We start from the raw sequence: 72,089 nt of genomic DNA, 5'->3' as shown, positions 1-72,089 counted from the left end.
ACTCTTTTTTTAAATCTTGGTGCATGATAGCTGGGACACCCTGTATATATATATATATATATATATATATATATATATATATATATATATATATATATATATATATATATATATATATATATATATATATATTTATATATATATATATAAATCTAGAGAAAGATAAACTGACAAAGCGCGCAGAAATAGTATAAGTAAAGAGTCGGATACACAGCAAGAACAATTACAATGTTTACTTACGTAGCGGCAACGGGACTTGGCTTCATCAGAGTAAAGTTACATGATTTTGCTGTCGCAAACATTTCGAACACATTTCTTATATAGGTTAGCAGAAAACTGTGAGAAGGAGCGGAAAATGTTTCGGAAATGGAGAGTGTGCATACAGTCAGGCCACGCCTATGTTACAACAACCAAAAAAGAAAAAAAAAGGGGGGGGGGCGAAAGAGAGAAAAAGGGGTCGTGTTAACAATGCAGCGTTCAAGGTTGCACCATGACGGGTCAACGTATGCCGCGCGGGCTGCAAGTTCAGACAATGGGGAAACTGGACAACCGCGGTTTGAAAAGAGAGGGGGAAGAGTATACAGTAAGGTATTCAGTGGCTCGGGAGACTGGTTCGGGCAGAAGCGAAGATGGGTGTGCCCCCCGCGGATGAAGAGAATAGATAGGGGGCACAAAAGAGCATTTCACAGAAGCTAGCAACTGAACAGGAAATAGGTAGGGTCACAAAAGGTTAAACATGAATAGATCACAAAGAGTTAAACATTCTTAAGTGGTGGTGGGAACGCCTCCTTCCCCAGGACAAATGGCATTGTTGAGCCGCATTAGGCTAATAAAGCTGCTGTATTAGAAGAGTTTCTGCTAATTCTGATGCCAAACTATAGGGTAGGAATAATGAACATAGTTATAAATATTATGAAGCCGCTAATTTTAATCGAGGGATAAGCACGTTAGTTTTCCATAACTTTCATTAATTCCAAGTGTGGCTGACCCAAACTTATAAATGAGACAAGATTTCCGAACCTCTAGGTCGTGGTGCGTTTTGAAGGCGGATTCTAAAATCGTTCCTTTAAGATCTTCAAATGCATGCCCGGGACTGTTCACATGCCTTGACAGGGGCAAATAAGGGCAGCTTTTAGCATGAGAGCGGTGATTATTGAACCGTATTCGGAAGGGCGTTTCACTTTGGCCGATATATTGTTGCCTACAAACAGTGCACTCTAGAAGATATACGGCATTAGCAGAGTCACAGTTAAAGTTACCTTTTATATTTACGTAGTAGTCTGAAGCCGTGCTGGTGGCGCGCTGTGTAGTGGTCATGTGTGGGCATACTTTACATCGGGGTTAATGCAGGGCATGCAGCCAGTAGTTCCCGGTCGGTTGATACGAGAGTTAGTAAGAAAGTCACCTAAATTCTTGTTACGCCGGTAGACAACGCGTGGTAGTTCGGGGAATATGCTTTTTAAGCGGTCACTTTGCATTAAGATATTGTGATGTTTTTTTAGCACGGTTGACCCTCTTGGAGCGGAGGATGAGTGGGTTAAAACTAAGTTAGTTTGCGGGTTCCCGTTCGGGGCTTTTTTCTTACAGATTTTGTTACGGTATAATTGGTTGGCTCGCACAATAGCGTCGTCGATAATTTTTTCCGGGTATTTTTTATTCAGGAGGGCGGTCGTGAGTTCTGGACAGTTTGAGTCAAATTCGGCTTGGTTTGAGCAAATTCTCCTAAATCGGTGGGCTTCGCTGTAAGGTATTGCTGTCTTGCAGTGTCTGACATGGCTACTTCGGAAGTGCAAATACTGCCGCGTGTCTGTCGGTTTTCTATACAGTTTAGTTTGAAGCCGACCTTGGAAGGTAGTAACGGTGACGTCCAGAAAGTTTACACTGCGTTCCGAAAAGGAATAAGCAAGAGAAATACTAGGATGGGCTAGGTTAAATGCCTCAATGAAGGTGAGGAGCTCCGCCTCAATGTGTAGCCAGATCATGAATATGTCATCAATATACCCTTTATAGTACATTGGCTTTAAATTTTGGGTGTCAAGAAAGTTTGATTCGAGGTGAGCCATAAAGATATTAGCGTAGTTAGGTCCGATTCGAGTTCCCATTGACGTTTCGCTGACTTGCACGTAATGAACTCCGTCGAACTCAAAATTGTTAAGTTCAAGAATAAGCCTAAGGAATGTTTGGAGAGCAGAAGAATCGATAGGTTTGTCGCACGAAGACTGCTCATACGCAAGGGATACAGCGGCGATGCCATCTTCATGGGGGATGTTAGTATACAGTGACGCAACATCAAGGGTGACTAGAAGGCAGTTATCAGGAATTTCAATTTTTGAAATGTCTGAAAGTCATTGGTATCCTTAATGAAGGAGGGCAAGCTGGGCGGAATGTCACAAATGAGATTATCCACATAGCGCGAGAGGTTTTCGGTAACAGTGCCAATGCCAGAAACAATGGGGCGCCCTGGGTTGTTCACCTTGTGAATCTTTGGGAGAAGATAGAATTTACCGGCTACTGGGCTTAAGGGGATCAGGGAACGAGCCGTGGTTTCATTTATTGTTTTTTTTAACAAGCTCAGCAAGTTTATCTTTGAAAATTTGCTTATAATCTTGTGTGGGATCATTGGGTAGTGCTTGATAGAACGTCGATACTGATAGTTGCTTATTGGCCTCGTTAACATAGTCGGTTTTGTCAAGGATTACGATTGCGCCTCCCTTGTCGGCAGGTTTAAAAATTATGTCGGGACAGCTTGCGAGTTCCTCTAGGGCTTTCTTTTCGTTGGTAGTCATGTTGTGGTGGAAAGAAATTTGTGTTTGGTATGCTTTTCGCACATCGCGTTGGACAGCTTTGATGTACATGTCGAGGCAACTATCACGCTGCGTGGGAGGGGTCAAGTGCTTATAGCTAGGTAGGGTTCTGCGGGCTTCTTCCTTGGCAAGGTGATCGTAGAAGTATTCTCGTAGCCTCATGTTTCTGGCGAAGTTATCTAAGTCCTGAAAAAGTTGAAATTCATCAAAACCACCAGTAGCCGAGCAAAAGTTTAGGCCCTTTGACAAGACGTTCATCTGCGCTGGGGAGAGGGTTATACTTGAAAGGTTCATTACATTCCCGGTAAGGTTTTCTTTTGTGACGGTAGGCGAGGGAAAAATAGTAGTACAGGGTTTTAACTGAACTGTTTGGGGTGCAGTAGTCGAAGCATTTATTACAGTCGTAGTGACATTATCGGCCGTATTGTCAGAGGGCAGTTACTAGTGCCGGAGCTTGTTAGGTTCTTACGCATGTGGCCAGTGTTAGAAATCTTATCTCGGTTAAACTTTCGGCCTTTTGTTCGGAATATGGCGGAGGCCGTCTTAGATTCGTAGTTGCTTAAAAGGTTCAACTCTCTTTTGCTTAGTTCCTGACTAAGTAGTTCCTCTTTCTTTCGGAGAGAATGGGCCGTAGTTTCGTAGTGATTGAGGATTATTTCGGTTAATTGTAAAGATGCTTTATCGAGTACCTGTTTCCACTTATTCATGTTGGATGGGGAGAGCTCGGTAGTAGCAGGTTTTATTCTAATCCTAAGACCCCTGGGAGCGACCACGGCAGTCAAATACTGTGCAAGAGCGGAAACGTGCAATTCGGAACGTATGCGCTTTTCGGTGATTTTTCTTAGCTTTAAAAACTGTCTTGAAACGGGGAAGGAGGCCGCGTTACCTGTTTTTTTTTGTGTTGTAGTCAGTTGGTGCTATGCCGATTCTTTCGAAGGTAGTAAGGGCATGGCACGGAGGGCTGGATTTTGGACCCCGGAAGGTCCGGCGGACGCGCTGCTGTTGGTTTTCGTGGGCTCGGCGGTCGCTGAAGATGCGGAGGTTGGGCGTGGCATGCTGTTGGTGCGGCGCCGGTCCGGGAGCTTCTTAGTGTCGCCGCGAGCGTTCCCTCGGGGCGTTGTGGCCGCTGCAGGTTTGCCAGTAGGGGTTGGCATGTCGCGTGCGCGACGCTCGTCCGTGGTTTTCGGGGTTGGAGCGCTGGCGCTCGCCCGGGGCGCCGTGGTTGCGGTGGATCTGGGGGGCTGTGGCGGTGGGCTGCTGGCACGACACTGCTCCGGGGTCCTTACACTTGATAGAATTGGAGGCAGTGGTGGAAAGTCGCTGTCATTTGGCAATATAACCGGGGCTGCAACTGGGTCGGCGGTGCATGCGAAGTCGCGCCATCCCAGTGGATTACAGCGCAGTTGCATGAAGCAGAGTGCACGAATCTGGCCGGTCAGCAAGGCCACACCCTCGAAGCTCGGGTGTAAGCCGTCCGCAGCGAGTACTGGGCAGGCTGGAAGGTTCTCAAAGCCATGATCGACGAAGCGGACAAAGCGTGAGTGGCGGCAAAATTCACGGAGAAGTAAGTTGAAACGGCGTGCCTTTTCGTTGCAGCAGCGAGCGAAGCGAGAGATGCGGTAGTCGCGGCGGAGGTTAGCTGAGCGGGGAAGAATGAGGCTTGCGTTAATAGTGGAAATGTTCTGTCGAGATTCCAGAATGAGGTCAGTCAGTGAGCGGTAGTCAGAGAAAGCATGTTCAGCGGAAGTAGAGCTGAGATCGTTAGTACCAACATGCAGAAAACCTGTAGTGGCAGAGGCAGGGATAAAGTCGATCAGTGAGCGTGCGTCAGCAATGCATTCGTCAGGCTGAGAAACAAAAGCGGGGGTTCCAGGGCAGAGGGGATCGAAGGGATGATCGAAGTGCCAGCAGCCCACCGCCACCACCCCCAGATCCACCGCAACCACGGCGCCCCGGGCGAGCGCCAGCGCCCCAACCCTGAAGTCCACGGACGAGCGTCGCGCAAGCGACATGCCAACCCCTACTGGCAAACCTGCAGCGGCCACAACGCCCCGAGGGAACGCTCGCGGCGACACTAAGAAGCTCCCTGACTGGCGCCGCACCAACAGCATGCCACGCCCAACCTCCGCATCTTCAGCGACCGCCGAGCCCACGAAAACTAACAGCAGCGCGTCCGCCGGGCCTTCCGGGGTCCAAAATCTAGCCCTCCGTGCCACATGCCCTTACAACCTTCGAAAGAATCGCCATAGCAGCAACTGACTACAACACAAAAAAAAAACAGGTAACGCGGCCTCCTTTCAAGAAAGTTTTTAAAGCTAAGAAAAATCACCGAAAAGCGCATACGTTCCGAATTGCAAGTTTCCGCTCTTGTACAGTACTTGATTGCCGCGGTCGCTGCCAGGGGTCTTAGGATTAGAATAAAACCTGCTACTACCGAACTCTCCCCGTCCAACATGAATAAGTGGAAACAGGTACTCGATAAAGCATCTTTATAATTAACTGAAATAATCCTGAATCACTACAAAACTACGGCCCATTCTCTCCGAAAGAAAGAGGAACTACTTAGTCAGGAACTAAACAAAAGAGAGTTGAACCTTTTAAGCAACTACGAATCTTAGACGGCCTCCGCCATATCCCGAACAAAAGACCGAAAGTTTAACCGAGATAAGATTTCTAACACTGGCCACATGCGTAAGAACCTAACAAGCTCCGGCACTAGTAACTGCCCTCTGACAATACGGCCGATAATGTCACTACGACTGTAATAAATGTTTCGACTACTGCACCCCAAAAAGTTCAGATAAACCCCTGTACTAATATTTTTCCCTCGCTTACCGTCACAAAAGAAAACATTACCGGGAATGTAATGAACCTTTCAAGTATAACCCTCTCCCCAGCTCAGATGAACGTCTTGTCAAAGGGCCTAAACTTTTGCCCGGCTACTGGTGGTTTTGATGAATTTCAACTTTTTAAGGACTTAGATAACTTCGCCAGAAACATGAGGCTACGAGAATACTTCTACGATCACCTTGCCAAGGAAGAAGCCCGCAGAACCATACCTAGCTATAGGCACTGGACGCCTCCCACACAGCGTGATAGTTGCCTCGACATGTACATCAAAGCTGTCCACCGCGATGTGCGAAAAACATACCAAACACAAATTTCTTTCCACCACAACATGACTACCAACGAAAAGAAAGCCCTAGAGGAACTCGCAAGCTGTCCCGACATAATTTTTAAACCTGCCGACAAGGGAGGCGCAATCGTAATCCTTGACAAAACCGACTATGTAACGAGGCCAATAAGGAACTATCAGTATCGACGTTCTATAAAGCACTACCCAATGAACCCACACAAGATTACAAGGAAATTTTCAAAGATAAACTTGCTGAGCTTGTTAAAAATAAAACAATAAATGAAACCATGGCTCGCTCCCTGATCCCCTTAAGCCCAGTAGCCGGTAAATTCTATCTTCTCCCAAAGATTCACAAGGTGAACAACCCAGGGCGGCCCATTGTTTCTGGCATTGGCACTGTTACCGAAAACCTCTCGCGCTATGTGGATAATCTCATTTTGCGACATTCCGCCCTGCTTGCCCTCCTTCATTAAAGATACCAATGACTTCCTCTCAGACATTTCAAAAATTGAAATTCCTGATAACTGCCTTCTAGTCACCCTTGATGTTGCGTCACTGTATACTAACATCCCCCATGAAGATGGCATCGCCGCTGTATCCCTTGCGTATGAGCAGTCTTCGTGCGACAAACCTATCGATTCTTCTGCTCTCCAAACATTCCTTAGGCTTATTCTTGAACTTAACAATTTTGAGTTCGACGGAGTTCATTACGTGCAAGTCAGCGGAACGTCAATGGGAACTCGAATCGTACCTAACTACGCTAATATCTTTATGGCTCACCTCGAATCAAACTTTCTTGACACCCAAAATTTAAAGCCAATGTACTATAAAGGGTATATTGATGACATATTCATGATCTGGCTACACGGTGAGGCGGAGCTCCTCACCTTCATTGAGGCATTTAACCTAGCCCATCCTAGTATTTCCCTTGCTCATTCCTTTTCGGAACGCAGTGTAAACTTTCTGGACGTCACCGTTACTACCTTCCAAGGTCGGCTTCAAACTAAACTGTATAGAAAACCGACAGACACGTGGCAGTATTTGCACTTCCCAAGTAGCCATGTCAGACACTGCAAGACAGCAATACCTTACAGCCAAGCCCACCGATTTAGGAGAATTTGCTCAAACCAAGCCGACTTTGACTCAAACTGACGAGAACTCACGACCGCCCTCCAGAATAAAAAATACCCGGAAAAAATTATCGACGATGCTATTGTGCGAGCCAACCAATTAGACCGCAACAAAATCTGTAAGAAGAAAGCCCCGAACGGGAACCCGCAAACTAACTTAGTTTTAACCCACTCATCCTCCGCTCCAAGAGTGTCAACCGTGCTAAAAAAACATCACAACATCCTAATACAAAGTGACCGCTTAAAAAGCATATTCCCCGAACCACCACGCGTTGTCTACCGGCGTAATACGAATTTAGGTGACTTTCTTACTAACGCTCGTATTAACCGACCGGCAACTACTGGCTGCATGCCCTGCAATAAACACCGATGTAAAGTATGCCCACACATGACCACTACACAGCGCGCCACCAGCATGGCTTCAGACTACTACGTAAATATAACAGGTAACTTTAACTGTGACTCCGCTAATGTCGTATATCATCTAGAGTGCACTGTTTGTAGGCAACAATATATCGGCCAAACTGAAACGCCCTTCCGAATACGGTTCAATTATCACCGCTCTCATGCAAAAAGCTGCCCTTGTTTACCCCTGTCAAGACTTATGAACACTACCGGGCATGCATTTGAACATCTTAAAGCAACGATTTTAGAATCCGCCTTCAAAACGCACCACGACCGCGAGGTTCGGGAATCTTATCTCATTAATACGTTTGGGTCAGCCACACTTGGAATTAGTGAAAGTTACGGAAAACTAACCTGCTTATCCCTCGATTAAAATTAGCGGCTTCATAATTTTTATAACTATGTTCGTTATTCCTACCCTCGAGTTTGCCATCAGAATTCGCAGAAACTCTCCTAATACAGCAGGTTTATTGCGCCTAATGCGGCTCAACAATGCCATTTGTGCTGGGGAAGGAGGCCTCGTTCCTACCACCACTTAAGAATGTTTAACTCTTCGTGATCTATTCATGTTTAACCTTTTGTGACCCTACCTATTTCCTGTTCAGTTGCTAGCTTCTGTGAAATGCTCTTTTGGGCTCCCTATCTATTCTCTTCATCCGCGGGGGGCACACCCATCTTCGCTTCTGCCCGAACCAGTCTCCCCAGCCACTGAATACCTTACTGTATACTCTTCCCCCTCTCTTTTCAAACCGCGGTTGTCCAGTTTCCCCATTGTCTGAACTTGCAGCCCGCGCGGCATACGTTGACCCGTCATGGTGCAACCTTGAACGCTGCATTGTTAACACGACCCCTTTTTCTCTCCTTCGTCCTCCCCCCCCCCTTTTTTTTGTTTGTTGGTTGTTGTAACATAGGCGTGGCCTGACTGTATGCACACTCTCCATTTCCGAACCATTTTCCGCTCCTTCTCACAGTTTTATGCAAACCTATATAAGAACTGTGTTCGAAATGTTTGCGACAGCAAAATCATGTAACTTTACTCTGAATATGTATGTAGCAGACCGGCATGATAAGGGAGGAGGGATTTGCTAAGGACACATATGAAGGTTGCACTCGTTAATGCCAGTGCTGTTCGGCCAGTTTCGATATATTGAATAGTGCCGAATGACGTCTGTTTGTCATGTTTCTTTGATACAGTGCTTAATAAGCGAAAATAGATCTCGAGAAAAAATCCGCCGTTTTTATCCGGAAGCGGGAGTCAAACCCACATCTCCGCATCCGCATATATATATATGCATCCCGTGTTGAATGGAAAGCAGCGCAAGGCATGCTTAGGATTTGTAGGGGCATAAATATTATAATACGAGCAATAGCGACGTTACCCCAACGTTCGCAGAAATCGAACTGGGACATCAGTACAGTGGGCACCGCGTCATAGCAAGCCAGTTACTGTATGTTTTATAAACATTTCTCTCTACCTCAGTAGTTTGGCCAAAACACGCCAGTGGCTATAAACATGTCGTCTGAGTTCGTGCCATACCAAGGCTTGCCTGAAGACCTCAACAATTTACGCACGCTGGTAACGCAGAACCTGGGCTACCACCTAAACGTTCCCGTAAGTCTTTGCGCACACGTTATGTTAGAAAGCCGCTAAGCGAAAGATTTCGCGTCGCTAGAAACATTATGTTTCTACTCCACTATTGCGTACAGGTCATTTAGTTTAACCAACTTTGCATTCTTCCCTCAGGTGCTGTATATTAAGGGCACGAGACGAAATGCCGTAAACGATACCAGGAACTTGTAGTCTATTTCAGAAGCTGTGCGCTGCAAGGCAGAAGGTAGCAGTGATGGTGTGGTTGCAACTGCCGAATTTAAGAGCGCAAATTTTTCCTTTAAACCCAAACGTGCCGTTTTTGCTTTTTTTCAGCTCGTTTCCATAAGGTGCTGAGGTGCGTTATACGTGGAGAATTGGGGTGTAGGGTGATAACTGAGTTGCGTGCATAGGGCTGCACGCCACTTGTGAACTGAACAACACGTGCTTACATAAGCTTACCACAACGCGGAGCGTTGTCAGGGTGGCTGTGCATAGCAAACTTTAACGCGGTAATTCTTGTTGCTGCTTAGTCTGTAACGTTCAGCGAAAACGGACTTTCTTTAGCTAGTGTAATGCAAAAGCTTTAGTTGATTTTCCCATCGGATCGTCTATCCAACCAGTCAGCCATAGATAAAACAATTCCTGTCCAAGACATTTTCAAAGGGAACTTTTTCAATCGAATCAATAGACAAAGTCGGTCTATTTTGAAACACTCCCTTGCAAAGTAATAGTAAGCAATTAAAGTAAAATATTTATTTTCTAACTAATTAGTAATTAAAGCAATACTTTTAAACAAAGTCCTAGGGGATGTGAATTCATGACTGGTGTTTGTACTGCTCTTGCAAATAATGGTAGATGCGTGATCGATTCTACCGAGGGCAAATCAAAGAAAACTTGTTAAAACAATTTTTAACCACAAAAACGAACGACGACCGTGCAGAATTTTCGCCTAAGCACCTGCAAGTCCAACCAGGGTGGCCATAATTAGGTTTACCTATGTCAAGATATTTATGTACGAGTATGTTACATTCCCCAAAATAATCTCTCGTAATTCGCTGTTAAAGCAAGTGCATATGTCTAGGTGTCTGTGCATTCTTTAGGCCGGCGGAGAAAAAGTCACAAAGTTTTGAAGCCTGAAGCATTCGATAGGTGGAGACTTTTCAATGCGAACTGCGGACATGTGTGTTATTAGCATGAGATGTGCTGTTAACACGAGTGCTCCTATGGTTTTAGTCCGTCCTTTTTATTCTGTATTTAGTGGCCCCAATGTTGCTCCTTCACTGCGAGCACTTTCACAGGCCCTTCCCTTGATTTATGTTCTGCTGATCAAACTCTGCCCTTTCGGCCTACATTTGCCTCCACTTCTTTTAATGTAAAATGAAGTGTTGCGCCCCAGTGCTTTTGTAGATTTTTAACCTACCTTACCTTCGATGCGGTCCCTTAACAACCTGTCCTGTATAGGTGAGAAATTGTGGTTTTGCGCTTAGGCGCAAACCGCCTAATTTTCTCAATAAAGGCGTGCAGATTTACTACTTCCTGCTGGTTTCGTAGGAAAAATCTGAAGCTTTTCGAAATTTCCTTCGGCCGGGGGTTGTCGCTTGACACCTTTATGACAGTATAGAAGCCGACTGCGTTTGCCTTATGTGCGCCTGTGCTGCATATAACAGCTGTAGGTGCAGATGTAGTCGTGCGGCAGGGCCTACATTTATTAACAAAGGCGATTCGGTGGCAGCAGGAGTCTGCGATCAGCGGAGCGCCCGTAGAATGCGGCCGAGAAGCGTACAAGCCTAGGTGTTCTTATCGCTGGCGCGTGCTCCGCCTGCGTGCCCAGGCCCCGCGCTGCTGATTCTGGCACAGCGGCTCATGGTGATGATAGTTGGCGCTTGCGGACGATGAAGAAGTGGCCCCTAAATGGCTCCCCCTAGCGGGTAGCGCGTCGAAACGAAACACGAACATCAGCAACAAACTAGCGAGAAACTATGTACACAGGGTAGCACGAGTATTACGAAGGCCACATACGTATATGTAGAAGGATTGTGCACGGTCAAGGTCCTTCAACAGTCCACGTCAAACGTAATCTGAGATATAAGAGTTGTCCTGGTCAATTCAGTAACAGCGTCGGTGACCGTCCGGGCTGTCGTCATGAGGGCTTCCGGAGCCCATTTTCACCTCCTGTGGCCTGGGCTTGATGGGAATTGGCGGACGTACTTTAGTATGATTCATCTATTTACATATCAGTCTGCCGCGGTTACCTAAATCAAGGCATACGAGGGGACGAGTTCGGAAAGGCGGGCACTATAAGTGCTTCCTTCCACAGCGTGAGTGGCCAGCACGCCTGAGCCGGTAAAGTTGATGTGGAGAGGGTGTAGTCCGGCATTCTATCAAAGCGTATGCTTGACTTGGAAAAACGAGGTGCTGTCGATGATGACCGTGGCATTTTTGTGGTGCAGAAGTCACCGCAAGCAGGCGACAATTGTGGTGGAGCCGACGACGGGTACAGCGCAAGCACCATGGGCGTCGGCGTAGTCGGGGCAAACGGTTAGCTTGGTATTTTTCCCTCGCAGAAAATGGACTTCGTGGTTGGTGCTTGCGATTTCTGCGGTGACGTTTAAGATTTATGAAGGACACGGATGTGCGAGGGTGGCTTCAAGTCAGGAGAGGGTTTCTTTTCGGCGCATTCACCTTGTAGCTGATTTTGAGGACGTGCGGGGCATGTGTCTTAACAACTCTGTTTCCGCATAGGAATGCTTCTGCCGTTAGAGCTGTACCTTAGAGTCGTGTGGCCGGGGTGAGTTGCGTGGGCCAGAGGGCTGTCAGTGACACCGTCTATACCCTCGGTGTCCTGGTACCCGTAGTTCATAGCTGGTACGTGGCGGCTCATTGGAGGGCGGACTTTCGGCGTGATTTGGAATTAGCGACAAAGTGTGCGTCCCGTTGGTGTAACGCGGCAACTGCAGTAGAGCCGGAGTGGGCGCGTCAGCAACATCACAGATGGTGGTCGAACGGCGTGCCGACTCATAACCTTGGACTGACTTCTCTAAATATGGGAATGAACATGGCGTGGCGGTTGTCCAAGTCGCGCTCGGGTCCACATTTTAAAGAATTTGGAAAGAAAGAAAGAAAGAAAGAAAGAAAGAAAAGAACTTTCTTTCTTTCTTCCTAATTCTTTATCTGTTTCAATGACCTACCACATCCTCCCCTTTGCTTTCCGAGGTTTTCTTGACTGTCAATTTTTACTTCTGTCTTATTTTCAAAGAGCCCCTCATTTCCCAATTTCATTTGCTACATGCTTAGCCAGGTCCTCTGTTCTGGCAGTCTTGGTGCCATAGGAAGCTTAAGAGGGTTCAACGCTGGTCGACCACTCTTGACATGTCGTAGACACTCGAGTCACGACCCGGGGGTTAAAGAAGAAGGTCCCCTTCACCCCGTGTAGTGCGAGTGGCGCTAGTTACCGACTGCAAGCATAGGAAACAAAAATACCTAAACATAAATACCCCAGGAAGTCAAGGGGAAAATCGCCCCTGCCGTAGCTTAGTGGTTATCGCACCAGACCGGTATTCTGGAGGTCGTCGGTTCGGATCCCAATTGGCGGGCATTTTGTCTCCACTTTCTTTCTTTCCAAATTTTTTATCTGTTTCAAAGACCTACCACATCCTCCCCTTTGCTTTCCGAGGTTTTCTTTACTGTCAATTTTTATTTGTGTCTTATTTTCAACGAGCCCCTCATTTCCCATTTTGATTTGCTACATGCTTAGCCAGGTCCTCGGTTCTGGCAGTCTTGGTGCCATAGGAAGCTTAAGAGGGTTCAACGCTGGTCGACCACACTTGACATGTTGTAGACACTCGAGTCATGACCCGGGGGTTAAAAAAGAAGGTCCCCTTCACCTCGTGTAGTACGAGTGGCGCTGGGTACCACCCCCAAGCACAGGAAATAAAATACCTAAACATAAATACCCCAGAAAGTGAAGGGGAAAATCGCCCCTGCGGTAGCTTAGTGGTTATCGCACCAGACCGGTACTCTGGAGGTCGTTGGTTCGGATCCCAATTGGCGGGCATTTTGTCCCCACTTTCTTTCTTTCTCTCCAAATTTTTTATCTATTTCAATGACCTACCACATCCTCCCCTTTGCTTTCCGAGGTTTTCATGACTGCCAACTCTTATTTCTCTCTTATTATATATATTTATATATGTGTGTGTGTATATAAAATATATATATATATATATGTATAGAAAATAAGGGTTGGCAGTCAAGAAAACCTCGGAAAGCAAAGGGAAGGTTGTTGTGGGTCATAGAAAGAGATGAAGAATTTTTTGAGTCGAAAATAAAGTGGTGAAAAAATGCCCGCCGGGTGGGATCCGAACCCACGACCTCCAGAGTACCGGCCTGGTGCGATAACCACTACGCTACCGGCGCGGCTCTTTCCCCAGCACTTTCTCGGGTATTTATGTTAAGGTATTTTTTTGTTTCGTGTATTTCGGGGTGGTAGCCAGCGCCACTCGGACTGCTCGGGGTGAAGGGGACCTTCTTTTTAACCAGGGAGTGGTCGACCAGCGTTGAACCCTCTTGAGCTCCCTTTGGCACCAAGACTGCCAGAACCTAGGCCCTCGCTAAGCATGTAACGAATCATAAAATGGAAAATGAGGGGCTATTTGAAATAAGACAGAAAATAGGGGTTGGCAGTGAAGAAAACCTCGGAAAGCAAAGAAGAGGTTGTGGTGGGTCATAGAAAGAGATGACGAATTTTTTGAGTCGAAAAGAAAGTGGTGAAAAAACGCCCGCCGGGTGGGATCCGAACCCACGACCTCCAGAACACCGGTCTGGTGCGATAACCACTACGCTACAAGCGGGGCTCTTTCCCCAGCACTTTCTCGGGTATTTATGTGAAGGTATTTTTTGTTTCCTGCACTTGGGGGTGGTAGCCAGCGCCACTCGGGCTACTCGGGGTGAAGGCGACCTTCTTTTTAACCACCGGGCCGTGACTCAAGTGTCTACGACATGTCGAGAGTGGTCGACCAGCGTTGAACCCTCTTAAGCTCCCTTTGGCACAAAGACTGCCAGAACAGTGGCGCTCGCTAAGCATGTAGCGAATCAGAAAATGGGAAATGAGGGGCTCTTTGAAATAAGGCAGAAAATAAGGGTTGGCAGTCAAGAAAACCTCGGAAAGCAAAGGGGAGGTTGTGGTGGGTCATAGAAAGAGATGAAGAATTTTTTGAGTCGAAAAGAAAGTGGTTGGTTTGTCTGCGTTGCAGCAGGATTGGACAAGTGCGGAGACAGTGCCGAACACCCCGGTGCAGCGAGTGTAGGCGATATGGTCACACCGCTGAGAGATGCGTCATTACATACGCTGACAAGCTCCGCCAAGGTCAGGAACCATCGACCGATGAGGACCCCTCCGCCCATGTAATGGACGTCACGGAGGTCGTTGATGCGATAGGGGAGGTTAGCCAGTCGATGCTGTCGGAAAACATGACGGCTGTGCCCACGGCTCCTTCAGCAGGGGAAAACAAGGATAGGTGTCCACCTCCAGTGTCCCCAGATTGTGAGCAGGATGGGGGCTCCCATCACAGCAAGTCTAAGGCAACGTCATGCGACCAGCAGCAGGAGGAGCAAATGGACACGCATCTACTGCCTCCAAATGACGCGGTGGTTGACGACCACACTGTAATGCCCCTTCCGGCAAGCGATAGCGATCGCTGCGACATGACTTCTGGGGATGTTGAAGCTGACGATGGTTCATACCCATCGTGGGCGGATGCTTCGGTACTGCCTGTGGTCGTTGCGGGTGCCAGCAGTGGACCGACGAAGAGACCAGCTCCAGCTGACAGCGAAAACAAACCATGCTGTGCCGGCAAAAAGCAGGCGTCCACTGTTTTGGACCATGGTGACACGGCCACCGGGGTTAGTGGAGGCGTGCCGCTGGCCGGCTCCAAGAAGCAAGTTAAGCCTCAGTCGTCCAAGGCTGGCCGCAACGGTGGTACAGCTGGAGAAGGAATTACGTAAGCTGCTCCAACGGGATGGCAAGTGTCACGGCATTGCACGCTGCCACACTTAATGTGAGAGGACTCAGGAACAGGAGAAGACAGTATCAGCTCTTACGTCTCCTTAAACGGATGGACGTAAGCATCGCCGCTATTCAGGAGACAAAGCTTTGCGGTGATGAGGACACAGCGGCCGCATTAGAGCCCTTTTTAGAACATTATAGTGCATGCGTCACTCATTCCGCAGGCTTGTCTGGCGGATGTTTTCTCTTCATCAGCAAGCAAGTAGGGTTTTCTTGTCTCTCCTGCACTGTAGATAATTCAGGGCGTTTGATTTGCTGTGACCTTGTCCGTGGGGGTGTTAACTGGCGTATCATTTGCCTATATGAACCAGTTAATTGTCGAGAACGTGATGCTTTTTTCTTGTCGCTGGGGCAGTTCCTTCGAACACAACGAAAGCTTCTCTTTATAGGCGATTTCAACTGTGCCTGCAGTGAGCATGATGGTTCTAGGCAAGCTGCGCGCTATGACCGCAGTGCAGCCCTCATTTACCATTTTCTGATTCCCTACATGCTTAGCCAAGGCCTCTGTTCTGGCAGTCTTGGTGCCAAAGGGAGCTTAAGACGGTTCAACGCTGGTCGACCACTCCCTGGTTAAAAAGAAGGTCCCCTTCATCCCGAGTAGTCCGAGTGGCGCTGGCTACCACCCCCAAGTGCACGAAACAAAAAATACCTTAACATAAATACCCGAGAAAGTGCTGAGGAAAGAGCCCCGCCGGTAGCGTAGTGGTTATCGCACCAGACCGGTATTCTGGAGGTCGTGGGTTCGGATCCCACCCGGCGGGCATTTTTTCACCACTTTCTTTTCGACTCAAAAAATTCTTCATCTCTTTCTATGACCCACCACAACCTCCCCTTTGCTTTCCGAGGTTTTCTTGTCTGCCAACGCTTATTTTCTGTCTTATTTCAAAGAGCCCCTCATTTCCCATTTTCTGATTCGCTACATGCTTAGCGAGGGCCTCTGGTCTGGCCGTTTTGGTGCTAAAGGAAGCTTAACAAGGTTCAACGCTGGTCGACCACTTTCGACATGTCGTAGACACTTGAGTCATGGCCCGGTGGCTAAAAAGAAGGTCCCCTTCACCCCGAGTTGTCCGAGTGGCGCTGGCTACCACCCCCAAGTGCAGGACACAAAAAATACCTTAACATAAATACCCGAGAAAGTGCTGGGGAAAAAGCCGCGCCGGTAGCGTAGTGGTTATCGCACCAGACCGGTATTCTGGATGTCGTGGGTTCGGATACCACCCGGCGGGCATTTTTTCACTACTTTCTTTTTTACTCAAAAAATTCGTCATCTCTTTCTATGACCCACCACAACCTCCCCTTTGCTTTCCGAGGTTTTCTTGACTGCCAACCTTTTTTTTCTGTCTTATTTCAAAGAGCCCCTCATTTCCCATTTTCTGATTCGCTATATATATATATATATGTATACAGTAGGAAAGGTCGGCTCTCTTTGAACGCCTAAGGAGGAATAGGGGAATAATTTGGCTTTCTTTTAACTACTGTTAGTGAAGTCAACAATTTTTTTTTTACGTAACAAGGGAAGAAGAAAGAAAAACACGCGCGAGGTGTACTCTGGGCGCGTGTTTTTCTTTCTTTTCTTTCTGATATCTCACTCGCTGACCGAAAGTGATACCGACCTGCTTCAATTCTTGACAGAGCAGGGTGTTACGGCCTCCTGGCGCATTACTACCCGAAGAGATGATAAGATAATCCCAACGAAGCACAATCTTGACCATCACGCGATCCAAACATCCTGAACACATCAATGCTGGCTTTGTCTGATGTGCAGACCGTCCCTACTCGTGCCGCTGCTTCAAGTGCCAGTGGTTCGGGCACGGTAATAATTCTTGCCGTGGAATAACGAGGAGGCCAAAGTGCGCTCCACAGGACTCCCCCACTGACAGAAGTCCGTCTACAACACTTACATGTACTTACTGCTGGGGACCGCACGCGGAATACTCCCGGTCCTGCGAGAGAGAAACATCAAATGGTAAAGAAAATCATCAATGTCTCAATAACAGTGAACAGAACCTTCCCAGAGGCGCGAAAGCGGTTTTCCTCTTTCCCCTGGGAAGCTGCGCCGACACAGCCCGCAGGGGGGCGGAGTGGCATCTGGTTTCCACAGGGACCCAGTTCAGCGAGTCCGAGCTGGTTCTGCCCCCTTCCCCACCGCCGGGGTTGCCAAAGGCAGTCCAACCTATTACTGCGCCGTCTGCCAAAGAGGTAGCGGTTGCGGTAGCAACCAGTACCGATGGGGCCCATGCGGCTCATCTCGTCTCTCCCTCCGCGGCACCCAGTACACCTCAGGGCGCTGAGGGAATGGACATTGAGGGACCCACAGCGACCCCCTTCGTCGCTTCACTGCCTGTGCCATCTGTGGCGCTCCCCACGCCCTCGGCACAGGCAGCGCAGGCAAAGAACACCCGCAAAGGTGCCAAGTCCAGGGGGCCCGGTCCGTCGGGCACTCCTCGGACATCCAATAAGGAGATGGATGTGGGTCTCTTCCTGTCTGCTTCGCAGCGTAAGAAACGGGTCCCTTCATCTAAACCCGAAGAGAAGCAAGAAAAACACTCCGAGAGTTCAAGCTCTGAATTTCGATACATAAACAACACACTCCAGTAGCTCCGAACACTTCATAATAAAAAAATACATATTCGAGTGGAACTGCAGAAGCCTTCCTAAATATCTTGATAATGCTGCATGCTAATGAGAATGTCATGTGTCTCCAGGACTCACCTTTATAGTAAACAGACAAACTGCCTAATTGATATTTGAAATTCAGAACAGCGCTGACTGCACACACTTTTCTGGCGGCGGGAAAATATTAGCCTGCAAAGCCTAAGCAAGCCACCCTGTCACTTTGAACACTGTTCTAGTGGCTGTAGCCATCCACACAACAATATTTATTAGGTTGATAACAGTAGGCTTTCTATACGTTCATCATCCTGATTCTGTACTTTCGAGATCTGATATAGAGGCGCTGGTTGACCAGCTGCCCGAACCATACATCCTGATAGGTGACCTGAATTTACAAAATTCTCTTACGATCTCTTGCCGCAGGGACACTCGTGGTCACCTTATTTAAAAGTTTTTCACATCATCGTGAGCCTGCTATTTAACAAGAAACAGCCTACATACCATAACATAAGTCGCAACACATACTCATACTGACTGGGCTATTGGTTCCGCAGTTTTCTTTGCTTGTCTTGAGTGGGGCGTGGGCATGGACCCATATGGCAGTGACCACTTCCCTACTTCGATAACATATTTATAGGTACAGGCCCAAGCAGTCCGTCTAACCAAAACAGGTTCAATGGAGCAAGAGATAACTGTAACACATTTAGAGTCACATCTAAACTTCACTGCACATCCACAAAACACTCACACAAAGATGAAGCAGCCCAACTCGTCACGGTGGCCATCCTAGATGCTGTCGAAAAATCCATTCCCCAGGCCTCCAGGGCACTGTACAACCCGAGGAGGCCCTGGTGGAATGAGGACTGTAGGTGGGCGCGGGAGGCCCAGAACAAGGTGTCGGGTGTCCTTCGTCGGTACCCCACTGCGCCGAACCCCATATCATTTAAACGGGGAAAAGCACTTGGGAAGCGCGTGCGCTGTGAGACAAAAGGAAGAGTTGGCGCGGCTTCCCCACATTCATAAACTGATACACAGACACACACAAGGTATGGACAAGAATACGGAAAATATGGATATCAGACACACAGCCTGGCCCTGGTTAGTATAACAGGGGACACACTGGAAGACCAGGCTAACGCACTCGCACAACATTTCTAACACGTGCCGAGCTCAGCACACTACTTAAACACTTTCATGCAACATGAAACATCCCCAGAGAAAAATTCCTTAAATGACAAAGACAAGTTTAAAACTGCTTACAACTTTGAATTTAGAGTTTTGAATCCGGGGCTATTTTGAGCACATGTAAACCTTCAGCTCCATGCGCAGATCAGATTACATATACTGTGACGCAACACTTAGATGCAGACACACTTGAAACACTCCTTCACCTCTTTAAGCAATATTTTCTTTGGGGCGCCTTCCAGAGTCTTCCAAGAAGGCCATTTTATGGGCTTTTCTGAAGAAGGGCAAGGCCCTTCCTCTCCTGCAAGTTATCCTCCCATTGCTCTGACAAGCTGCCTGTGTCAGCTGCTCGACAAGATGATTACATACTACTGCTGTACTTTTGGGAGTACAATGGCCTCCTTGACAGCTGCCAGGCAGTCTTCAGGGTGGGGTGATCCACCAACGATTAACTTGTGAGTATCGTAAATGCATATGATATGGCATGGCGCTATGGCATTATCAGAGGGTTGAAATCTTTTGCAATATCATGTGACGTGGATATTAGTCGAGAAAGCTACCTGTCTGACAAAACATTCCGGGTGAGAGTAAGCTCTCCGCTTTCTCGAGTTCACGTACAAGAAAATGGTGTGCGTCAGGGGAGAGTTTTGAGCTGCATATTGTTTATTGTAAAAGTGAACTCACTGGGAAAGCCATTGTCACCAACAATCTTTTATTTTATGTATGTGGAAGATGTGCAGATATCCTTCAAATTTTGTAAGGTGTCCATCTGTGGACGCCAAGTGCAGCTTGGAGTAATACGCTTGCTCGCTGGGCCAAACATAAAGGCTTTAAACTTGACTTCACGAAAAGTACCTGCGTCATATTTCCAAAGAGGCGTAGGATCCAGCCGGACCCTAACATTGCACTGAGTTCCTGTAAAGAAGGAACAAAGTTCTTAGGCGCAGTGCTGGACGAAAATCTCACGTTCATTCCTCACAATAAGCAACTGAAACATAAATGTTTAAAAACAATGAACTTCGTGAAAGTCGTCTCGCAGCAGTCCCATGGTTCGGACAAGCAGCTACTCCTACGAGTATTTGCAAGCTTTGGGGCGGTGTTGCTTGAGTTATGGAAGTGTGGTTTGTTGGTCGGCAACAAAAACAGCGCTGAAAATGCTGGACCAAGGCTCCACTTGTGGCTTCGCCTTGCATCGGGCGCGTTTCACAGTAGAACCGTGCAGAGCCTGTACATCAAATGCGACAAATGATCGTTGGATCACCAGAGAATGTACACGGATCTTTTATACGAGTTTAGGAATTCATCCTTGGCAAACCACTCTTTTAAACCTGTCATCTCTGATACAACTACGTACCAACGTCGTTTAAACAGCTCATCTTCGTGTCACCTTTTCAAACACATTCAAATCACCTCTTTTTGACCTTTCACCACCATGGAAGCTTCGAGTGTGTCGTGTGACATGTCGTTAGTAGCTATGAATAGAAAACGAGTGCCAAAAGTTGCAGTTTTGTAGCAGTTCTTGTTTGTGCTAGAGAAATAGAGGTGTGCAGAATTTTACAGCGACACATCAAAAACTGCCCTTACCATGTCGTGTGGCGCACACTGACCCGATTTTAGGATGTCTAAGACCCTGAGCTCGAAAAGCAATATTTTTGCAGCGGAAGCCCATGGAGTATTGCTTCTTGTAAATCACAAAGTTCTACAGAAACTACCCAAGTCTGTCAGTTTAACGAATTCACCGAGTGTTGTACATGCATTATCATACACCAGGTCTTGTGAAAACCATGTTCTTAATGTAGTTCATAAAACCATTATGTCGGCCATGCAATTATTCTCGATTTGATGATGTGTTGGGTTCCAGGCCACCCTGGGAACGGTGGAAATGAGACCGCGGATAAGATGGCTGCTGCTGCAGCACTTTCAAATACACTGAACATAACAGTACCCTCCACTGACCTCAAGCCACACATCAGACAACACCTTCGTAAGACATGTCAAGCACTCTGGAATGAACAGACGGACAACGAACTACACATGATAAAGCCATTCTTGGGACCATACACACCTGACACACACAAAAGACACACTGAAGTTACCCTTGCTATGTTACGGATAGGCCACACCCATGTAACACACTCCCACCTGCTCACAGGATCTCCAAGACGCCTGTGTAGCGGGTGTGGAGAGGACCTATCCGTAATCCATGTATTACTCCAATGCAAATCACTCGACAAAACACCGTCCAAACACTTCACCCAACTTTAGAGACAGCACAACCCGTAACACCCAGCGTTTTCCCTCTCTGGTGATCCTACAGTTTCTGTGAAGCGCCTTTTTAAATATTGAGCAAAGGGTAAATCTTTAGACCTTATTTTATACAACGCATGATGAAAACCTGGCCTTATAGACCAGCCATTGTCACTGCCTTTTACTGATGTTACTTTTGTTCTTGCTTACTGATGTTAGTGTTTACGTTTTCAGCTCTCATATATAACCACTGGTTTGGCGCTCTTTGCCCCAGTTGGCCTTGCGCCATTACATCCAACCATCACCATCAACTTTTACAACAAGCGTCTATATTGTCTTGTATCTCCTTTCACGTATATTTTTAGTAAACGTTTTACGTTGACTATCACCTCGTCTTCATAAAATGATTTTTCCTTACCGCTTTCTCCCCTTAGTTGGCCTTGCGCCATAAAAGCCAAATCATCTTCAGATAGAGGATCAGAGCAACGTTTATTGTATAACTTTCATGTAGCATGGGTAACACACAAAGTCGATGAGTATGTACACGAGATAAGATGATGAAGCGCAGGCATAAGAGCAAGTACTGATGAATATGTACCGATATATTTGAAGATCTGGTTCCTGTGCATAGTTCACCCGCTAGTCACCACTTGTACAATGGTAAACAACTATCACAAAATGCATGCCTTTATATGCACACGCCTAATGGATGCTCTTTAAACTTGCAATACAAGTGAGAATTGCATCTTAAATGCTAAAAACGTGTTCAATACTGATCTCTGGCTAGCCAAATTTGTCCTGCTATTTTATAGTAATCTAAACTTTCCCTCCCCCGCCTTTCAACACCTCCAATTCTGCCAATGCAAACCAAAATCTCAGTGTAAAGGTGATGGAATACTCAAGTATTACCCTGTCGCCATCTCAGATTACAGCTCTGTCAAAAGGCCTTGACTTTAGCCCAGAAACTGGTGTATTCGACGATTTCAATTTTGTAAGGACTTGATAATTTCGCCGAGAATATGGAACTAACAGAGTAGTTTCACGACCGCCCACGGACGATGAAGCTCGCCGCGCATTACCCAGCAAAAAGTACTGCACCTCCAACTCAGGGTGATATTTGCCTCGACGTGCACATTAAAGCCATTCAATGTGATCTACGAGGAAGGTATCTTGCCTTTATTAACAACAAAAAGAAAGCGCTGGAGGAACCCTCATAATGCATCGAAATGGTTATCCAATCACCCGATAAAGGTGGCCCATTGTAATCTCCAAAGAAACTGACTATGCAAACGGCGTTCGTAAACAAGTCTTGAAATCGACTTTCTAAAAAGTACTCGCCAGTGATGCCCATGAAAATTACAAGTTTGTCGCCGAAGATGACCTCACAAAACCAGATGAAATTATAGTATTACGAAACCACCGCTCGTGTCCTTAACCCTTCCAAACCAGTGGCCCGTGCAGAATGTCTCGTCCGTTAGATTCATAGGAAAATATACACAGGTCCCCCCATTGTCTCTACCACAGGTACTGTCACTGAGAAAATCTCGCGTTATGTTGACTTTCTTATTCGAAATATTCTCTTGGCAACCCTCCCCAGCTTCCCGCGGTTTATTAAGGATTCAAGAGATTTTCTCTCAGATATGAAGATTGCAATTCCTAAGAACTGCCTTGTTGTTACCTTCGATGTTCTCTCCCTATACACTAACATTCCGCATACAGATGGGATCGCCACTGTGTCATGGGCGTATGCGTAGTGAGCATGTAAGTAACCTATCCATACTTTTATCCTTGAAACGCACCTTCACCTTATCCTTGAAATGAACAATTTTGAGTTGAATGGTGCCAATTATGTACACATCAGTGGAACGTCAATGAAAACTAGAATCAGGCCCAAATACGTCAATATCATTATGAAACGTCTGGAGTCAGACTTCCTTGAGACCAAAAATTAAAAACCACAGTTGCACAAAAGGTATGAAGATAATTTAAGTATGAAATCGCAACGTGAGACAACAGAACTTTGAACCTCTGCGGAGGTTTTTAATAAAGCATATTCTAATATTTTCCTCTGTCGTTCCTGCTCCAGGCATAGCATATATTTTTTGATTGTACAGTAACAGTTTGCCAGAGTCTTCCCCATGCTACTCTAAATGGAAGACGGGCAGATACGCACCAGTGTTGCCGTTCCACAACAGCCTTGCAAGACCGCAATACCTTGAGGCCAAGCTCACCATGTCAGGCCAATCTGCACTAACCAAGCGTATTTCAATTGCACCTGGCAAGAATTTTGAGCTGCGCTCATGAATTGACGCAAGTAAATAGCCTAACTCGTTGAACCGCACTGATATTCTTCGTAAAAATGGGTGAACCGTATGAAGCGGAGAATAGAACAGCGTCTGGGGAACAAGTCAGGGAGATGGCGCCCCTTGGTGGCAAGGCAGTGAGAGAAATGACGTCGTAGCCGCACCCCATGTGCCCTACTTGACTTTACCCTTTGCTAGACGCTCCTCTCCTTTTTCTTAACTTCGTCGCTGCTGCGTTCGGTCACCAGTTACGTGGATATAAAGAGGGAAGCACAGATAACGCCCACAGATCCAAACCCGCCGTCGCCTTTTCGCAGAAATCCCACTTCGCCAAGTAGCTGCGAATCCTTCACGGCTGAAGAGAAACATCCCCAGTTGGAACGATGGCGTAAGCACATTTCTTTTTCAGCTTGAAAGGCCTTTCGAGTGAAATTTTTGCTGGTGTTTTTCACGCGTAATTGCGCGCCATCACCGGTTACCGGTTTATGCGTGCACGGTTTACTGGTGGAACAAGGGGTCGTGCACCCACAGCTATGCTGAATGCCGCTACCGATGAAACGCTGATTGTGCTGGTGGGAGATTTAGATGTCGAAATTACATAGCTCAATGCGCTTAGTCGGTTGTCCTGCTAATCCAGAGGTTCGGGTGTGGGTTTATGTGTTACACAGACATCTTACCCAGACAGTAAGATGCCATTGAGGGGGAAGGAAACCGGACAGCCGCATGTTTGTAGCGCGAGAAAACAGCTAAAGGTGTTCCAGGTTTTAAATCGTTATGAACGGAAGCATGCCGTTATTGGAGGAAGAGCATGAATTGAAGCGTTGACCAGAACACAAGCGCGAACGAGTGCAAAAACAACAAAAAGATGCTGGCACCGCCATTATCGCCTCAAGTATACCTCGTCGAGTAGCGGCGAAACTCCCCTGGATGAACAGCAACTTGCCCTCTTACAACGCTGGCGTTAGCCAATACACCTCTTCAGAGGGCTTTCAAGGGATACTTTCGACCGCGTCGGTCACTTCTAAGCACGAGCACAAGACCGGTTCCCGGTTTATGCCTGCGCAGGATTGTAGGGGGGAGGAGAGGCATGTACGAGCCGCTATACGTTTTATACCCGTTATGATGGCACGTCCGTTGTGCTGGTGCCTGGTTTAAAAGTGGATGTTAAACGCCCGAGAGGACCTGTCCAGTGTCCCTAGTGGCTGAGCGAATTGGGTTTGTGTGTTACGTTAACTGTAAGGTGCTTATGACGAGGGAGGGTCACAGGCAGCTCCATGTTTGTCAGCAAGAACAAAGCTTGGATCCTTCAATGGTACATTCAACTAATTGGCTAGGAAGTATGCTTCATGGCAAACATGTTTTGTTTCTTCCACTTTGTACACTGCGTCCAGCTTTGTAGGACATCCTTCTTCACAGAGTAGAAGGGCGCGCATTTTTTTATATACACCAGAATTCTAGACCCGTCAGGATAGTGTTATGCCCGTCGATTTTATTCCTTTCATATTCAACTCCCAGCACTTTGTGCCGCCCAGTGCTCGACCTACGTTTGGTTGCCATCACCAAGTTCATCAGGACAGTGGCTTCACCCGTCAGATCTGATTGGACAGTCCAGGCAATATGTGTTATTGGGTAGAAGGCGGTAGTACCATTGTCATTGTTGAAAATTGCACCTTCTAATTTATAGTACCACGCATGTCATTGTTTCCCTCCTACTACCTTTTTGTCGTCTTTTTAATAAAGTTTGCAGACTGACTGGTGCTTCCGTAAGGCCACAATGTGCCTATAGCGGAAGAACGACGCAAGAAAGACCTGGGCCATGGCTGCCCTTAGCGGGGACGATCACTTTAATGACAGGGGGGCATTCATGATGATTATGATGAATGGCGCATACCCAGCGGGAGATTTAACATCCTCCCGCGCCCGAGATAATCGATGGGTGCGCAATAAAATTGTAATCCTAACATTTTGTGTTTTTGTCCATATGGTCAATCTTTGTGACGTGGTCGTGCAAAGCTATCCTCTCTTGCGTCTCCACCGGTGCTTGCACCGTCATGCAGATCTTACGACAGCCAAGGGCCGCCTATGTAATGCGGACGACAACCAGACTGTGGGTCCAGCTGCCTCAGAAGGTTGCACTCTTATAGCCATACAGATATTGCTTCGAATTTGCTTTTCTGCAAGTCCTAATATTATGAAGAAAAGGTAGCTGTTGAGCGGGGAGTCCAGTGGTGTTCTCATGCCGGCTTTTTCCTTGCCTTTCATTTGTGTTTCCTCTCCTGACGAGATCGTTCTCCTGCTTGTTGTAAGCTCAATGTACTGTTTTTATGGTTCTCCACCGGGCCTTGCTGCCTCCTTGCCTGGGGCAGACGGGATGCCCCAAGGTTTCTCGGCGTTCCCAACTTCGCTGAGATAGAACACCTCATAATCGTGCCTGGGTACAACATGTAGCCATCCTTCGTTGGTTATAGTTCGTCGGCTTTTTATTACTTCCTGTAAGCATTTGCTCTTCATGTTGTCTGAAAGAAAGATACACTCGATCTCTCACGGTGGTGGCTCCGCCTTCTCTTTCTCGACCATGAAATCTCCAGTGTTTGTCTTGTCTGTTTCGAAGGCAGTCTCTGAGTTGTCCTTGTGTGTGGCAGGCGTAGCATGGGGTCTGCACCTCCTTCTTTTGTTGGGATCTTCGATGATCCCTCGTAGCAGGCTCCCACTTGCAGGTCCTTTCGTTCAGCCTTGTCTTCGGCCTTGCATGTTGTTAAAGCCTGAGCTGCAGCGACAATTTGTTTCTTTGCGTGAAACTCGGAGACGTGTGCGGGCAAATTGGTTTGCATCGTCATCGCTTTGTCTGTATGGGAAAGAAGCGCTTCCTAGCGTCGCGCATCGCGTTAAACGAAACGGGTACCTGCGCGACCATCCTGGAGCAGTTGTACTCCGAAGGACCGGCTGGCTTCACGCTATCCCGAGTCGTTTTTTCATACGTCATCATGTCCACAACGCGGTGTGCACTCTCCCTACGTTTTGTCGGCGTGATAGGCGTGGACGACCGCGTATCTGTCAGCTCCATCTCGGACAAGTCCCTGTGCTCGCGTGTAGTCCTCTCGAAAATGCTCCCAATCTTCTTCAGTTCACGCGGCTCAAACTTAACTGTGGGGAACTGAAACGTTATCAAGGTAACCTTCGAGGTCCATGTAAGTAAGTGCACTTCAGAGGGGTCGCTTCGATGCGTTGCCGCCCGAACGCCGTTGAACAAAACTTCAATGGGCGAGGGCAAAATGACATGCCTGATGTGCCGTTGCTACTGGCTGTCATGCGGGGCGGCTTTGCGACCTTCAAAGCATCTAGGAACCACATGCGGGTACGGCATTTCTCTAAACATGTCAACGCGTCGAAGTACTCCTCGTCCAGTTTGTCACGTTCAAGCAGTGCTACGATTCTCCTTTCGATCTCCTACAGTGCGGCATTTCTGCTTGCAAGCAGATGAATGGTCGCTTGCAAGTCATGCGGAGCTGGAGACGGGGCTTCCATAAGTTCATTCGCTGCCTTGAGGAGTCTTGCAGTAGATACAAGAAAGATGCGTTGCAACCGGCGCATCTTATCCATTCAACACTTACTGTCGGTAGTCACTGGACGGTCTGGGCCAGCCATGCCGACCTCAGGTTCAGGGTGGGGCTCATCAGCGGAAACAGTCAAAATAAGGGGGTACTAGGAACATCAAGCCGGAGGGGACGTTGGTGGTCTCCTTCATCGCGTGCGGTCATCCTCCCGGGTTTAATGGCACCAAACATATAGCGGAAGAACGACGCAAGAAAGATCTGGGCCATGGCTGCCCTTAGCGGGAATGATCACTTCAACCAGAGGGGTGAGTTTATGATGATTATTATGGATGGCGCATACTCAGTGGGAGTTTAACATTGCCGACCAGATGTGTATAATAATGTGCTCACCATGAGCGTGCGTTCATCTGACTTCAATTGCTGCCTTTCTCTAATTGACCTGTATGTACCCTGGACGCTTGACAATAGCAAAAAAACGCCTTTCAGGTGATAATTTTGTTTTTTTTCTGCTGGTGCCCTTTGTATATAGATATAAGCTTACTTCTTCTAGAACCTCTCTCTATCGCTGCCATTATGTGCACCTATTTTTCTCCCACAACCAAAACACAAGAGCATTGAACTCCTCATAAACAAGATTTGAAGAGAACCATCAAAGTATTATGTTTATCAGAAGCATCATTCAGGCAAAGTACACATGTTTCATGAAGCACAAGTTTACTTGTGGCGTAACACCTTAGGGGCTCTGGGTGTCGGCGTCTCATGTAGTCGTCGTCTCATATCGACGTCATTTGATTTTGTCGTCAGCGTATATAGTCACAGTACAAACCACCTGGACAGTCGTTTGCCAACCTCTCGTAATAGAACGTAACGAGGCGGAAAAGAACACCTCGTTACACTCGTTTGCCATCTCGTCCCGCAAGAACGCGACGAGATGGCAAACGAGTTTCATGGCAAACGAGATGGTTTCATCTGCGCGGGCGAACACGCGAACTGAAGAACAAAACGAGACATTTACAGCAAAGCTGTATACCTCTACCCTTTACAATTTCACCTCCGTGAGCATCGCCGTTTCATATTTGGTTTCATCTCCATGCGCCGTGTGTCAAGAGAAAGGCTTGGTCTTTGAGCACACAGTATACTCTGCATGCTTGTACCCTTTTCAAGTTCCATGTTATTGAAGATGGCCCGGGTTTTTTTTAGCACTAGCCCCTACTTATCCAGATGGACAAACAAAATTACACCATCTTCCAGTAGGGGAACCCTGAGTAGAATGCAATGCAGGCATGGGGTCGATTCAAGCGCCCATTTGTTTTCAGTTTGCCGTTTTCGTGAGGTTGAGGGACGTAGCTACCCTTATATTTACCTTTTGGGTTCCATGGTCTCTACCACACTTTGCACGTACATTAACTACGAATTGTAAAATTGTGTTTTCGTGGGGTTGAGGTACGTAGCTACCGTTATATTTACCGTTTGTTTTCAATGGTAACTACCAAGCTTTTCACTTCCCGCTACTACGAACTGGGAAATTGCGCTGACCTTAAGGCTCTTCGCATACTACTCATTGTTGTCCTACGCGAAGATGGTGTAATTTTATTGAAGGGGTGGGTGTTAGTTTAGAGAGGCATTAAAGAGAGAAAGAGAGAGACCTTGTACGTGGTTTAAGTCTGTTTTTATTTAAGCACTGTAATCCCCATGTTCAACGTAGGTGACGTCGAGCTATGATTTGCGTTCTCCGCTTTGATTATGACTGCCTTATGGTCTGTGAAATGTAAGGTCAAGGGCTGTTGTAGTGGATGAATCCTGAAGTTGCTGAAGATGAGGTTGATGCACGTTCCTCGGCTGGTTCTGGGATGCTTGTAATCATGGCCCGCCGAGACTCGCCGACGCACGCCGCTGCCGACCACGATAAAACTCGAAGGCACGTGAAGCGTGTCCGTCTCTTCCGAGCCCAGCAAGACACCGGCAACACTGTCGCTCCAGGAGCCATTAAAGGGGAAGCGTCCTCGTCTCTCACTGGCCAAGGAAGACACCGGCAACACTGTCGCTCCAGGAGCCATAGAAGGGACCGGGCGTTCAGCAATCCGAACATGCACAGTGGTGGTGTGGACGGCGCAACAACAACGACAACAAGGGAGGGACATAGCCCCGACCATGAGATGCTTCGCATCTAAAAAAGATATCAACTGCCACGCGCACATGAGCTGCTTGTATTTCAGAGCCACTATGGCGGCCGCTACTGGGGTTTGGGGGAGGCGACAGTCACGATGACGGCGTCTTAACCAAGCAAGCGAAGGCAGGAAGAAATTGGGAGAGGAAAATGCCGAAAGCTGTATGTTGATCTCGTACCAGACGCTCTTGGCAGCATCCGGTGAAATTCCCAGGGGTAGGGTGGTACGCGCTCCGATTTCACCATCTCTCTCATTGCCCACCACTCACACTTTAGTCAGACGCTACTACTCCAGCCGTGGCCGATTCCAACCACGTGACATTTGCGTGAGAGCTTTGAAAGCAGTTTCCAAAACCCGGCCGCCGTGGCGTCGACGCGTTCCGAGCACAGTAGCTAAAGCCTGGTCACGCGATAACTTCCTGAGACGCAGCATATATGCGCTGTGACCGAGAACACTGCAGCTCGCTCTGCGCTCACGTTTCGCATTAGGAATTATGGTAATCGTCAGCGCAATTTTTTGCAAATTTCTCATGCTGAAGAAGGTTGATACAAGCTCTGGACACACATTGCGCTTAAAATAGCGCTTCAAACGTTGTCTTGCTTCTTTACTTGTGTGTTCTGGCATCACTGAACTTGGAGTAACGCAATTAAATTACACTAATCATTGAAGCAGGCTTTATCATCGGCTAGCACTTAAGCAACGAGTTAGTTTAGGGTCCCTTCACTACAGGTGTCCCAATGTTCGTCAAGTGCTTCGTAGTTCTGCCGCGTAAAATGGACGGATGGTATGACCTGGATCAATATAGCGTGAGCATCGCCATCTGCAGGCACTTGCTTTTTTAAGTTTTACTTGGACGTGAAAGTTGCATGGGGAAAGCACCTCTGTATTGTGGTTTATTGCAATTGTTACCCAGGATCGGCAAAACGTGTATCGTGGACTGAAAATTTGTGCAGTAGCTTCTGGCGTAGGTGCAGAGAAGCATTTTTTTGAGCTGCTGGCGAGAGAAAAGAACCTTGGTATACTGTGTGAAACCTCTATAAGTTGCCTGAGTCACAAATGTCGCATTTGCTGACACGAATGTGGGAATTACCGACCTTGCCATTAGCAGCGCAATTGTCTTCGATATGGACAATGTTCCTGCGTTGCTTGGTTAACCTGGAAGCTTTCTCGCGTAGCCAGTTCTCTGAAATTGTGATGGTAATCTATGCTCCTTTATTACCACGGTACGTAACAACAGGGTCTCCAACTCCTGTTAGGTGCTTTCACGTACGTACCGGCGATAGCTTCAGCTTTGGGTCCCCTGCTGTGTTTGCTTAAACCAGCACCGTGATTCACTCCTTACTGCATTTTCGTCCTGTACATACTTCGACACTGAAAGAAAGAATGCTTGGTGGAAGGGCCTTTTATAAAGCGTTATCTCGTCCACAATGAAAATGTTTCGGGGATCATAGTTGTTCCAATATCTCCTGCAGCCGCCCATGCTTTCAGTCGGTACATACGTCATTGTTGGCAGAGGCACTCTCACTTGAGATTCCTTTGAACACCAGACCTAAATTCGCTTAGCCATCCATCACTTCCAGTAAAATTATCATTGCCTATTTACACGCTATGTCAGAAGCCTTTTGTTGCAAGATAAGTCCGCTTACAAAATAACTCCCACTCTACACACATAAACGACAAAAAAGAACTTTTTGTGTTTTCTTTAGGAGCTTGTCAACACCTGCATTCGAATTGATGTGAATGTTGAATTCTTGATGGCCCATTTATTTTGTACTTTATTCAGCGCAAACAGCGAGAGCATCTGCTTGGGGATACAAAACGTTTTAGCTACATACGTCTTCGACAGGTCGCTTCCATCCAGCTTCTCGGGAATTTGAAGGTTCGTTATAAGTGATAGTAGTTTATGCAGCCTTTTCTTCGTGTTTTCCGTCTTGCTTAACGGTTCCTGAATCGTAGGCCTGAGATACCTAAAACAAACCTAGCAGCCGGCCAGCTGCTGCAGCATACAAGACATGATCTGGCTACTGGATTGAATTATCCTGACACGGCTTTGCTTATAAAAATATTTCATGAATGCGAGACAAATTTAGCAGTTGTAAACGAAAGGACGCCTGCAGAGTGTTTCGCTTTTGCGCCGTAAAAATGCAGTGAATAACAAAGTGGAGTTTTGATAACCCAAAGGATTTCACTATATTGAACATGCGAACCTACACAACATTCCCATTTGTTTTTTATCCGTAATTTCTGTGCAATCGAGTGCCGTTTATTTCGTAATCTGTGTGATGGTCTGCTACGCTTTACTCACTTAATTTTGAAACTGGCTTTGTTTGTATGTATGAATAGATATTTCAGGCCACACGAGAGTCATATGCGTGGTTGGACTTTTGATGATGATGGAGGTTTGTGGCGCAAGGTCAACTATTGCAAAGAGCACCAAACAATACTTATGTAGGAGGGGTGAAGACAAACTAAAATCACTCATCGAAAAACCGAAGTAAAATCAGTAAGAGACAATGACGATGTGTGGTGTAGAAGACCAGGTGGGGATTGTTTGTGAAATGGAACTAGGTCTAAGAAACTGTACGTCATAGGAAACGAGGTGTAAAAATTTTATTTCACTAACACACGTAAAAGAGAGCTGTAGAGAAATGCTGGGATCATCAGCTAAAACAATGCTGGGTGTAGTGGAATGTGTTGTCTGCATAGTTGAGAGAAGTGCTTGCATCTTGTCGTAAGTAGTGGTTTGCAGGTAATTATAATGCGAACTACGGATAGGCCTACCTCACACCTCCTACACAAGGGTCTTTGAGGTCCTGTGAACAGATGGGAGTGTTTCGGGTGTGTGCGGCCTATTCTAAATTTAGCTAGGGCAACTTCAATGAATCTGTTGTGTGAGTCAGTAGTGTATGACCCTGGGTGTAGGTTTATTAGGTGTAACTTGTCTGTCTGTGCACTCCAGTAAGTTTGCCACGTTTTGCGAGGTGTTGTCTTATGTGTGGCTTGAGGTGGGTTTAGAATATTTTTGTAATGTCCACTGGTTTCGTGTGTGCTGGAGGGGTCGACTTTTGGTCTGCAGTGCCATTTCCTGCAATCCCACAGTAACCCGGTACCCAACATATAATCACTTCGACATTTTTGGCATACGCTGATGTTAAAGTATTGAAAACTAGATTTAGGACGCGATATTTGGAACGCTTTTGGGATGATAATGGACGTACTACGCTGAGTAAATCTCATCATGATGGATTCGTGAATGTAATATTGAACAGTAAGACCACCACCAAGATAAATACCATACGCTTCGGCCGTGAAGATTCTCGTAATATATGCATTGATATACAGGCATTAAAGTTGGGTCTGTGCGCAGCAAAAGACATCGCGATGAATGTTTTCTATGCATCGCTAAAAAAATCTGCAGCCTGGTATTTTTTCTGCAGATACTAAAAATGCTGCAATATCGTGCTTTGTTGTACTGTGTTTTTTTTATTGTGCAAACAACAGGTCACGCGATACATGGCGAAATTTCCAGGGGGGCAATAAATCAATGGTAGATGTTTTGAACATGTTCAAAAAGGGTATTGACAGTTCAGAAGCTTCCCTTCGCACCTTAAGTGGGAAAGGCACAGAAATAGATGGGCGATTTGAGAAGAGCTGGGTTGTGGAGGTATAATTAAAAACAGGTTTTAAGAGATGGGTATGTACTGAAGCGATTTTACACGCATATAAAAGGTCAACATAGGTTCTCTGGCAAGCTAAGCACCATTTGTCACAATCAGCGTCAAGGCTGTGGACAGGACTAGCACGGAATGCGCCACCGAAGAGGCTAAGTCCCAAGTAAAGCACAGAGTCGAGCGTTTTAAGCACAGTGCTCGTGGCTTACCCGCACACAACACTTCTGTAGTCCAAGCGAGACCCTAGCAAAGCGGTATTAAAGCACAGCGGGAGTTGTTTATCTGCTCGGTATGATTGGTGGGATAGGACATTCAGAATATTCATTATTTGTAGACTTTTTTGTGTCAGTTGTTTGATGTGAGAGAAAAATGTGAGTTTTTTTCAAACACCACACCCAAAAACGTGTATTCTTTTTTTACTAGAATTGACAAACAAATGAGTTTTATGTCAGGATTGGGCCTTATTGTGCGCCTCTTGGAGAATAGACACAGGTACTTTTCGCGAGATTCAGCATGAAACCATTTTTGTCTGTCCAGGGAGAAAGTTTGTCTACCCCAAGCTGGACTTGACTTTCACATATGAACATGTTACAAGATTTAATTATATATTACTTCTACATCATCCATATGAACTTAAGAGGAGACTTATGGGGGCAATGGAGGCAATGGGCAACGTCCAGCTCATAACATCGCCTTGAGGAACGCCATTTTCTCGAATGGAAACATTCGAAAGGGCCCACCCTACTCTGACACCAAATGTTCATTCGGACAAGTAACTATCACGAGTGTTTAACCTGTTACCTGTTGCACCATAGGATTTTAGGTCAGCAAAAATGCTGTAACGTCATGCCGTATTATAAGCGTTCTCGATATAAAAAAATACGGTAATGCAGTACTGCATGTGTATAAAGGCATCTTTTATGTGACATTCTAAACCAACCAGCTTATCATTGGTGGATCACACCACCCTGAAGCCTGCCTGGAAGTCCTCGAGAAGATAGTTTTACAGCAAAAAGTACAGGAGCCTGCGGTTTATCTCTAAATTCCCCCAATATAGGACTCTTGTCCTTTTATGATGAAATTTTAATTGGAATTTTAATCATTTTATGAAGCAGCTTACAAAGGCAGCTTGTCAGTGGAATGGGTCGGTATATGGTGGGATAGGAAGGGTATTTCCCCTCCTTCAGAAAAACCACAACTATGGCTTCCCTCCAATAACTTGGAAGCTGCCCGAATGCCATATCTGATTGTATGGGTGTAATAATATCTCAAGAGTGTATGCTTGTCGGCGTTGTATAATAGTGTAGGTAATGTCGTCTGACCTTGGAGCTGAAGGCTTACAAGTGGCAAGAGCAACCATCAGCTCATGAAGTGTGCATTCAGAGTTATAAGCAGAATTCGATTTGTTTTTGTTACGTGGGGGCTTTTTTCCTGGGGATGTTTGTCTTGCATGAAGGTGTTTGTGTAGTGTGCTGAACCGGACGCGTGTTGAAAGTGTTGTGCGATTGTGTTAGCCTGGTCTACGAGTGTGTCCCTAGTACTACTACAAGGGGCAGGCTGTGCGTCGGTTGTACTTTTAGTTTTCGCATTTAGGTCCCGAATTTGTGTCTGTCTGTGTATGAGTTGATGCAAGTGAGGAAGGCGCGCCAACTCTCCTTTCTCGCCTCACGACGCACACGCTTCCCAAAACCATTTGCCCGTTTAAGTGAAATGAGAATATCCTACGTGGGGTACCCGTGACGGACACGCCACGCTTTGTTGTGGGCGTCTCGCGCTTTCCTGCAGTCCTAATTCCACCAGGGCCTCCTTGGGTTGTGTGACGCAGTGCAGACCTGGGGAATAAACTTTTGGCAAGCATCGAGGATGTGTGCCGTGATGAGCTGGGTGGTTTCTTCTACGTGTAAATGGGTTATGGCTGTGTGCTGTAGTTTAGACGTCTCTGTTAATGTATTCCAGTTTGCTCTTGCTTCATCCTCTTATGGGAAGATGAACTGCCGGGGCCTGTCCGTATTTATGACAGTGAAGTGGGGAAATAGTCAATACCTTGTGGCTCTGTGCCCACGCCCCACGCAAGAAAAGAAAACTGCGGATCCAAATGCCAAGTAAAGATAAGAGTATGTGTTTTGTCCTATGGTATAGTATGTAGGTTGTTTCTTCTTGAAATGGCATGCTCCCCACGATATTAGGAATTTCTCAATGAGGCGGCCTTTGCCATCCGTGCGAGCAGAGCCCCAAAGAAAATTATGTGCATTCATGTCGCCTATCAGAATGAAAGGTTCGCTTAACTGATCCACGAGACCCGCTATCTCGCCCATGCGTCGTCGCTTTGAGCCAACACAGCAGAAAAACCTGTGTCCGCAGTTTCTGAGGCAAGAGCTGCTTCAACCTCAAAAACCCTAATTCTCTGTTTTCACCTCATACCATCATTAATGTCACTGTTCAAGGCCTCGGCGCAATCGCCCTTGTCGATACCGGAGCTGCTGTGTCAGTAATAAACAAAAACGTCTGCTACAAATTACGCAAAGTGAGGACGCCGGCGTCTGACCTCACACTCCGCACTGCCAGCGCACAACACATTCGGCCTCTTGCTGCGTGCACTGCCCGGGTCACCATTGAACACATCACCTACCTCATTGAGTTTATCGGGCTCCCTCCATGCTTCCACGACGTAATTCTTGGTTGAGATTTTCTGCTGACCCACCACTCCTTCATCGATTCCGCAAGCCCTCAGCTGGAGTTATTTTAAGTTCAAGATGCCTCATCAGACGGGCCCTTTGCCTCTTTTCTCCTCGTTGTCACCGAAGACACCGACGTTTCTTCTATCTCTGCCGTACTTGTACCCGTTCTGTGCGACTCATTTCCAGACGCCGCAGTGCTGTTCAGCCCTTCCGAGCTGTTTTATCACCAAAAATGCTTCCCGGTTCCTTTTCTAGTTTTAGAAACGCAGCCTGAGTTCCGCTCCCTCTTTATTTGCAACCCCTATTCCGCTCAAGCTACATTGTTTCGTGGCGGGTGCCCGGCTCCTATAAAAATGATTGACACCCTTCTCCTCACCGGCGTTCCGAATAACTCATCCGACGTTTCACTTGCTGTCCTCGACCCCTCCCCTCCAGCCGAAGACCCCTCTGCTTTCCTTCGCTCAGTCGACGAGAGTATTCATGCGCCTGAACGAAACCGACTTCTCGCCATGCTCGAAAAGTTCCGTTCGTCTTTCGACTGCGAGACATCCTCCTTTGGCCGCTCATCTACGGTTACTCACCGTATTGACAGAGTACCTCACCCCCATTGCGACAACAGCCGTATCGTGTGTCAGCCGAATAACGTGGCGTTGTTGACAGTCATGTGGACGAAAGTGCTTCAACGTGACTTCATACCGCCTTCCAACAGCCCATGGACATCACCGGTTGTTCCTTTATAAAGAAAGACGGATCGATTCGCTTCAGTATTGATTCTCATCGACTCAACAAAATAACTGGCAAGGATGCTTACCCTCTCCCCACAATTGACGATGCCATCGACACTTTGCAAGGTGCCGAGTAGTCTTCCTTTGATTTAAGGTCTGGCTGCTGGCAGTTCACCAGGACGAATGCTGATAGTGCATAAACGGCCTTTGTAACACTAAATGGCTTGTAAAAGTTCAGGGCATGTCTTTTACACTTTGCAACACGCCTTCAACGTTTAAACACAAGATAGACAATATTTTGCCTGGCCTGAAGTGGAAAACCTGCCTCTGTACCTTAATAATTTTGTCGTATTTTCTTCCGATTTCAACACGCATGTTACCGGCCTACAGCAAGTCTTGAAATGCTTCACTCAAGCATGACTTCAGTTAACCTCAAGAAGTGTCGCTTTGCTGCCCACCAGCTTACAATTTTAGGTCATGTTGTATCCAAAGATGGCGTCAGTCCGGATCCTGAGAAACTACGTGCTGTTGCCGAGTTTCCTAAGCCCACTACCTCCAGTCAGCTCCGAAGCTTCATCAGCCTGTGCTCGTAATTCGAACGATTCGTGTTGAACTTTGCATCGATAACGGCACCTTCAATGAAGCATCTGAACGTGTAGAATGATAAATCTCATTGGTCTGCAGAGTGTGATGAGGCCTTCAGAAAAACTCCGTTCTTTGCTTATGTCCCCACCGATCCTTCCCCGTTTTGACCGGTTGGCCCCTACCGAGCTTCATACTGACGCTAGCGGTGCTGGCTTAGGCCCTGTGGTCTCCCAACAAAAATCTGTCTCCAACGAATACGTCGGTGCTTATGCGAGCCAGACTACCACAAGAGCTGAGGAAAACTACTCTGGCACGGAGAAAGAGTACCTGGCTATTGTATGGCCCATAAGCAGACTTCTTCCTTACGTGTATGCCAAGCCTTTCGATGTAATCAGCGACCACCGTGCACTTCACCGACTATCTTCTTTGAAAGATCCGTCTGGTCCCATCGTAAGGTGGGCCCTTCGCTTAAAAGAGTGCCATATTCAGTGCTGCGCCGATCTGCTCTTGGCCGCAAACACACTGACGCCGATGCGCTCTCACGCTCTCCTGTAACCGCCAACAGTGCCTTTTGTCATCCATACACAGAATTCTTTCTTCCCTATCCCCTGACGCCATGCCTCGCGGGCAGCGGAAAGATCCCTGGCTCACTCCTCTTTTGGACTGTCTAACAAACCCTGCTTCGTCAAACGTTTCTCGAGCTGTGCCATCATAGGCCACTTCGCTGTTCGTGACGAGATCATGTACCATCGAAATTATAACGCAGATGGCAGGAAGTGGCACCTCGTCGTTCCCCGCCAACTCTGTTCAGACTTCATATAGACTTCATATTTTTTTCACACCGATGCTAAGTGTGGTCATGCTGGTGTACTGAACACATACCGACGTCTCCGTATGTGCAACTACTGGGGTAGAATGTACACTTTTTTCGGCAAGTTTATTGGTTCCCGCGAAAAATGTCAACTCCGTAATTCCATACCAAACGAACCGCCGGCTGCGTTGCGCCCCTGTCGTGTCCAGTACGACGTTTCGACCACGTAGGAATACATTTGTTTGCGACAGTCCCATGCACGCTTTTGGAAAGCGCTTGGCCATGGTAGCGGTAGACCTCTTAACGAGATACGCTGAAAGCGCCTCACTGCCAGCCGCCAACGTCCGTGAAGTCCCCTCATTTCTCCTACATCATTTTCATTCTTTGTCACGGTGTCCCTAGAGAGTTGCTCAGTGACAGAGGGCGGATGTTTCTTTCAGAAGTAAGTGAAGCCCTGCTTGCAAAGTGCAAAGTTATCTACGGCACAACAATTCTTATCAGCCACAGACAATTGGGCTTACGGAAAAATTTAACCAGACACTGGGCGATACGTATGCAACGTGTTTCGGCGAACCACACTGACTGGGAACAAGTTCTTCCGTACGTAGCTTACGCGTACAACACCGCTGCTCAAGCAACTACGGGGTTTTCGACTTTCTTTCTGCTCTACGGCCGTCATGTCAGCTCGACACCATCCTGCCATACCCACCAGATGCATCTGAATGTAACCTCATATCCCAGGCATTTCGACACGCCTAAGAGTGTCGCCAGCTCATTAGGGCACTCACTTCGGAGAAACAATCTCGTTAGCAGCAGTGTCCAGACGCTCGAACACCGCCCGCTGAGTTCGCTGCCGTTTCTCTTGTGTAGCATTGGATAACCCTCGACAGTTTCTGTTCTTGCTCAGAAGTTACCCTCAAATATAATGGTCTTTACCGTGTAATCGAGTATACCTTCCCAATGAACTACCTAGCTGACGGCTCACGTTGTCGCCAGAACTTCGTTGTCGGATCCGCGAAACTGGGTGCACTTGACCATGTCATGCTTAGTACGAAACGATGGTTTTACCTTGCCCTCAGGACGCCAGGATGGCTCATTTTTCTGCGGGGGTAATTGGAGTGCAAACGAATCGCTCATTTAGAGTATGCGATAAGACACCGGGAAAATTCACAATGCCCCATGTAGGTATGCTATGATATGTGGCTATGGGCAATAATGCCTATGTAGTTGTGAAGACGACGGGAATACAACAACGGCATCGCTGAGAAGGGGCCATGATCTCGGATAGCTCGCAGCACCTTGATCATACCTTCGGCTATTCCTCTCGGCGTCTACCAGAATACCATCACCTGTAATGCTACCATTCCCTACCAATAAACACCATAAAAAAATATATAAATATATCTATATATATATATATATACATATAAATATATATATAGATATATATATTGTGAGCAGTTAGTCGTGCGCCAGCCCTTTGGGACATTGACCGCTACCACAGTTACCTAGGGGCCACTATCCCATACCTCATCTTCCTCTGATAGTCATCCTCATCATCATCTTCCACCTTGGGGCTCGTGTCCGCCTCTTCGCCGCCAGCTGAGTGTGTGTTCCGCGAGAGCTGCTACGCCTAATAAACGTCCTGTACCGGCCGTCCTTCAAGGCCCTTACAATATTTATATATATATATATATATATATATATATATATTCACGCAGCCAAAGACGAAGCAGTTGCCTTCACAGAACACAAGTTTATTAGAGCGAGCTTGTGCTCCCCTACCAACTAAAAGAATACGCAGGTGGCGAACCAGGAGTCAGCAAAGTCACGTGCGCAAGCGAGCGTCGGTGAGTCGAATGCGGCGGCGTCGGCTCGGCGGTCATTTATCTCTCGGCGCGAGGGCTTCTCGAACAGTCGAATTGCATCCAGAACACTGTACGTCATAGAAGATTATTTTAGGCTGGGGGCGTTAGTTCCTGACACTCTCTCTATCAAAGGACATAAAAAGTGCGGCATGAAGACTAAAACATGCGCTTCACTTCGCCGACGGATAACGCCGATAACATGCCGGGTGCAGCCCGTCGGAAAAAACAACACGTAAACAGACAAACCCAAATTATGGTTCATGGCATTACCTCCTTCTAAGAGAGCATCGACCTGATTCTAAAAAAAACAGTCCAAAAAGCAAAAAAAGTTTGTCATCGAGCGTAGTAAGGTTTCAGGCGAACAACGTGGACGACTTCGGGCCGCGTGCGTTGTCGTGATGTTCCAGAATCACCATCGGGGATCACCTTGTAGTTATGTTGGCCAAGACGTTGTAGAATCCGATAGGTTCCGAAATTCCGTCGTAGAAGCTTCCAACTGAGTCGAGGTCGTCGGATGAGAGTCCTAGCCCACACAAGATCATCTGGGCGGTACTCGGCGTCTCGGACCCGGTACTCGGTACTCGGTGTCATCTCTGTAGTTTCGTAGATTGCCGCGTTGTTCGACAACGTGACATACAGAAGGACTTCGTCCCAAGTTTTATTTTTAACTTCGACGTACATAGACGGCATATCTGCGATCCTCTTGTTCAGCCGTTCCGTTTGTCCGCTCGTTTGGGATTGGTACGCCGTGGTTCCTCGGTGATCCGTGTTGCTGTAGTGTAAGATTTCTTGCATCAGCTCCGCAGTGAAGGCCGTTCCGGGGTCCATGATTAGGACTTCAGGGGCTCCAGGTCTTAGCACAACTTGGCGTATTATGAAGAACTTCGCGACTTCTTGTGCAGGCCCCTTCGGAAGAGCGGCGGTATTTACGTAGCGCGTCATGTAGTCTGTTGCTTGTTCTCCGATCGTGACGTAGGAAACGGGCCCAAAAGGTCCCGTGCAAATTGTTGGAAGGGCTTCGATGGGATGACGATCGGCTGCAGAAGTCCGGCGGGTCTCGTAGGCGGCAATTTTCGTCGCTGGCAGTCAAGACAGCTGCGGCGGTAGTGGGACACATCGGTTTTAAGACGGGGCTAGTAGTACTTTGCCTTGATTTTTCTAATAGTGCGGGCAGTGCCCGGATGCCCGGACGATGGGTCGTCTTGCGACGCTTCCAAAATGTCGCCACGAAGGTCCTGAGGGAGGACTAATATATAATTCGTTATCGTTTCGGGGTTAAAATTTTTCTTCATGAGGACGGAGTCTTTGAGGCAGAATTTTTGGTAAGTCGCGTTTGGTGGCCGTAGGCACGGTGACGTTGCGTCCTTCGATGTAGTCGATCATAATGTGAAACTCGGGGTCGGTACGCTGCAGGGTGGTTAGGTCGCTCTGCGTCGTGACTCCGAAAAACGCGTTGTCTTTATTGAGGTGGTGGGTCGAAGGGGGCGCGGGACAGAGAGTCGGCGTCGGGTGTTTTCTGCCGGACTAATAGACGACTGTAACGTTGAATTCTTGGAGGCGCAACCTCTCTCACTCCAGACGGCCAGACGGGCGTTTCAAATTGGCGAGCCAACACAGCGCGTGGTGGTGTGTCACAACCTTCAAGGGTCTAGCATACACCTATGGGCGAAATTTTGAAATGGCCCATATAATAACCAGGCCCTCTTTTTCGGAGGCACAGTAGTTTTTCTCCCCTTTTGACAGACCACGGCTGGCACCGACGATTACCTTCGCGCAACCAATTTGCTTTTGGACGAGTATGGCATCAAAGCCTATATCACTAGCGTGAGTGTGCATTTATTCATTTCAGCGTTTTCGTCGAAATGAGCGAGCACAGGCGGGCTTTGCAGGCGTTGTTGCAGGTCGCAAAATGCTTCCTCTTGGGCTTTTTCCCAGCTGAAAAGGCTGCTATCTGTCGTCAAGCACGTACGTGGCTCTGCAATTAGTGCGAGGTTTGCGACTAAGCGCCCATAGTAATCGCACCGTCCGAGAAATCTTCGCACGCCCTTGTTGTCTTTCGGTGGAAAATTGGCTATGGCTAAAGTTTCAACTGGGACAGGCAGAACTCCCACGGCTTTCATGACGTGGCCCAAAGACTTGAGTTCCTCGTACGCGAAGCGCCACTTTTCAGGCTTCAGCGTCAACACCGACTTACGGATGGCCTCGAGTAGCGACTCCTATCTTGCAAGGTGTTCGTCAAACGTACGGGTGAATACCACAACGTCATCGAGGTAAACGGGGCAGGTGTGCTACTTCAGGCAGTCTAGCACGGTGTCCATGAATCTTTCAAACGTTGCTGGCGCCGTGCATAGCCGAAACGGTATCGCCTTGAACTCGTATAGGCCTGCCCGGGGTTATGAATATAGTCTTCTCTCAATCTCTCTCGTCCACTTCAATTTGCCAATAGCCTGTCTTCAGATCCATCGATGAGGAGTACTTCGCGTGGCAGAGGTGGTCGAGGGCGTCATGGATTGGTGGCAAGGGTAAACTTTCTTTTTTGTGATTTAGTTCAGTCGCCGGTAGTCAGCGCCGAAACCTTAACGTGCTACTCTTTTTCTTTGCGAGTACGATCGGAGCAGCGCAGGGGCTTTTCGAATGCATTTTAATGTCGTCGCTGAGCATGTCTTCTACTTGTGCCCGGATGGCTTGCCACTCGTGTGAAGACACCCGGTGCGGTGACTGTCGGGTAGGTGGGGCTCCATTTCATGTTAAATTAGGTGTTTCGCTAGGGGTGTCTGACGTAATTGTGAGTTCGACGATAAACACTCGCTGTAGTCACGCAGCAAATGAAATATTTCACCCGTTTTTCTTGCCACAGCGCCGGGTTTATATCTAAAGGAGGCGGCAGCTTGAAAGAATTTCGTCGGACGCTGCTTTCCTCGAATCTAGGGTGCCTCGGCGAGTCGTATCTCGGCTTGTGCGTGTTGGTGGTCGGGCACTGTGCGTCATCCTCCTCGTCTTCTCCGCGGCAGGCTCTGTCATTTCTTGTATGCGTCGCACTGGACCGCTTTCGTGGTGTTTGGGAGTCACGTCAAGGTTGGATTGGGTCGTCGGGTTTGGGTACGGTGTTCGGTACGTCCTAGCGTCGTTGGAGTGTTTTCGTTTTTCCGCCGCTGTGCAACTTCACCTCCAGAAGTTGGTGCTTTTAGTTTCCACCACGTGGGCTGGGGGACCTTCCACGTGAGGAGTCAGCAGTGCTACGGCGGTTCGGCGATTGCTACGGATAGGGCAACGGCGAATGGGTGAAGCGGGCTGGTCTTCGGTTGGTGTTGTACAGGTATTCGTCGATCTCAGTAGGGTGCTGGCCGGGTCGGGGGCGTGGTGCGTCGAAGGAGAACCCTCGCAAACCTAGCCTCTTTTAACGGCAGCGACGGCAGACGTGGTCGGCCGCTCCGCAGTGGTAGCACAGCGGGCGATTATTGGGCCTTCGCCACACGTTGGTATTCCTGGGCGTCTAGTATTGGACTACAGGAGGTCGGGCGGGCAACAGCGGACGGCGGTATGGCGGGGCCCCTTGACGAGACATTGGCGCAGGCCGGGTTGACGAAGGGGTGCGGAGTAGGTCATTGCTTTTTGCTCGCGGAGTGCTTCGGATGGCGTACAAGTCTCGAGTGCCTGTTCAACCTTATCACATATGACGTCAGTTAGGGAAGCCACTTGAGGTAGCTGCGTTGTTGGAAAAAACTTCCGAAACTCCTACCTGACCACTGCTTAGATGGTCTCGCGCAAGGTTTTGGATCTTACAGTTGCGGCACCGATTGTCTCCGAAAATCACCCGTTGACAGGGTGGTCGTCCTGCCATATTCAAATTTTAGGCGTCGTCGCCATCGCGCAGCACCAGACTAGAATTTGGCCACCGTCTTCGGGGGGTTTTGGACAAGGCAAGCAGAAAGTTCTTGCTTTACACCTCGTATAAGAAACCTCAGTTTACCTTTTTTGTCATTTCCGGGTCTGCGCGGCGAAATAGTCGCTTCATTTCTTTAACAAAACTCGCATCTCCTTCGATGGGGTGTTGCTTTCGAGTTTCAAGCAAAAGCGCCGCTCGTTCTTTTCTCACCACCGTAGTGAAGGTCTTAAGGAACTAACTTTTGAATTGAGTCCAGTTTGTCATAGTTCTCGAGTCTAGGTGGAGCTGCATCTTCCAAGTAAAAGAAAACATCCCGGAAAGTTTCTTCATCGTCCCCCCTGTTGAAGATGCAGACGCGCTCCAGTTTCTCCAAGCATTCTTCTGGGTCTTCAGCGGGGGCTCCCCGGAACGATGTTCGTTCCTGGGTCTGTTCCAGGACTATTGGCGACGATGTCCTGTAACATGGTGGTGGTTGCAGCGGTCGTTCTCTAGGGCCCTTCTCGCAGAACACCGAACTCGGGCGGTATCTTCCAGTCGGCCGTTGGCTTTTGTTGGACTGGCTTGGTGGCTTCCAGAAGTCGTAGGGAGCATAACGGGTGCGTACAAGAACCTCTACAAGATGTAACGAAGCCAACGAGGACGCAGTTGTCTGCAAGGAAAACGAGTTAATTAGAGCGAACTTGTGCTCCCATAACAACTCAAAGAATACACAGGCAGCGAAGCAGCAGTCAACGAAGTCACGTGTGCAAGTGAGCGTCGGTGAGTCGAATGCTACGGCGCCTGCTCTGCGTTCCTTTAAATCTCGGCATGAGGGTTTCTCGAACAGTCTAATTGCGTCCAGAACACTGTAGACCGTAGAATATTATTCTGGGGGGCTGACGTTAGTTCCTGACACTCTCTCTATCAACGGACATAACTAACACCACCTAGACTTTCAAGGCCTGCAGAGTGCCGCCGTGCCGTCACATGGCAGGGGCGGCCGTGCGCCGCCCGCAGAGCACGGAAGCTGAGGCACTAATCAGGTTTAGTGCCGTGTCACTGCGAAAATTGTGGGGTCGTAGTATTCTGTTTCTGATCCTGTGCTAGGACATGACCCCATAGTTTTCCGGCCATGTAACGCCAGGCTGTGTTGTTTGAGTAAACATATCGATGGCCACAAAAATTGTGTGCACTGTTGCTCGCGAATACTTTCTTGTCTAGCCAATAACCGCACTAACTATAAATTTATCAGACAATAGGAGCCTCCTCATTCATTACTTTGTAGTGTATATATGGGATTTAAATGTGCTGCACTTGCAGCTAACTCTAACGTTTTTCAGCTACAATCGGAAACGAGAAGAAGTTAGATAGTTTTTAAGTGAAGTTATAAGCACAAAACATTAACACACGAAGCACACGCGATCGTTTTGGATAGTTTTTGGGCACTACAATGCAATACTTCAAAAAGACTGAACGTAAAGCTAAATTTTTACTTTACCTGTTCTTATTTTAAATATGTTCTTTTTGTCACGTACGAACAGCATCATTACGAATATTTTGTTGTAACATGCACACCATATTCAAGTTCACTGCCATGTGCCAAAAAGCGCTGTGAGAGCGTAATGCAAAGCAAGACGGCAAAATAGGAATATTATGACTAACTGGCTGATCATTCGGGGACGCCATTATAAGGATAATGAAAAATGTTATATTGTGCGCGGAGGTGTCTGCAGCTGATGCCTGTGAAAAGAGTGAGTTGGTAAGAAAACGTTTCACCTCAATAACGACTTTTAATGTTTTTTAAATCCGTTAGAAGCAGTCCTTCACACACTACGCTGAAATTTGAAGGGGCAGGACTATTTGTCATATTTCGCAGAAAACGATGCGACCATGTTGAACTATTGCGCTTATCCTAAATTTGAGGGCATGCGGCTCCACACTCAGATAAAAGTATCACAACAAAAGTACTCGAATTTTTTTATGAACCCGTTCACGTCAATCATGAGCCATTTACTTTTTGCTACCATGCGTAAAGTATTTTGGGGGGAATTAATACGTCTTGATTAGTGAAACGTGTTATTAGGACTGTATTTGTGACTTCTCCGCAAGCAACCTTTTTTTTTGCAGCGAAACATCCTAATTATGCCAGCTATCTTTTAAAGCATGCAGATCGCACACTACAAATGCATTTATGATGATTTTAAACGGATTTATTGCACTAAAAAAACACAGAGCTGCTGTGAACACAGTGACTCACTTGCTCAGCGTTTGAAGCTTTTTTTATTTTGTTTTTGCGCTAGCGTCCGCGATCTTGTCATTCAGTCGGCAACAGAAGTTCTTAATCAGAATATTTGTACTGCACCACAGCACGTGCTTCAGCAGGAGCTCACCCTGGAGTTCAGTGTAGGTTGAAAGTCTTCTCGGCGTATCGCACGTATCCATTTTCGTCGCAACTCGTCTTCTTGAGGAAACCGCAACACCGGCACTTTGCACTCGGGTGTCTAATTTCCGCGACACTACGGAACTGATCACTTGCACGGCATAAATAATTTAGCGCGCACCATCCCGGCAGAATGACAAATGACAGGGATGAAAAGAAGCACGGTCAGGATCATTCGCGCAGTACCATGCGCGTGGGTGCAGTGAGAAAAAAAGGTGACTGAGTACACAGCAGGTTGTTTACAGACGCCGTCGAAAATAGTTAGGGGTAGGTATCATTTAACCTCCGTCGAACTTGCTTGCAAATAAAGCTGTAACCTATAAAAAAATATTACGTTATCTTTGGCCACAATTTACCGAACATTCTACCGCAAAATATACATCGATATTTGTTGTCACTGCGCGAACTGACACAAACACGGGCATGCTGTGTGGCACTACTTGAACCTCTTTACCAAAGAAAACCTGTTGTGAAGGGTGGCTATGAAAATTCTGGTAAGTTGCGGTTAGTGAACCTTGCTGCCCAGCCACTACAAAGGATAAGCCGGGAAGTTATGCTGATTGGGCGCGCCTTTTCTTTTCGTCCCCTTCTCATTGGGCTTTTGTGGGCCCCATCGGGAGGCAATTAGCGTGTCTCGCGACAATGGCCATCTTTCTTCTCCTGCACGTACCTACCTGTGCCGGGACGGGGGACATTGGAAGGGGTGGCAGGGCCACCGGAAAAGCTTGCAGGTTGACGCCAGCAGAAAAGTATTTGGGCTTTGCAGGGAAGACGAACCTGTGCTATGCCAAGAAGCCGACTTTTTCAAGTAGCCCCCGCCCGCCCAGCCCGATGACGTAGGCCGCGTCGCGCAAAAGAGAATTTCGGCTTTATAGTCTAGGTGGTGTTGACATAACACGTGCCGCTTAAAGAATGGAACATGCGCTTAATTGGCCGACGGATGCGGTGACCATGTGTGATGAGAAGAAAAAGGGAGTCCTCGGCGGTACGGATTAGGATGATGGTCGTCGCAAGCACTACCCCGAAACAGCAATATCCATCGACGCAGTGAAGCAGCGACCAAAGTCCTAAAAGGCGCACCAGAGTTCAGGGCAGGGGAATGGCATCGTCTTCTGTTCAAGTAGAGGCTGGTGAAGTCAGTTTCTCTTGGCAAGTCATAGGCTGGGGACACGGGGATGGGGAATAGTGCGTCTATGGCGTACGAGCCTGGGCCGGGCAAACGCGATCGAAGAGCCTTCGAGGTATGTTCGGTTGTCGAGACGAAGGGAAGCTGGGGCCAGCGATTTATTTACGCTATATAGATTATTTTGGCCATGAGAGAGCCCGCGCAGCTGTGTTTTCTGCTAAGGGGGTTGGGCCGATTGCTCTTTTCATTTTCTTCCATGACTATCTATCTATATATATATATATATATATATATATATATATAGAAAGAAATGCCGGCAGTCTACAACGCCAAAGAAGGCATAGGGGAAGTTAGACGATTTATTACCGTTAGTGACCTTACATTATTTTTTATTTTATTATTAATTACGTGGGAAAGAAAGAAAGAAAAACACGCACCCAGAGTGGGGACCGAACCCACGCCTTTCGATTAGATCTCGAATGCCTTACCAATTCGGCTATCTGGGCGACTGTGTTCTCCTGCGCTTTCTGGGGTATTTATATTTACTACAACTGTATCTGACGCTTGAGGGTGGTAGCCAGCGCCACTCAGACTACACGGGGAGAAGGGGACCTTCTTTTTAACCCCCGGGGCGTGACGCGAAGGTCTACAGCCTGTCATAAGTGGGTAACTGGCGGAAAACCCTCTTATGCTACCTTGGCATCAAGGCTGCCAGAACCGAGGCCCTCGTTAAGCTTTCGCAAGATAATATGGTTTGGAAATGAGGGGCTCGTAATGAAATACAGAAAGAAATGCCGGCAGTCTACAACGCCAAAGAAGGCATAGGGGAAGTTAGACGATTTATTACCGTTAGTTACCTTACATTATTTTTTATTTTATTATTAATTACGTGGGAAAGAAAGAAAGAAAAACACGCGCCCAGAGTGGGGACCGAACCCACGCCTTTCGATTAGATCTCGAATGCCTTACCAATTCGGCTATCTGGGCGACTGTGTTCTCCTATATATATATATATATATATATATATATATATATATATATATATATATATATATATATATATATATATATATATATATATATATATATATATATATATATAAATATATATATATATATATATAGATATATATAACAAAGCAAACAAAAAATACCTTAACATGAATACCCGAAGAAAGTTGTGGGGAAACAACCCCGCCGGTAGCATAGTGGTTCTCGCACCAGCATTGTGGAGGTCGCGGGTTTGGGATCGCACCCGGCGGGCATTTTCTCACCAATTTCTTTCTGACTCAAAAAATTCTTCATCTGTTTCTATGACCTAACGCATTCCCCCCTTTGCTTTCCGAGGTTTTCTTGACTGTCAAACCTTACACTGTCATAATTCACTGAGCCCCTCATTTCGCATTTCTGATTCGCTACATGCATAGCGAGGGCCTCTGATCTGGCAGTTTGGTGCCAAACGTAGCTTAAGAGGGTTCAACGCTGGTCGACCACTCTCGACATGTCGTAGGCACTCGAGTCACGGCCCGGGGGTTAAAAAGAAGGTACCCTTCACCCCGAGTAGTCCGAGTGGCGCTGGCTACCACCCCCTAGTACAGGAAACAAATATACCTTAACAGAAATACCTGTAATGAATGGGCCAAGGATTGGCGTGAAAGTCATGAGTCAGTGGCCAGTGCGTGCGCAAGTAACGTTGCTTTATGCATGACACGAAAGAATCAGAAGTTAGGGCACGAAAGCAACTACGCGAGACGGAAGATATCAGCGTTAAAAAAAGCAAGGGGCTAACAGAAATGTCCGCAATAAAGAAAGTAAACGTCCTACGTGGGTTTTGTCGCACCCCCTCGAGGTGTTAAAGTCCCGATGTGCGCGGAGTCGACGAGGACGTCACGGCGAGACTGGCTCGATGACCGGTTCTGGGCCTCGTCGTAACCAGGCGCGGGACGTCGGGCAGGTATCGTCGACCTTTCGGATGAGTCACGGCTCGAGGGCGTAGCAGCGGGTGTGAGCGGAGGGTTCCACCTGCAGGTGAATCCGGACCCGCGCTCTCTCGCCCAGCGCGTCACCAGCTCCAGGCACGGCCAGCCCACGGGTTGTCGGGATCAGCGGCGGACGGCTCTCGGGAACAGCAGCGGTTGCGCTCCGGGTCTTCCCCGGAACGATCACAGGGCCACGCTCTCAAGCCCAGCGCGTCACAGGCGTCCCCTGATCACCGGCCTGGTTCGATTTTTCTGCACGCACTCGTTGCAGCTGTGCGCTCGGTCTCCTCTTCCTCTTCGTCCACGGGCACTTCATGACAATGACCCCGGGTCTAAGAAAGTTGTTGGGAAGCATATTCTCAAAGTTAAAAAGGCAGGGCGGAGTTGGGAGAAGTTCGCTGTACCGACGGAAAAGTTTTTGCGCACAGTCCACAGAGCACAGTCAATCCTATCGGCACACTTCACCGCGCACCACACGCTCGAAGGGTACAGGAAAATACACTAAAGCAAAGGTAGTTCCACAATTACGCGTTACACACAACTGTGGACCACACACTATGTACAAAAGAGATGGCGACAGGCGAGGATTAAACTCCACTCGTAGTCGGCCCCTGTAGTCGGCCCCTGGATTGTCGGTTCCCTCGTATTCGTCAGAGGTTTCGTGCGGGCGACCCTGTGACTGGCTATCGATGACTCTGGTGCAGCCGATCGCTTCATCGCTGCTCCGGCGGTGTCGCTTGCGGTCGGGTCGCTGCCCTTGAGGCGATGGAGCATGGGGTTTTGCTGGGACGGTCTTGCCTTCTCCTGTGACTGCTCGGCGGTAGTTCGGTTTTCGGGCCGCATTTAAGTCTTTCAGGCTCGTCGACCGGTAACTGGGCAAACTTTTGTGAAACGGTGGCGACTCAGGGAATGCTGTGTTTAATGCGGGTTGGCATCCTGGTCGTTGTCCCTCGACTTGCTGCTAAGTGCCGCGTTGCACATGCGCGATGGCGTTTTGATCTTGAACGCTTCTGGGTCTGGAAAGTCTTCGTCTTGGTTGCAGCATGTTGGCATGCCTCGTGGTAGTGCCCAAGATCCTGTCTTTCTTTTCTGTACATTATGCCGACAGGTTCCGCACGTTCTGACAAAATGTCGCACGTCTCGATGCAGGTCTGGCCAGAAATAGTCTTGTAAAACGCGGTCGGTCATCCTTCGTACTCCTTGGTGCCTGCCATGATGCTCTCATGGGCCGCTCGAAGGATCGGCTCCCGCAGCTTCTTGGGGACAACGACTTGTTTAAACGCTTTGCCCGTGGAAAGCTGATAATGACGGTACAAGACGTCATTTGATTTCCCGAAAGAATATTTCTGTCCTTTTCTGGAGGTGAAATCCTTTCCTAACTTGCGAAAACAACGTCGGAGAGTTGGGTCCCCTTGTTGTTCCCTGGCCACATCTTGTCTTGTGGTGTCTGCGCAGCTGATTTCGGGTACCTTTAAAGGTGAAGCCTTCACCGAGCTTGACTTGGCGACAGCAGACACCAACACGTCTGAGTGTATCTCTGTGGCATTTGTGGTGAGATCTGCGTTCGGGATATCGCTGTTTTTGAGCTGCCAGTCGGGACCTGGCATGTGGGGTTCCCTCACACCAGGAATGTTACCAAGCACGAGATCATAGATCAGTTGATCCACGCAAGCGGCGATAACCTCGCCCACAAAGTACGGGGTTTGCACGCAGGCTTTGGCTTCGGGGAACTTCTTGCCTGTTCCGTCCAAGAACAGTACTTGGGTAGCTCTTCCCGTTAGCTGGTTTTCTGCGACCATGTCTCGCCGGACAAGAACGGTATTGCTCCCAGTGTCTCTCAATATGGTGACGGGCTTTCCGAATAGTCTTCCTTTGACTACCGGCATTCGTTTCCCTAGGCAAGAATGTTCCTCTACGATGCCAGACGAATACTTGATAGCAGGACTCTCATCGTGCGTGTCGTCGAGCTTGATGCACTGCTGTTGAGCTTGCCGGGGCTCTGTGAGGGCACAAGCAGCAACCTGCTCTGTTCCCCTTAATCCATGTCCGCAGTGCTCAGTTTTATGCCCGTGGCTACCACAAGTAGCGCATCTAGCCGGTTCTTTCATGGAGTAATGGCACTCTTGTGCACGGTGTCCTGGTCGGTTGCCACAAAGCATTTCGGTGGCGCTTGCTTCCGCGAGTCGATTACGACTTCCATTGTATCGCGGTCGTCTTCGGACACCTTTCCAAGGTTCGAGAGGTTTTGCGCCTCTAGGAAACGATCTGTAGCCTCGGCCAGGTCGTTCAGCGTCTTACACTCTCGCTCCTTCAGGAAGATTACGAGCTTGGGATGGCAGCAGCGGATGAATTGTTCGCCGATCATTTGATCACGAAGAGCATCGAATCTTTTTTGCACGTTCGCCATCTCAATCCAGTGTTCAAAATAATCGGTAAGCCTTGCGGCTAGTTGTTTCCCGGTTTCTCCATCCTCAGCCTTCGCCTTCCTGAACTTTTCTTGGTAACCTTGGGCTGTGAACCGAAACCGCTGCAGCAACGCCCGTTTGACCTTGACGTAATCAAGGGACTCTTCCGCGGTCATACGGCCTATGATAGTAAGAGCTTCCCCGCTCAAGCACATGCTTACAGCTAGGGCCCATTTGTCCTGAGGCCACTGCTGTCCGGTTGCCACGCGCTCAAACCTTTGCAGGTACGCGTGCAGGTCGTCGCGTTTCTCATCGAATAGGGGAAGAAGTTTCTGTGGGTTAATCGCAGGCGGAGTTGCAACTTCCCCTCCCGCGGCGACATTCGGTTGGCTGGTACCACCACCCTCTTGGAGTCGGATCCTTAGCAGTACCAACTCCTTCTCCCTTTCTGCAGCATCTTTCGCTCTTTCCGCAGCTTCTTTCGCTCTTTCAGCGGTTTCTCGGCTGGCTTCCCTCTCGGCGGCTCTAGCGGCGCGTTGCTCAGCCCGTTCGCTTTCTATCCACGCCCTAAGCTCTTGTCTCGAGAGCCCCAGCTGAGTCCCCATTGCCATTAACTTCTCAAGATTCATGCTGTTGCAGCTAACGCTACAGGCACACTCGTGGCTCACTGACTCCTTTCAGCGGATGTTAAGAAATCCTGGCAGGCTCGCCACTTTTTGTAATGAATGGGCCAAGGATTGGCGTGAAAGTCACGAGTCAGTGGCCAGAGCGTGCGCAAGTAACGTTGCTGTATGCATGACACGAAAGAAGCAGAAGTTAGGGCACGAAAGCAACTACGCGAGACGGAAGATATCAGCGTTAAAAAAAGGAAGGGGCTAACGGAAATGTCCGCAATAAAGAAAGTAAACGTTCTACGGGGTTTTGTCGCAGCCCCTCGAGGGGTTGAAGTCCCGATGCGCGCGGTGTCGACGAGGACGTCACGGCGAGGCTGGCTCGATGACCGGTTCTAGGCCTCGTCGTAACCAGGCGCGGGACGTCGGGCAGGTATCGTCGACCTTTCCGATGAGTCACGGCTCGAGGGCGTAGCAGCGGGTGTGAGCGGAGGGTTCCACCTGCAGGTGAATCCGGACCCGCGCTCTCTCGCCCAGCGCGTCACCAGCTCCAGGCACGGCCAGCCCACGGGTTGTCGGGATCAGCGGCGGACGGCTCTCGGGAACAGAAGCGGTTGCGCTCCGGATCTTCCCCGGAACGATCACAGGGCCGCGCTCCCAAGCCCAGCGCGTCACAGGCGTCCCCTGATCACCGGCCTGGTTCGATTTTTCTGCACGCACTCGTTGCAGCTGCGCGCTCGGTCTCCTCTTCCTCTTCGTCCACGGGCACTTCATGACAATACCCATGAAAGTGGTGGGGAAATAGCTCCGCCGGTAGCGTATTGTTCATCGCATCAAACCGGTATTCTGGAGGTCGTGGGTTCGTATCCCACCCGGCGAGCATTTTTTTCACCAATTTCTTTCTGATTCAAAAAATTCTTCATCTGTTTCTATGACCTAACGCATTCCCCCCTTTGTTTTCCGAGGTTTTCTTGACTGCCAAACCTTACTGTGTCTTAATTCACTGAGTCCCTCATTTCCCATTTCTGATTCGCTACATGCATATCCAGGGCCTCTGTTCTGGCAGTCTTGGTGCCAAAGGTAGCTTAATAGGATGCAACGTTGGTCAACCAGTCTCGACATGTCGTAAACACTCGAGGCACGGCCCGGGGGATAAAAAGAAGGTCCCCTTCACCCCGAGTAGTCCGAGTGGCGCTGGCTACCACCCCCAATTACAGGAAACAAAAACACATTAATAGCAATACCCATGAAAGTGGTGGGGGAATCGCCCCGCCGGTAGCGTAGCGGTTATCGCACCATACCGGTGTTCTGGAGGGCGTGGGTTCGCATTCCACTCGGCGAGAATTTTTTCTCCAATTTCCTTCTGACTCAAAAAATTCTTCATCTGTTGCTATGACCTAACGCATTTCCCCCTTTGCTTTCCGAGGTTGATTGCCAAACCTTACTACTATACATAACCTTACTATATATATATATATATATATATATATATATATATATATATAAAATAAGAAACGCACGTAACAGCAACAGAGGAGGGTTTATTTCGACGTTTCGACTTCGAGACAAGTCTTCTACGGGAAGGATGGCTTCGGTCGCTTCGGAAGAGAGAATATATGTCGAGAGTGGAAAGCGGGTTTACGAATGGCCAACGATACCACACACAAACAAACGTGAATAACACAAACACGAAGCGGGAATCTTCCTTATTAGATGAATGAACAAAAAATGAACAAAAAAGGAACAACGAAGAGAGAGGCGCCAAGAAAGTTGGAAAAAAAAGGAAGAAAGGGAGACGAAAGAGCACTGAACAGGAATTCGAGTGGTGGCGGAAACGCGAAAAGCTCAAGAGCGTCCGAAAGTGGGGTTGTAGAACAAAGGAGAGAAGGCAATATATCTTCCGCAGCTAGCTGTCACCATGCAAACGCCCACACGCTCGGAGGGATCGCGTTTCGGTTGATTGAAAGCGAGTGTCCCGCCACATGTTCGGAAAGTGCGAACAAGGCAATGTATATATATATATATATATATATATATATATATATATATATATATATATAAAAGAAGGTCCCCTTCACCCCGAGTAGTCCGAGTGGCGCTGGCTACCACCCCCAAGTGCAGGAAACAAAAAATACCTTAACATAAATACCCGAGAAAGTTCTGGGGAAACAGCCCCGCCGGTAGCGTAGTGGTTATCGCACCAGGCCGGTAGTCTGGAGGTCGTGGGTTCGGATCCCACCCGGCGGGCATTTTTTCACCACTTTCTTTTCGACTAAAAAAATTTTTCATTTCTTTCTATGACCCACCACAACCTCCCCTTTGCTTTCCGAGGTTTTCTTGACTGCCAACCCTTAGTTTCTGTCTATATATATATATATATATATATATATATATATATATATATATATATATATATATATTGGTAGGGTTTTTTTCCAATGGGCCAGTTCAGCGTAGAGCATAGTGAGGGAGACATTAGCGTTTGTCCAGTTTGTTATATTATTTAATACCCAACTGTTTCGAAAGGAGGACCTTTCTTCTTCGGCGGTTACAGACAGAAAAACGCTTATACACACTTTGGATCCGAGGGTTTTCCGTTCTCCTCACCCTCGCCAATGAGAACTGTCGGGGAGAGTAAAAGAGCGGGAGAGTAACAATAACGTATCGTAGCTATACTACAGAAGGTGGGAAAGAGGAAGAAAGGAGAAAGAGAGAGAGGAAAGCTGTACATGGGAAGGAGGCACAGTTGCGGTATTGATAGACCGAAAACAAACGTATAATGTTCAACCAATATGCGTCCGCAGAAAAAAACAGCGTTCTGCGTCTGGGTGCGGAGAGAGAGAGAGGGAGAGAGAAGGATACGTAACGTTTGGAGGGTCGAAGCTCGAAAGCCTGAACGAAAAGGCTCGGGATGGCAGAGAAGCATGACAACATCTGCCCACTGGTGATCAATGGCAAAAAAGAACAAAAAAAGGCAGTTGTTAATGTCGGTTTGAGAAGCCGTTAGACAGAGACAAGTGCCGCATAGCCCGCAGGTGGCCGAAGGAAGCTTATCATGCGGGCTATGCGGCACTTGTCTCTGTCTAACGGCTTCTCAAACCGACATTAACAACTGCCTTTTTTTGTTCTTTTTTGCCATTGATCACCAGTGGGCAGATGTTGGCATGCTTCTCTGCCATCCCGAGCCTTTTCGTTCAGGCCGAAGGAAGCTTATCATGAAACGGAAGAAGAAGGAGCGGTTTCTTAGCGTTCTTCCATGCTCGTTGTTTTCGGCTATATTCGTAATTATCAGCTGGTTCATCCCTCCCAGTGCCTTTGATCCACTCTGCAACGCCTCTGGCCCCTCCACGGATTGTCGGCAAGCAACAGGATGACCCCTCGGGGACGTCCTCTGCGTCGGATCCCGCTCACCGGCTGCTAGGCCTAGCGCCTCAGTCGCAGTCCAATTGGCGGGTACGGCACCGCTCAGCTATGTCACACATGTCAGCGCAACTGGCGGCGACCCTCGCTGCTACAGATGCGTCTACGCACTCGACACTAGAGGATTTTCCACCAATGGAGGTAACGCCACCGTTCCCGCTACCTCCGGCTGAGCCCTCCAGTATGTCGAGGGGTACCCCAAGTCACTACTGGCGACTCAACTTCACCTGCGGCCAAGCGGGCGTGTTCCTCGGACACAGAACAGCCACTTCAGCGGTCGGAGGAGCGCAGTGCACCACCAGCAGCCGCTCCACCCCGTGCAGCGACCGCCGCTCCGCAGAGCTTTAAAGCGGCAGCCAGCTCCTCTACGTACAAGGTCGCCATCAAACCTCGAGAGCGCTTTAATATCCTGTCTCTTCCAACGAAGTTACTACAACAGACCCTCGACAGCTGCCTAGAAACCTCTGGCTTTACTGGCTACGCCTACCATATTCGCAGCAACACTATATCGGTGTGGGTGTCTTCTCTAGAGGCTGTCCAGCGGCTATGCTCCCTGCACCGAATTCCTCTCGCGGCTGAAAAGCAGCTTCCTGTACAAGTGTACTTGCTGTCGGGAAGTGACATCCGGTGATATGTCGTTTCTGGGGTAGACCCGGGAGAGGATCCCGAAGTCCTCCGTACCAGCCTCCGGTGTGCCACTCACCAGGTGCTTCTTGCCCGCTACATGGGCTCTGGCCGCACGTGCCTCGTTACTCTGCGTGGTCCGCTGCCTATAGCGACGCCGAGACTGGGCCCGCAAGCGAAAGCGCAGAAGACGTGTGTAACGCCAATGTTTCGCAGTGCGTAGCGAAAATGCGCACTTTTCTTAGCAGGTGCAACAATGCCATCGAGGCAGTGCACAAGAACGCGGACAGCTTCGAATCATTTGTCTTGCAGCAGTTGAGTGGCGCACGTTAGGAGAAGTTCACCGATTTCTTCAAACAAACGTGCATCCAGACCCGCTATAGCGGCTAACGAGATTGTGCATATGTTAACAGTAAAGGTATGTGGATGCTTTTATTACGTTCACATTTTTTACCGTGCCTTTTTTCTTTTTTCACTAGAACAAATATTCAAAATATCGAACTATTTTTCCGGTGCCTTGAAATTCGTTGTATCAAGATTTGACTGTATTAACAAGTGTATATGCTTACTCTGGGGGGTGGGGGGGGGGTGCGAGACGACTGGCGTTTGGCACTTTGTGGCTTCTGTCGTTTCGCGATGCCTTCAGACCTTTGGCGGCGACCGGTGCCCTAAAAAGCTGGCTGGTAACTTGTAAATTTGTGTATGTAGACGCCATCTATTATTTTTTAGGTAGGTTGCAGTTTTGATAGTGGCTGTTCGTGACTCATAAGCTCTCTATTTATTTTAGCGACCATGTTCTCTAACGGGGACTTCTTGAATAGTCTGTGATTCCACAGTCTTTACAATTAGCTTTCAGCTTCGCCCGGAACTTCTCGGGGCAAAAAAAAACTTGCATACATGCTCGTTAGTTTGACATTTCATGATGTTTAGCAGCATCTGTCCTCACGTTTACATTTTTGATGCCGAAGGGAAAATTTCTGCCCTTGGATTGGAAAACTAGGCAGACTAAAACAAACATGACAATGTAGTTTTTGTGTTAAAACATGCGTTTTGTGCCTCACAGATGCGAAGTAGCCGCATAACACACTGCAAGAAAGCCAACTTTCTCTGACGATGACGATGTCATTGGTGAAGTAAAATATGGTTTAAACGCGAAGCTTTCTTTGGTCGAAAGCAAATGACTTCAAAGTCCAAATTCAAAATCACAGCCGAAGTACAAATAGCATATCAAGCGCCCAAAAACAAACACTTCCCGTGGTCAGCATCGAACCCGGATATATCGCGTAATTGAGGTGATGTCTATATTGTAACGTGGCGGCAGATGACACGAACCATGAGGTGATGAAGCTATGTATTTACACAACTATTTACAGGCAGCCATTGCGAGCCCGGGCTTGCTGCTCCCCGCACCCATCTTCTCCCTTGTCATCATTTGGTGGGCCTTGCTTGCGCGGGTATTCTCCTGCCCCGTGACAATATCATAGGGCCAGTGTTACACTGTCAAAGCAGTTTGAAATGTGGACTTTGACTTTGAATCAGGTTCTACTGTAGAAAGCTCTGCGGTTGAATCACCTTTATCTATAAAAAAACAGATAGTAGTAGTAATAAAGTTTATTACCGGAGCACACAACTTGCATTATGGCATGAGTGAAGGACGTCCCTTTTCGGGAAACCATGGGCTCTGGCCCTTTTCCTCGCCCATTCCACAGCCCGAAAACAGCCCTCAAGACCGGTGCTTGTTATAAAGACACTTTGGGTGCTATTTCAGAACGCAAGATATTCAGCAGAAATCGGGAGACAGGAGCTCTAGCGACGCGCACGTAACATGATGATAATATTTTAAAGCGGTGATCAAGCGCTTTAAATATGCGATTTATGCTCTATGCTGATCATTGAGGTGACGTAAGCGGACCAGGGCACGTTCTCTAAGTATGCGCGACAAGAACGTGGCGCATTTCGCAGTGCGTTTTCTCACTTCACTGATGCCCTTTTGTTTACTGCGGGCAAGTAAACCGGGATGCGTTACTTTAGGGCACTCTCATTTTATTACACTTTATTTAACTACAAAATTCATTTTGTTTTCTGTTTCAGATGTTATTGTGAGTTTTAGGTGTAAAATGCTTCGTCATAAGGAGCAGTTTCGGCCCATATCTGCCGTCGGTGGCAGACAATGCAATCATGGGGCGAAGCCTCACTGGCAAAAAAAAAAGAAAACGGCTGATGGAGACGCGCCACATTCAAAATAATTCCTGCTCGATGTTGCGTTAGAGATACCCTCCGTCTGCTTGTGGATACAAAAGTTTGTGCGGGCACTTAAGTCTGCTTACGTAATTTGAAGGCTAAAAGTGACGATTATTATAAAACTGATACATTGTACTTGCGTATTTTTCCTCGCTTTCATTTCTTTGGTGTCATCAGTCATGGGCACGTTACCGAAAAAAGTAACACTGTTACAGTTACAGTTACCTAACCCAAAAAAATAACTCTGTTACAGTTACAGTTATGAATTTTCCAAAAGTAACTAGTTACAGTTACAGTTACAGCAAAAAAGTAACGTCGTTACCATTCCGTTACAATAAAAAACTAAGTAGTAGCTAAAAAGATTTGGCTTACTTAATAGAAACGTACGAAGGCATGCAGGTAGTAAAAATTACACGTACTAAATCCTACACGAGGGGAACCTAAAATGATGCACTGTCATACCCAAACCAACAATCGTTGTGTACGCTTCATTTTCTTTTTGTTACGGAAGTTTTGCTATTCATCCTAAGGAACTTTATGTTTTTGTTGCTGCACTCTCGCTGCAAGAAATTTATTTGCAAACATCACTGTAGCATAGAATTGGTTGTTGTTCAAAGTTGCAATCAAAGGCCGAACTTATACAATACCGAGCTGGAGGACAAGACAGCCGAAACAATATTTCAATGTCAACCTAATTTATTTTCGCCTACAATGCCATCGCTTGAACGCCATCGCTTGAACGGCCCCGCGTAGTGAGAGAACGGGAAAAAGGAGGCGGACGTGGCGGATCGACGGAAGGCCCTTGAAGGAAAGCGGAAACGGACGTAGGAGTACATCGGTTTCGAGGTGTTTTTGAAAGATACTAAAAAAAAGTGCGTGGGAGTACATCGGTTTCGAGGTGTTTTTGAAAGATACTAAAAAAAAGCGCTTCGTTAACTTTTTTATTTTGTAGTTGTGGTCGGAGCCGGAGACCAATTTGAGCAATTGCCGAACCTACGTTTGTCCGTGGGCCCTCGGAGTCGTTCTCACGCCCCAACCCCCAGCCACCCCCATCCCCGGAATGAGACAAAATATTTCCAAAGGGAATAGAAACTGAAATGAACGCTTTACTGTTTCCCACTCTCTCTCTCTCTTCCCCCTGTCCTCACAAAGGCAGATTTTGCCGTCTCGACCAAAAAAAAACTGCTCTCACAATCCCAGCCTTCCACAGCAATCACGTCGCCAATCCCAGGAACCCTTCCCTTCGTTTGCTTTGAGGCGTATGCCGAACGAAGCTCGCCCAAGTATTCCTTGCACCCAACATTCAAAAGCAGATGTAGCTACTGTTTTCATTTCGGCCAGAGCCCTCGAAACTAAGTCGCGAGGCTTTCCAAAAACATTTCTCCGTGCAGTGGCAGTGTGGTCAGACGTCTGCCGGCCAAGATGCTGGATGGTGAGAGGTACTCGGGGGCCACCATCGTAGGGGTCGTCGTATGTGTGGAGGGGCATGATTACTTCGTCGACCTCGTTCGAGCACCTGGTACAGCTTGAGACCCAAACGCGTGGTCTCAAATACGGCCAGGGGTCTCTAAAGCGCGCAATGGTCGCAAGCAACTGCGACTTGTGAATCGAACACTCTACAGTGCGCACAGGGCTGGACGAGCGCGAGGCCGCCGAGAGACTCCCCCTGGCGTTTTATGACCCTGCAAAAAGGGGTGCACGTCACTAATGAGAAAGCGATGCCCTGACCGGAGTTTTCCAGGCTTCCGCGAAAGTTCAAAGGTTTCAGTGCGTTGTGCGGCGTTTGTGGGTGTTTGTTTTCCTGTTCGCCGTTATGTGAAACACTTTTACTGCACTCCAGATGTGGCGAAAATGGTGCATTCGCGCGTCGGACTATAGGTTGAGGCGCGTCAACATGCATCCACATGCACTTAGGCGAGTGTCGCTGCGTTATTTATGGACGGGGTGAGAGCGATGTCACGTTGCTGAGGAAAATACTGCAGCTTCGACTTAGAACCTTCGAGCCCATGGTAGACCGCGTGGGACACCACGCACACGTGCACGCCTAAATATTTCTAGTCCAGATGTTTTTCACACAGGAGAAGGGAGTGAGCTGGCATAGATGAAGTAGACGAAGGTTCTGCGGAAGAAAGGCCGAAAAAGTGAAACGCAAAACCCGTATATCCGTCGTTAATGAGTGTTGCTGTTGGATAATTTTTTATAGAAATAAAGTAACTGTAACGATATTTCTCGTTGCAGTTACTCTACACAAAGTAACAGTGTTACAGTTACAAGTTCCTCTAACTTAAACGTAACTAATTACAGTTACAACTTACTGAAAAAAGTAACTAGTTCCCGGTAACGCGTTACGAGTAACTAGTTACTGCCCAAGACTGGTTGTCATGAATTACTTTGACTGGCTTCGTTTCAGATATATCGTATATCTCTCAGTTTTTTCTCTTTCATTTCTTAGAGAACTACGTCAGTCAGAAGAATGGCACACACCACAGCCTCCCTACAATCGGGGTTCTGGGTGGTTGGTGTGGAACTGTCCTTCTCACGTGCCATAACGTTACGCTTCTCGCGGCACGCACTATTCTACAAGTTTTACTTACTCCCACACACAATTTTGTATATTTCCGAACCAGGCCCATTATCTCCCAAAAGTTTGCAATTTTGGGCAAATCGCCTAAACGTGTATGTGCTACAAAGAAAGGAATAGCACCAGGCCCAAGTTTTTTTCATTTCTTTTCATTATTTCGCTTTGATTTTTCACATATCTTGTTCGACGGAGCTCTTTACAGTCGGTTTCTGAAGCTACGCTTCTATGTGCTACCGCGGGCAGTCTTCGCGGGGTAAACGGGCACTTGAGAGATGGAGTTCAAACTACACCGCCTTCCACAAGCGCATGGCACGAAGCAGCAGCGCGATCACGGGAACAGATAGCTAGCAGCGGAGAGGTAGGCGAGGAGGGAAAGAAGACGCACGCGTGACCATTGCGCGGGATGTGGCGGAGCAAGGCCAGGAGGCCGCCGCCGCAGCGATAAGCGCGTGCCACGAAGGAAAGCCACAAGGCCACGTGCGGCGCAGAACGGTGTGCAATAGAGGAAGTCAATAATCCAGCTGTGGTCCCTCGTAGAGCGGTCATGTTTAAACTCCGGGAAGTGAAAAAGGATGACAACGCTCCTGTTCCGTACAGCTTCGCTACCTTCAAGACTTACTCATTCGTGTAGCTTCCGTCACATTGCCACAAACCATGTTCTGGGTTTGTTTGTTTGTTTTTGCCGACTGGCTGCGCCGGACTGTTATCTCTGTTATCCATGGGCCGCTTGTGGCGCGTGTACCATTCATTGTGCAGCAAGTATAATCTCCATTAATTGTGAGAGTGTTTCGAACCAACATCAGCAGTCTGGAATAATGTTCTTTGATCTACAGTGCCCTGTATGCAATTGGACTGTTCGACAAAACCCTCGAGCCGAGAGATAAATGCCCGCAGAGCAGACACTGCAGCATTTGATTCACCGACGCTCGCGTCGCACTTCACTTTGTTGATTGCTGCTTCAAAGCCTTTGTATTCTTGGAGTTGTCAGGGGAGCCAAGTTCGCTCCAATAAACTTGTTTTCCTTGAAGACAACTGCCTCCTCTTTGGCTTCGTGACATCTGGTTGAGGTGCTGGGTAGGCACCCTTTATTCTCCCGTCACCTTCTGGAAGCCGGCAAGCCAACCCAAGCCCAACCAGTCACTGACTGCTAGTAATTACCGGCCGAGTTTGGACGCCTACCCGAGCGAACCAACAGAAAGACCGCTGCAACCGACAACACGGTGCAACCAGCCCCTCCTCCCATCATCCCGCAACAGCCCCAGTAACCACCATCGTTCTGCGGATCACAGGGAGAAGGCCTGGGGTCTTCTTGGAGAAAGTGGAGTGCGGCTCATCTTTAACAAGGGGGATGACGAAAAACGTTCCGCCAGGTATTCTTCTATTTAGAAGATCCAACCCGAACTGGGTTCGATAAGCTAGAAAACTCCCTACCCGACTGCACATTCTTTAGAAGAAAGTTCCATAAACATTCGCCAGCGTCGTGCGGAAAGAACGAGATGCACAGTTATTGGAAATGTGCACGCAACACCACAACGAAAGGGTTGTGATCTTCGTAGAGGAGATGAAGCAACTGTTTTGCCGCGCAGACCTCGAAATGACGGAAGAAAAGAAGCTCAGGTTTCTGATGCAAGGAGTCAAGCAAGAATTCTTTCTTGCCTTGTCCGCAACCATCCTAAACTACTGGCTGAATTTTTTTCTGAGGCTGCCGCACTGGAAACGACGCTGGAATTTCGTGTGAGGCAGTGCGACCGCCCCATCAATCCAAAAGCGTAGGAGACAATCGGGGCCGGGGCTAATAGCTCCGATTCACTACGTGATACATACACGCAATCGTCAGGGAGAGGCTTCGGAAAATTTTTCCAACGAGGCGGCAACCTCATTTTGCTTCCCTGACTGACGTTATCTGAGGAGAGGTTCAACAGGCACTGGGAACTTCAACGCCATCCGAAGCAAACCGCGAGCCACAACCTATGACCTGATCCTCAGCTGTTCGTCGACCCTGCCCAGCTCCAACCCATTGTGAAGAGGTCCCGCCGTACCACTATCCACGGTTGCCCGCCCGACCCCCTGTAGTCCAACACCACACGCCGAGGGAAAACGGTGTGTGGGCAACTCCAGATAATCGCCCGCTTTACTACCACTGCGGAGAGGCCGACCTCATTTATCGTAGCTGCCCTTATAAGAGGCTCGGACTGCGTGCTTTTCCCATCGGCACACCTCCACTTTCCCTGCTCAACAACCACATGAGATCGACGGGTATCTATCTCAAACCAGCCGTGGCCCATCCCGGTTCATCCGTTCCCCTTCGCCCTACCCGTACTATAGTTGATGACAGGGTAAGAGTGCAGCTCCGCCCACAAGCGTTGTTTGGCCGCTAGCGAACTCTCCGCGGTTAGAAAAAATAGTTCGTTATATTGCAGCTGTTTATACCCATGATTACTAATATGAGCTGCTGACAGTATAAGCATCTGATTATGATGTCGTTTATATATGTTTCATTCCGAAGAATGAATGATTTTCTCAGGAAAAAGATCATTGCAAACTGGCTCAGGAGAAAAAAAATTACTCACTAAAACAAAGGTTATTCTTGATAGAAACTATTCCCGGTGTATTTTATGCTTAAATCAAAGCTATCTGTGATCGTTTTACTGTTAGACAACAGAAAAAAACATATAAACAACGCGCACACGATTTTTTGGGTCTGAATAGTTCGAATGTCGACCGCTGCACGTCGCTTAGCCGTCGTCTGCTTGGAAAAACGTAATCAACATAATCGTCGTCATTATATTTTGTCGGGCTCGTCGCAGTTCGACTATTTCTTCACTTCGCCTGTGCAGTCATTGTTAAGAAATGTAGTCGGTACAATATCTTCCACAGCCATCATCACCGCTAAATCAAGCGTCGTAAACGCAGGGTGGAAAAAAGGGGCGGTTCGTCGCCGCAATGGCTGGATGCAGTGCACGGATTGTGTAAGCCCAGGGTGAAAAGGAAACCAGCGGCGAAAGTTCATCGGTGTCTTTAGAAATCGGCCGCGATATCAAAGGCCCACGCATTGTTCTATGCGACTGTTTCGAACGTAGTGACGCACTGCAAACACCTATCGCGGCGACGCACGCAACCGTGGAGGTCGCGATGCCGCATAAGGTGTCCTGCCTTGCGAAATCAGCTGTAGGTGCGAAGAAACAAGCGTTATTTTTTTCCGCTTAAACGAGACGACAGCATCGTATGGCGCGAGCAGAGAACTGCGGGATGTGAAACGTTACAAGACTAACCATTTCTACTTCACGAGACACGCGAGTGGGAAGACGCTCTACGTCAGTTGGTTAGATTGACAGTATACAGTGTCATGCTTTAAATCCAGGCGACCATTTCCTAGGTGTTTCACGGCGATGTAATAAAAGAGCTGCCGGCGTTTCTTTAGTGTCATATCACCACCGCGCAGTTTACAGTGGAATGATAACGCAGAGAACCCCAACTGACGGTAAAAATTGATAGAAAAACATCCTTAAGCACTAGCAGCTGCCTAAAAAAATTACTGTTGCGAGCTTTTCTGGAAAAACGCGAATAGTGACCTACAAATGCATCCGCCTGAAGTTCGTTTCCAAGTTGTGCTACATTCAACTTTCATTGGCTTTACACTGATGTGCAGCAGCCTACCGTGAAGATATTTTTATTGTTGATGAGGCTTTTGAAATAGCATGCATACAGAAAATATTCGGTTCAACATGTAGTTGCTTTGCAGCCATGTCATGTCAAGCTTTTGTGGAAGCATTTTAATTTCTGATAATCTTCCCGAAGTCAATAATCTTCCCCTATGTACACCAAACAGTGACGTCGAACACTGACTGCCCCATACGAAACTTGAACGAACAGCTATACAAGTGAACTCAATTCTTACTGCACCTATTTAGACAACCACACTCAACAGGTCCAATAATATGAGTATGAACGTGAGATTTAAGTGAATTACTTAAAAATGTGCCGACATCTCCATGCAAGCATTTCAATTTTATCCACTTCTGCAACCAATCAGAGCACCAAACTGGAACAGGGAGAAGAAATCTTTAATTCTCACTGCCCCTTGTCAAGGTGTCATGGGCTACTGCACAAGCATTTTCTATTCTTACCACACTTTCCAGCCGGCAGCAGCAAAGTGGCACCTTGAAAACCTGACATTGGATCCATTTTGATTTGCTGCACCAGTGTTTTCAATGCCTAATGCAGCTTTAAAGCCAAAAGCAACAGTGTGTACGTGAAAAGCAGTGACTTCACAGCGTAAACGTGTGGCATCAATTCATTCTAACGTACTACATAAGCATCTTCAACTGTCACCACAACTTCATGGACAGAAACTACAATGTGTGTGCGAGACAAGCAGCGATTTCACAGCCTGAAAGTGTGGCATGAATTTATTATAACATACTATGTTAGTGTCTTCAACCCTCACCACAACTTCGTGGCTAGAAGCTACAATGTGTGCATAAAAAGCAGCGACATCACAGCTTGAAGGCCTGGCATAAACACATTCCAACGTATTTTATTAGAGCTTTCACTTCTTACCATAGCTTTCTAGTCAGAAGAAACAGTTCAACCTTGCAAAGGAGTTACATAGCATCTTGAAGAAGTGACGTAAAATCGTTGCGACCTCCTCAGTAAGTTTTTACACTTTTTACTGCGTCTGAACCAGCCGGAAGCAACAGTGCGCACAGAAAGCAGCGACATGACACTCTGAAGGCCTGAAGTTGAACCATTTTTATATGCCACATCACTGCTTTCTATTATTCTTGGAGCTGTATAACCAGAATCAACAGTGCATGCTTGAAAAGTGTGAACATAGCATTCTGAAGGGGTGACATACCTCATTTCTACCTGATACACAAGTGTTAGCAATTATTACTGCAGCTTTTCAACCTGAACCACCTTCAGTCACTGCTTGAAGGCTCTCCACAGTTGCTGGAACAATAAAAACATCTAAAATTGGGAAGCGGTGTTGAATCTAAATTAAAGTATTCTTCATGATAAGACGCTCAAACATGTCCTCCACTCTGTATAATACAGTCTATCATGACAGAGACACTGGAAATCTGAATGTCTGCCAATACACTGTAACCCCTTTATTGAAACCTAAACTGCACAAGCACCAAAATGCAATAGTTAAACTACAGCCATCACTATGAAACACAGCTGCAAGAGACAAATTTTTATAACTCATAAAGCCCATCACACAAACTGCTTGAAAATAAAGGGAAGAAAAACTATTGGTTTATTCCTACTAAACGCATTTAGCTATTTCAAAACAACTTTAACAGCTCACGACACTTATGAGAAATTCCACACTGCACAAGAAATGCGCAGCCTCAGTACATGCATAGTCAGTTTCTCTGATGCCACTTAGTGTAGCGATGGGAACATATGCACTATAAGCTTAGCAGGCATAATAAAAAGCTGCGCGCGTGTGTATTTTTGGCAATGTGTAAAAAACTACGTGGTCATGTTGCGGGGCCACACATTTCTGGCTTCCTTCAACGGCGTGGTTCAAAATCCACCAATCATGCAGTTTCGATGTTTATTTAGCCCTCTTATACGTTTCAAAAATGCTACTGATGATTACGGCCAACCAATGACAGTGAAGAAACGAAACGCAACCACACTTGATTACCTCAACAAATATATACTCGCACTCGTTCATACTTTTGTATGTTCGATAATGTGCCCATTGGCTCAAACAGAACGCCATAGGCACCCATCTCTCGCAGGAAGGCAGGTTCATACCGATTTTCTTAAAGCTACCCAACCCAGTCACGGATAATTGTGCACGAACGTTTACTTCTTCGCGATCCTCTGCAATAATGGTTTAATCATGCCTGTTTACGCCAGGGGGGAGAAAACGCCACACCGCTGCTCCGTTCGTACCCCGGCAGGCTAAAGCAATGCGCGAATCGGCAAAGAAAGATACCTTACATTGTAAGATTTGGCAATCGTCTTAATAACGTGTTCGGCTGTACGAGCGGCCGTATCCAGCCAAAAAACACACCGCACAGGTTTGCACGATCCGTGTTGGGCCGGACGTACACCACGTAGACCTGCGCTCAACATCGGGCGCAGCCTACACTCACAGCAACAAACGAAAACGCTTGCAACTTGTCACCGCTACTGCCGTAGACGAAAGCAAATCGCATTATTTCTTCACAAAGGTTGCGTTACACCGACACAATTTCCACAATCACACCAGCAACAGATGCAGCTTCGACGCTTTGCCGTTCTCAGATCGAGTTCGTTGACGACGTTCCGAGTACGTAAAACAGACCACCAGTGCCACCACGATTTCCTCACGTACGTACAAACCACGACGCGGCAAGACACACACGGGACAGGTAACGATACGCGGCTTCTTGATGCACTACAGCACATTCGTAACACAAATCGCCTACAGAGCTGTTGGTTCTCCGCAACCTCGTTGTCACTCGGCAGCGCAGCAGCGGTGGGGAAGAGAGCGCGGCCATATTGGAAGTAGTTCTCCTTTGAAACGTACGTCGCAGGCGTCACACAAACGGCGAGACGACATTGCTTGCGGATGAACACAAAATCCCTTTGATCTTGAAAAGCCGCTACAGAGCTCAGCTATCACCAACTATAGTCGCCGAACCGCCGTAACAATGCTGACTTCGCACGTGGAAAGTCCCCCAGCCCACGCGGGGGAAACTAAAAGCAGCAACTTCTGGAGGCGGAAAAACGAAAACCGTCCAATCACGCAAGGACGCACCGAACACCATGCCCTCACCACGAACACAAAATCTAACCTGCCCTGACTCCAGAACACGACGACTGCCCTACGATGCGACGCATACCCGACTTGACCTGACCTGCCGCTTAAAAGATGATAAACGCGACGACGCATAATTACCGACTGTCAACATGGACAAGCCGAGACACGACTCCCCGACGCACCCGGAAATCGAGAAAGCCAGCGTCTGACGTCCTGTTGTACATTGACGGCTTTGATGTATTCACTCTCATAGACTGGGAAGCCGACTACTGCGTAATGAGCGGATCATTTGCGATTAAGCTGAGGAAAGTTGCGACTGGATAGGGCGGTTCGTTTATAGGCACAGCAGCAGGATATCTCGCAACGCCAAGGGGAACGTGCAAATTACGCATCACCATCGGCGGTACCACTTACCCTGCCGCGTTTGTCATTTTGCAAACTGCTTCCGCGATGCCATTCTTAGAATGAACTTTTTGGCGGACAAAGGTGCAATAATTTATCCACAGACCAAGTCGGTAACCTTTTCTTCCGATCACGCCGTGACGGCGGAATCGAATTCCGAACACCGTGCTGCATCAAGGATCTCCGATGGTCATGTCACCCTGCCACGCCGCGCAAGCTTGATGATCACCGTCTAGTGAAGATGCTATCCGTGATGTCGATGCTATGGTAGAGGGTGACCAAAGTTTGCGTCTCCACCGAGTCGCTGTGTCACAGCAGGCATTGCGCGATTTAAGGAATGGCAATCCCACGTTTTGATCACTAATTTCTCCTAGGAGTACCAGCATTTAAACAAGGGCGCTGAAACTGCTTTCCTCGAATAAACGCAAGAAGCAAGTGAGATGACCGAGGTTGCCGACGTTCAACGCGCACCCAAAAATACTTTCAAGCTTACGCATCCCTTTAACATGAATCGGGTGCTAGCGCAAGAAGAACGGAACAAATTACTGGCTTTGCTGCGTCGCTACAGCGAGTGTTTTTCGACGAAATGAAAATTACGTCAGCCACCCCTAGCAAAGCACCGAATTTTAAACGAGGACGGTGCCGGACCTACCAAAGTCACCGTACCGAGTGTCTTCACATGAGCCGGAAGCCTTCCGGACACAGTGGAAGACATGCTCAGCGACGGCGTTGAAGAGCCATCTGAAGTCCCCTGTGCTGCTCCTGTGATTGATTTATTGTACGGTTTAACGCGCCGACGCAACGCAGGCCTTGAGGCGCGCCGTAGTGGAGGGCTCCGCATTAATTTTATCCGCATAGGGATCTAACGCGCGCCGAAATGTCGTACACAGGGGCGTTTTTTATTTTTGCCTCCATCAGAAAAGCGGCCGCCACAGCCGCGAATCGAACCCGCGACCTCGTGCTCAGCAGCAGAACGCCTTAGTCACTGAGCTACCGTAGCGGGTGTGCTGCGCCGGGGGCACCCATGAAGAAACGATACGCCACATTAACGCTTTGCTTTGAACCCAGCGACTGAACAAAGTTACCAACAGACCACGTGCCCCATGCCACGAATCGACAATTCCCTCGACCACCTCTGCCACGGGAAGTACTTCTCTGCGATGGATCTAAAGACAGGCTACTGCCAAATTGAAGGGGAGGAGAGAGACCGAGAGAAGAGTGCATTCGTAAACCACGACGGCCTTAACGAGATCAAGGTGATGCCATTGGGCCTGTGCACGGCCCCAACAACGCCTCAAAGAGTGAGAGACACCAGGCTAGCTGGCCTAAAGTGGCACACCGGTCTTGTATAACTCGACGACATTCTGCTATTCGCCTGAACTTTCGACGAACACCTTGCAAGGTTGGAGGCTGTACTCGAGGCTTTTCGCTCGTCGGGGTTAACCCTGAAGCCTGAAAAACTGGCGCTTTGTGTTCGAGGAACTAATATTTTTGGGCCATGTCGTCAACGCCGTGGGAGTCCTACCTGACCCGGCGAAAGCTTTAGCCATAGCGAACTTTCCAATACCGAAAGACAACAGGGGCGTGCGAAGATTTCTCGGACTTTGCGCATACTACCATCGCTTATTCGCAATCTTCGCACGCATTACGGAGCCAATCACGCACTTGATCAAAGATAGCACCCATCTGAGCTGTGAAAATACCCAAGCAAAAGCATTCCCCGAGCTGCAACAACGCTTAGAAAACCTTACCGTGCTCGCAGTTTCCGACACAAAACGCCGAAACAGAAATGCACACGGACGCAGATGATAGTCTTGTGTGCCGTACTCGTCCAAAAACAAAGCGATTGCGGAAATGAATCGCCTAATGCAGCCGTGATCTCATGGCTGAGGACAAAAACTACTGTGCCTCTGAGAAAGAGTGCCTCAGAATTATATCGGTCATTTCAAAATTTCGTCCGTACGTGTATGGTAGGCCAATCAATACTGTGACAGACCACCTTGCGCTGTGTTGGCTCGCCAACTTGAAGGACACCTCTGGTCGACTTGGGCGGTGGATCTTGCGTGTGCAAGAATTCCACGATAGAATCCCCCTGTCGACCCTCCACCGCAATATACCAGTGAAGACACCGCATTCTTCGGAGTAGCGACGGAGAGCGACATAGCCACCCAGCAGAGGGCTGACGCCGACTTACGCGTCATGATCGACTGCCTAGAAGGACCCATTGTCGCCATGCCTAGGGCCTTCAAACGGAACTAACCAGCATTTAGCCTGAAGAACTCCTTCCTCTTGACGAAGGATTTAAGCCCCTTAACAAAATCGAATTTTCATTTGTCTTCTCAGCAGACCTTCGTGACGAAATTTCGGAAGCATGAACTGAAAAAGTGTGTTGGTGCGGGCTTGTGGGTACATAACTGAATATTGAAAAACAGCGATAAAACGGGACAAAGAACATGACAAGACTGGGCGCTGACAGAACGTGACAAGATAGCGCCCACTCTTGTCACGTTCTTTGTCCCGTTTTAGTGCTGTTTTTCCATATTCGGAAGCATGCCACGACAACCAGTCTTCCGGACATCTCACACAGCTCTCCCTATTCGAAAAATCAAGACGAAGTACTACTGGCCCCAACTTACAGCAGACGTCACCCACTACTTCAGGAGCTGCCATGAAAGCCAGTGATGTAAAACGCTGCCGATGATACCCGACGGACTTATGCAGCAGATCACCGTCCCATTATGGCCCTTCCAAAAGATTAAAATTGACCTTGTGGCACTGTACCGTACGTCACAATCCGACATGATGCGCTACGCAGTGACCGCCACACTTCCGAGGGGGACTGCATAAGACGTCGCGAAGTTCTTCATAAACCAAGTTATGCTGCGACATGAAGCCCCGGAAGGCCCAATCACGGACCGCGGAGCGGCCTTCACTGCGGAGCTGATGCAAGAAATTTTGCGATATAGCAACACGGATAACCAAAGAACGACGGCGTACCACCCCCTAACACACGGTCTTACGGAACGTCTGAACAATATCTTCGCAGATATGCTGTTTAAGTACGTCAAGGTTGAACACAAGACTTGGGACGAAGTCCCCCTTAATGTCACGTTTGCGTACAAAACGGCTATCCCGGAAACTGCGCAGTTGACGCCGTTGGAGCTTATCTACAGCAAACGGCTGACTAGGATGCTCGACGCCATGCTTCCGCACATAGAAGACGACGACCTCAACGCCGACGTCCAAGGATATCTTCAACGTGCGGAGGAGGCCCGTCAGCTCGCTCGAGTTCGTATAACGGACCAGCAGCTGGTGGTTACCGGACGCTACAACCTCCGACGCTGAGACGCCGAGTACTACCGAGGGGTTCATGTGTGGCTTTGGACTCCCATCTGACGACGTCGACTAAGTTAGCAGCTTCTGCGGCGGTATTTCGGACCCTACCTGATTCTACAACTTCTTCGCCAACTTACCTACGAGGTGATCTCGGATAGTGATTCCGGAACATCACGATGACGCACGCGGCCCGAAGTCGTCCACCTGGTTCGCCTGAAACCTTACTACGCCAGATGGCACAGTTCTTTGTGGTTTGTTGGGGCTCGCATTTATTTTAGCGTCTGCTTGATGCCCTCTTAGAGGAGGGTAATGCTGCGAACCAGTTTTTGGGTTGATTTATTAAACTTGTTTTTTGGACCGGCTTCGCCAGGCTTGGTTATGTGTGTTATCCGTGGGCCAAGTGTTCCATTCTTTATGCCGCACGTGTTATCTCCTATTATAGGGGTAGTGTTTCCAACTTACGTCACAAGCCTACAATATTCTTCTTTGGTCTACAGTGTTCTGAATACAATGTACTCTTCGAGAAAACCCTAGCGCCGAGAGATAATTGCCCGCAGAGCAATGCCCGCGATATTCGAATCACCGACGCTCGCCTGTGCAAGTCACTTTGTTGAGAGCTGCTTCGCCGCCTATGTATTGTTTTAGTTGTTAGAGGAAATCAAGTTTTCTGCAATAAACTTGTTTTCCTCGAAGGCAACCGCGTCGCCTTTTCTTCGTGACAATATTTTATTGAGTTCAATTCCTTCATTCCCCTCTCT

This window comes from Haemaphysalis longicornis, unplaced genomic scaffold (genome assembly GCF_048455015.1).
Source record: "Haemaphysalis longicornis isolate Haplotype H1 unplaced genomic scaffold, Haemaphysalis longicornis Haplotype H1 scaffold_20, whole genome shotgun sequence".
Lineage (NCBI taxonomy): Eukaryota > Metazoa > Arthropoda > Arachnida > Ixodida > Ixodidae > Haemaphysalis > Haemaphysalis longicornis.
The sequence above is the reverse complement of the archived record's forward strand: the minus strand, read 5'-3'. Positions refer to the sequence as shown.